This window comes from Zingiber officinale, chromosome 2B (genome assembly GCF_018446385.1).
Source record: "Zingiber officinale cultivar Zhangliang chromosome 2B, Zo_v1.1, whole genome shotgun sequence".
In the NCBI taxonomy this organism is placed as follows: Eukaryota; Viridiplantae; Streptophyta; class Magnoliopsida; order Zingiberales; family Zingiberaceae; genus Zingiber; species Zingiber officinale.
The window spans coordinates 77,294,361-77,366,449 of NC_055989.1; the positions used below are offsets into that span (position 1 = coordinate 77,294,361).

At 42.0% G+C, this 72,089-nt stretch overlaps 2 protein-coding genes across 2 annotated transcripts; one reads left to right on the plus strand and one right to left on the minus strand.

Moving 5' to 3' along the window:
* Positions 1-28,994: 28,994 nt before the first annotated feature.
* LOC122048366 lies at positions 28,995-29,446 on the minus strand. Its single transcript, XM_042609938.1, has 2 exons — positions 29,395-29,446; positions 28,995-29,338 (listed from the first exon to the last, which is right to left on the minus strand). Exons 1-2 carry the CDS (start codon positions 29,444-29,446, stop codon positions 28,995-28,997), a joined length of 396 nt encoding a protein of 131 aa, XP_042465872.1.
* Positions 29,447-49,503: 20,057 nt separating this feature from the next.
* LOC122045955 (disease resistance protein Pik-2-like) lies at positions 49,504-52,696 on the plus strand. The gene has a single exon (XM_042606408.1). It carries the CDS (start codon positions 49,634-49,636, stop codon positions 52,460-52,462), a length of 2,829 nt encoding a protein of 942 aa, XP_042462342.1. The 5' UTR covers positions 49,504-49,633; the 3' UTR covers positions 52,463-52,696.
* The last annotated feature ends 19,393 nt before the right edge of the window (positions 52,697-72,089 follow it).

Below are 72,089 nucleotides of genomic sequence, written 5' to 3' on the forward strand. Positions count from 1 at the left end.
ATAGGGAGATCATCTCTAGGCACCCGACAACGTCTAGAATCTCCAACTAAAGGAGAACAACGTGTCCGGCCCGTCTAGAGGTGCTCAACTAGATCCCTAATCCTCGAGGAGGGTTTAAACACACCCTATGTGCCGAAAAAAAACTGCATATAGCTAAAACTAATGCGTAGGAAACCAAACGGAGCTATTATACCGCAGGTGAGGGGTTTCTTACCTCTTGATCGTAATTTCTTACGATTCTATTCGCTAGAGTTCCGGTGGAGTTGATCCTCTCGACGATCCGATCACGTCTTCGCGTTCCTCTCGCGGAGAAGAACCTCTTTCGTGTTGGAGTCGTCGCCGGAAGATGAACCTATGGACCCTTGCCTTGGTGTGCCGTGCGTGAGGAAGGGGAGAAGGAGGGAGAGGCGGCGGTGAGGTTTTGGAAGAGAAAAGTGGCGTGAGGTGAGGAGGTGCCGAACCAAAACTTAAACCAACCCAACCTAAGTTATTTAATTTATATTAAGTGGATACTAGGCCCAACTCAAATATAAATATAAATGTTTCCCTTCTCTTTCAGCACGGCCCTGCTGGGTTCAACTGGTTACTAACATTATCTCTTAAACCATAGGTCTCGGGTTCGATTCCCGCCTAGGCCGTTTTCGTTTATACTTATTTTTTCCACTTCCGCTACTCGGAATTTTCCGGAAAAATATCTAAAAATTCCAGAAAAATCATAGAATATTTATAATGCAAGTTTGAGAATTTTCGGGCGTTACAGGGAAAGCCTGATTTCATCACTTTAAGCCAATTTTAGTCCCTTTAACCACTCCTAACCCCTTGGAATATATTTATATACATTTACAAGTAGTTTTCATGATGAAAACAAGGAGAAATGGTTAAGGATCACTAGATTGAAGTTAGGTTGAGGTTTGTATTCAAATGTTGATACTTAAACCTTAAAACTTCAAATTTTTGGATCTCCTAAAGGTTTAGGGATTCCAAGTCATTATTAGTACAATGACAGAAGGTTGATGCATGTTTTTAGGGGGAGCTACTCTTTAAAAATATGAAAATATTTTTTTTCTGAGACCATTGAAGGTGGTAAATCCTTCGTTTGGAAAAATGCTCAAGGTTGAGCATTGGGGAACAATGGAAGATTGGATATCTTCATTGTAGAAAAGGAGTTACTCAAGGATGAGCATTGAATATAATGAAGGGTATGAGACCTTCATTGTGAGTGTGAAGTTGGTTAATGCTCAAGGGTGAGCATTAAATACAATGAAGGGTATGAGACCTTCATTGTGGCGTTGTGAATAACATGTAAGGTTGTGAACAACGCTGGGTAACTCTTCAGGGGGAGAGTTTTTGATGTGTGCCAAAAGGGAGAGAATATAGGGTTTAAGTTAGGCCTTCATTGCCCTTCTACGAAAATTTAGGGGAGAATGCTCTCTAGAAAAGGGAGAGAATGAAGGAAACCCTCATTCATGCATTGGCATGAAAAAGAAGTTAAGGCTATGGGACTAGCCTAACTTAAAAGTATTGTTAAACATCAAAAAGGGGGAGATTGTTGGTGCAATATCCCCTGGATCAGGTTGACTAGGTTGACTAAGCTTGACTTGGCTCAAGCTTGAGTCTTGATGTTTGGGTTTCAATGTTTGATAATACATGAAGATTGCAGATATAATCATCCGATTGGGGAGATTGTTGGTGCAATTCAACTTTAGTCAAAGACTGACCAATTTGATGTAGAGAAGAGTCAAGTAGGTCAGTGTTGACTGGATACTTAACTGGGAAAGTCCTAACTGGAGGTTAGGCAGGTGAAAGTCTTAGTGAGTGAAGCCAGGCAGTTGGGAAATTCTGGTGAGTAAAGTCAGGTGAAAAACCTAGTGAGTGAAGCTAGGTAGTTGGTAAATCCTGGTGAGTGAAGCCAAGTGAAAAACCCTAGTGAGTGAAGCTAGGTGAAAATCCTGGTGAGTGATGCCAGGTGAAAATCCTAGTGAGTGAAGCTAGGTGAAACTCCTGGTAAGTGAAGCTATGCAGATGGAAAGTCCTGGTGAGTGAAGCTAGGCAGATGGAAAGTCCTAGTGAGTAAAGCTAGGCAGATGAAAAATCCTAGTGAGTGAAGATAGGCAGATGAAAAGTCATGGTGAGTGAAGCCAGACACGTGAAGATCCATGTGGGTCAAGGTTGACCGGACACCTGGTGTTGAGAAGTCCAAGAGGGTCATGGAGGACCGGACACTTGGCATGAGACGGTAAGTCCAAGTGGGTCATGGTTGACCGGACACTTGGCACGAAGAGAAAAGTCCAAGTGGGTCAAAGGATTGACCGAACACTTGGTGAAGAAGTCCCAGCAGGTCAAGGTTGACCAGATGCTAGGCAGAAGGAGTCCCAACAGGTCACGGTTGACCGGATGTTGGGTTTGGGAACCTTGAACTTGAGTTTAGGCAAGTCAAGGTTGGGGCAATCGATCAGCTGATCGATTGACCTAAGTCCAATAGATCAACCGATCGATTGGGAGAGTGCTACGACAAGCAATGGCCCAATCGATCAGCCAATTGATTGAGAGCAATTGTCGTGAGCACAGAGAGTTGCCCAATCGATCAGCTGATCGATTGGACAACACTAATCAATCAGACGATCAATTGGGCAACACCAATCAATCAGCTGATCGATTGGAGCTGGTTTTCTCGCACAATCGTGAGGAAGCTTGAATTTATCAGCTGATCGATTAAAGTTTTATTCCATAAAGCATAGAGGCACTCTGAATTGATCAGCCGATCGATTCAAGCCTCCCCAATCGATCAGCCGATCGATTGGGATATGACCGTTGCGCAGGATGCAGGTTTTGGATGATTGGGATCGCGTTGATCTGACGTGGCAATTAATTGGGAGAAGCCCCATCGATTGGGAGCCCTAGAAGCGCAACGTATAAAGCTATGGCGAGCCTTCGTCTTTGCAAATCTTCTCCCGATTCATAGGCGTTCTTCTCCACTGAGCTTACACACACATACCAAATCTTGGAGGCTTAGAGAGGAGTGTTGTTGCACTTCCAAGCAAGTTAAGAGGTGTATTCAAGCTAGAAGAAGAGAAAGCTAGGGTTTATTCATTATAAATCTTGTAAGATTTGCTATTGTATTAGCTTGTATTTCGTTCTTCTTGTATATCTTGTTGTGTGAATCTTGTACGAGGTTTCTCCACCTCTAGTAGTTACCGAGAAGGAGTGTTTTCATTAGTGCAGTGTGTGTCGCGTGTGGATCCTTGGATTAGTCACCTCTTCTTGAGGTGGATACCAAGTAAATCTTGGTGTTAGCATTGTAAGTGTTGCTTTGAGTCTTTCCGTTGCACATCAACAACACTGAAGCAAGAAAACGGAGTACGACGAGCTATTCACCCCCCTCTAGCTACAAATTGACCTCAACATATGTGTCAGTTCCCACTAGGCTGATTACGTCACACCTAGCCCAAGTAATACTTCCTCGTCTTGAAGATTTAAATTACTCATACATGTGTCCAGGAGTCTTATGTTCTTGACATATGATGCTTTGGCAAAAGACTTTGAGTAATAATCCTGATAAGTGATCATAGGGTATATATCTCCTCATAAGGAGCAGTGAATCCTTTGTTGGCTATTCAAACATCTCTGGACACTTCTACTTATACCCAATTGTCCCAGGTCCACACCTCCATGGAGATGCTTACTTAAGATATCGAAATATAAGTCTTCATGGCCAAGATAACTTGAATACCTCAAGTCAAAGGAAACTTACACTCGAACTGCAATAAAAGCTTCATTGACATATTCATATATGTAGAGAACGATATGAAGTCTTATACCAGGTCACTCCAATAAACTAGTTACCATAACTAGTATCCACATTTAACTCTCTACATCCCAATATCTTCAGCCAGTGAGGAACAGTTGCTTGGTTAGACCAATGATTATGCTAGTCTCATAGAATCGATAATGTATGAACTCATCAATTTAAAGACTAAGGACTATTTCAATACATTCATAATTACACATGTAGAGTGCTCACTAGTTATGATCCAATCACAAGTTCTTTCATCCTATAAATTGTATTATGGGCATTCAGTAAATGAGTTTAATATCCAATCATACACATAGAAAATATGCACTCAAATATTAAATTTCTATTTATCCAATAAACAGGTATAAACCATAAGGTGATTACCTTAGAACACTTTTCAAATATAATAATAGGTGCAAGAGCCACGCTCGCTTATAACTCAGCAGAAGGCTCGGGAGTTTGGAATATAGGAGTGAGAGCCACGCTCAGTTATAACTCGGTCAGAGGCTCGGGAGTCTGGGACATAGGCGTGAGAGCCACGCTCATTCATAACCCCGTTGGAGGTTCGAGAGTCTGGGATAAGTGCGAGAGCCACGCTCGCTTATGACCCAACCAAATGACTAGGGAGTTTGGAATATAGGCGCGAGAGACATGATCTCTTATAACTCGACCAAATGACTCGGAAGTCAAGTGCCTAGGCATGAGAACTACACTCTCTTATAACAGGGCTCGAGGTTCGGGAGTCTGGGACATAGGCATTAGTGCCACGCTCGCTTATAACTAGGCCGGAAGCTCGGGAGTTTGGGACATAGGTGCGAGAGATACCCTCGCTTATAACTCGGCCTGAGGCTTAGGAGTTTGAGACATAAGGGCGAGAGCCATGCTCTCTTATACCCTGGCCATAAGCTTAGGTGTCTGGAATATAGTCACGAGAGCCACACTCGCTTATGACTCAGCCGGAGGCCCGAGAGTCTGGGATATAAGTGCGAGAGCTATGCTATGTTATAACCCAGTCAAATGGCTCGGGAGTCTGGAATATATATGTACGAGAGCCCACTCGCCTATAAACCAGCTAGAGGCTCGGGAGTCTAAAATATAGTCACAATAGCCACTCTTTCTTATAACTCAGCTAGAGTCTAGGGAGTCTGGAATATAGGCTCGAGAGCCACACTTACTTATAACCCAGCTAGAGGAACGGGTGTTTGGAATATAGGCGTGAGAGCCACACTCATTTATAACCGACCGGAGGCTCGAGAGTATGGGACATAGATGCGAGAGCCACACACGCTTATAACCCGACCGAATGGTTTGGAAGTCTGGGACATAGGCACGAGAGTCACGCTCGCTTATAATTTGACCGGAGTCTAAGGAATCTAGGGCATAGGTGCGAGAACCACGCTCGCTTATAACTCGACCGAAGGTTCGGGAGTCTAGGACATAGGTACAAGAGCCACACTCGCTTATAACTCGACCGGAGGCTTAGAAGTCTGGGACTTAGGCATGATAGTCAGCTCGCTTATTACCAGACTAAACAACTAGAAAGTCTGGAATATAGGCTCGAGAGCCACACTTGTATATAACCCAGTCAAACGGCTTGGGAGTCTAGAATATAGGCGCAAAAGCCACAATCACTAATAACCCGGCCAAGCGGCTTGGGAGTCTAGGACATAGGCACGAGAGCCACACTCGCTTATAACCCGGCGTGAAGCTTGAGAGTCTAGGACATAAGCATGAGAGTCATGATCACTTATAACCTGGTTGAATAGCTTGAGAGTCTGGAATATAGGTGCGAGAGCCACACTACATTATGACCCGGGTAGAGGCTCAGGAGTCTGGGACATAGGAACGAGAGCCACACTCACTTATAACCTGGAAGGAGGCTTTGGAGTCTAGGAATTAGGCACAAGAGCCAAATTCGCTTATAACCCGGCTAGAGGCTTGGGAGTCTAGGAATTAGGCATGAGAGCCACACTCGCTTATAACCTGATCGGGGGCTTTGGAATCTGAAATATAGGCACGAGAGCCACACTCGCTTATAACCTGGTTGAACGACTCTGGAGTCTGAAATATAGGCGTGAGAGCCACCCTCACTTATAACCCGGTCGAAAGGCTCAGGAGTCTGGAACATAGGTGTGAGAGCCACGCTCGCTTCTAATTCGACTGAATGACTCGACAGTTTAGGACATATATTCATGAGAGCAACGCTTGCTTATGACCCTATCAGTGGCTCGGGAGTCTGGAATATGGGTCGTTCAAGATAAAATCGCCTACATTTTCATTAAGTGTAAATATTCAACATGTTATGTTAATGCATTACATGTGTAGTCTTAAATGCCATAGGTAAATGATTTGCGCTCTATGGGTACTCTAAGTTCTTTCCATCTGCATCTTGGAGGTAATAAGAACACGAGACAAGCTTTTGCTCCTCTTCATAAACTAGTGTGAATAATGTTAACTTCCATCTGTTTCTTATACTCGACCAGATATATGCCCGACTGATTATGTGGTAAGCCGACCATCCTTTAAACCCGATCAGCTTACAGTTGATCTGATATCTAATAGTTGTCTTAGTATAGGAGTAAAACACTAGATCCCTCAAGTTCGACCGACTCTTGGTTCAATCACACTCCTATTGAACGCCTTAGCATTGAATGAGAAGTGAAGTCCTATTGAGAGTGACACGCTAGCTGCCACATCTGTTAGAATTTAAGGAATGTCCTAAGGCAATCACCTTACATTTTTTTCTATTTATTTGATAAGTATAGATTCACTATTTGAGTGTATATTATATGTTTGATTGTCTTAAACTCATTTACTCAATATCCGTAATATAATTCATAGCATGAGAGAATTTATGATTGGATCACAACTAGTGATTATCTCTATACGTACAATTAAGAATATATTAAAATTTCCCTAGTCGTCAAATTGTTGTATTTGGACACCATCAATTCTGTAAGACTAGCATGGGTTATACTCCTTGGTTCGGCCAAGCAATTGTTTTCTCACTAGCTGGAGACATTGGGATGTCAAGAGTTAAACGTGGATGTTAGTTATAGTAACTAATTCATTGCAGTAACTCACCATAAGACTTCATTGTTAGAGTGTATACTAAAAGCCTAGCTTTTGGTATAAACATTAATCTAGAAATAAGAATCGCATTGGTCAAATGTCTACATTTATGATAAATGTAGTTGCTCAATTAATTTATATTGTAGATAACATGGTGTGTGGTGTCACATACAGAAGATCATGTTATCGGTTCCTTATAAATTATAAACAGTAGCTCACGACCAAGATGGAAAGGAACAAACCATTGGAAGATCGTAGTGTAATTAGGTATTAGTTTATCTTAACTATATGATTACACTAGTACACTTAGAGTATATTGAGTAGGACCATTTGAGGTCGTTCCTTTTATACTGACTTTATAAAAGAATAAAGACCTCAGTTATTATGGAAGTGTGTGCTCTTAATCCTAATATAATAACAAGCACATATATTTGATATTTATTTCTTTAATTTATCAATGGGTGAGATTTAGTTCGATAAATCAATAAACCCGATAAGTTGGGAAATGGTATCACTTATAGTGTGTGTTGTTGATTATAGAAGGAAACTGTGTCCTAGAGATACTAGGTTGATAATGTCCTCAAGAGGAGCTCATAAGGATTGTCATGTTAAACCCTCGCAGTGGACTTAGTCCGACATGATAATAAGGTTGAGTGGTACTACTCTTGGACTTAGATATTAATTAAATGAGTTGTCAATAACTCACTTAATTAGTGGACATTCGATATCTTAAACACAGGGAGACTAACACGCTCATAATAAGAAGGAGCCCAAAATGTAATTTGGGATTGGTGCGTAGTTCAATAATAGTTCTTTAGTGGAATGAATTATTATTGATGAAATTAAGTTGTGTGTTCGGGCGAACACGGGATGCTTAATTTCATCGGAGACCAAAACCAATTCCTCCTCTCGGTCCCTATCGTAGCCTCTAGTATATAGAGATTTATACCCACCGATACCCACCTTCTTACCCATCCAATGGGGCCGGCCAAGCTAGCTTGGAACCCAAGCTAGGGCCGCCAAGATCAAGTGGATGAGTCATGTTGGTGGTCGGCCAAGCTTGGGTCCCAAGCTTGGGTGGCCGCCACTAGAATATTAAAAGGATTTTATTAAAATTATTTCTTATGTGGATATCATGATTTTAAAGAGAGTTTAAAAATTAAAAATTTCCTTTTATAGTTTTCTACAAAGATTAAGAGAAGAGATTAATCTCTTTCCTTATTTGTAGTTTAAAAGGATGGTTTTAATTTTGGTAAAACTTTCCTTATTTGTAAATCATCTACATGTTTAAAGAGAGTTTAAAATTTGAAATCTTTCCTTATTTGTTGATTAAAGGAGGATTTTAAATTTTAAGAAAACTTTCCTTTTAACCATGTTCATGATTTAAAAGAAAAGTTTAAAAATTAATAATTCTCTTTTATTAGTTTCTACAAAAGATTGAGAAAAGATTTGATATCTTTCCTTATTTGTAGATTAAAAGATATTTTAATTTTAGAGATAACTTTCTTTTATCCACATGTTTAAAAGAAAGATTTTAATTTATTAAATTTCCTTTTATAAATCAATCATGAAGGGATTAAATTATTGGAGAAATTTTATAAATTTCTGAGACAAATTAGGAAGTTTTAATTAATTAAAACTCTCCTTGTTTGTAGCTTTGGTGGCTATGTAAATTGAGAAAAGGAAAATTGTTTTAATTAAATAAATTTTTCCTTTTCATGGCAAAAGAATTAAAGAAGTTTTAATTAAATTTCCTTATTTGCCAAGACCAAGGATTATAAAAGAGGGGTAGAGAAGGCTTCATGGTGAACAACCTCTATTATTTCTCTCCTCTTTTCCTTGGTGTTGTGGTTGCCAACCTCTCTTCCTCTCTTCCTCTTGGTGGTGGCCGAACCTTCTATTTGCTTGGAGCTCTTGTGGTGGCGGATACTACTTGGAGAAGAAGAAGAAAGAGAGAAAGCTTGTATCCTTGGAGCTTGGTTGGTGGAAAAGATCTTCATCTTTTGGAAGCTTTGTGCGAAACTTGAAGAAAGGAGAAGAAGGTGGTTGGTGGTTTCTCATCTCGGAAGATCGTTGCCCACACAACGTCCGAGGTTAGAAGAGGAATACGGTAGAAGATCAAGAGGTCTTTCTAAAAGGTATAACTAGTAATTTTTCTTTCCGCATCATACTAGTTATTTTTGGAAATAATACCAAATACAAGAGGCTTACGTTCTAGTATTTCAAATATGTTTTTCGAAGTTGCGTTCTTTTGTTTTTTTTCCCTTGTGATTTGATTGTTCTTTTTGGTTAACTTAAAGTTATTTTAGGAAATTAAATATTAGATTTCTATAAAAGGTTTTGTCTAGTCGATGGTGGTTGCTCCCATATCCAAGAAAGCCATGTGCCTCGCCACGTCAGTACTGGGAACTAATTATGGAAATTAATATTTAATGGAATTAATAACTTAAGGTGACTTGGGTCGAACGTGTTAAGTTCCGCAGGAGATCCAAGTCGAAACCTAAAAGAACAAATAGATTAAGTTTTGGATCAAACGTGTTAAGTTCCGCAGGCGATCCAAAATTTAATTTAAAAGAACACATGGTAGCTAGGAAAAGGTTCAGACCTTTGTACAAAATTTTTGTACAGTGGAACCTCTAGGCTTTCCGAGTAGCAACCAACATTCATATGATTCTCTACATATATATAGATATGTCTGTGAAGTTCTTACCGCAGCACGAGTGCAAGTTTCCTTCGACTTGAGGTATACAAGTCATCTTGGTCATGAAGACTTATTCTTTGACATCTTAAGCAAGAATCTTATTGAGGTGTGGACCCGGGATAATTGGGTATAAGTTGAAGTGCCTGAAAGTGTTTGTGTCACGCCCCGAGAGTAAGGTTGTCCGATGAAAATCGGACAGCACCTTCCCTGTAACAGTGACAAATGAAACCAGTATACATTGCCCAAGACTACTCATAAGCCAATAACAGCCCACACGGCTGGATATGAAACACAACCACGCAGTTATATACACAACTCACACGGCTGGAACAAAAAGAACATAACCACGCAGTTATATAGTAAGCAGTCACATAGCTGTACTAAAAACACAACGGAAGACATAAGGAAAACATAAGACAATACAACTAACTGTGAGTTGACTCGACTTGACACAGCAAATTCATAACTAAAATAAAGGACACCACAAATCCAGAAAACCATACAGAAGGTATATAATACAAATACAAGTACAAACCAATAATGCGAGTGGAAGCAATAATGATAGAAGTTGCTCGATGTGACATGGGACTGGCACACAGGATCTCCAGGCGACTCTATAAATCCTTTACCTACTACCTGGTGAAATAAACCAGTTTATGGGGTGGTGAGTACTAAGACTCAGCGGATAATGAACAGATAGTGCATGAACATAATAAAGAACTAGAGATACAAAGGTATACAATCTCATAGAGAAAATAGTATATACTACAGTGATATCATAATAAGTGTCTATACCTGAAACCATATCATATGCTAGTAATAGAAGGTCAGGTGTAGCAAAGACCTGCTACAGTATTGCTCATAACTACATGGGTAACATGTGAGGTATATACATATTAACAATAAGTAAGCCAGTGTCTAAACACATACCACAGGTATATATCTCAACCTATTAAGCATATCAGCATAAGTAAGCAACAGCAGCATAAGCTAGCAACAGCAGTATAAGTAAGCAACAGTATCAGCAGGTATAATAATAACAGCATATGCACGGATGGTCACTCCCGCCCACCCCTCTACACCATGACCCCTGTATGATCGAGAGACTGGGTTAGTGACAGACTGTACACCACTCCAGCTACCACTACTCTCGAGTGGCCGAGGGGACAGTTGCATAGTAGTTAACTAGCTACGTCTGCGATGAGGGTCCTTGCTGCCATAACTCCAGCTATCACTACCCATGAGTAAGCGAGTGGGGGCACGATAGGACAAGCGACATTTGCTCCAGTTACCACTACCCATGAGTGGCCGAGTGTGCGGCCCTGGCCAATGACCCTCTCAACCACAAGGGAGACATAGTCGTTAGCATGCATGCAATGACATGATGCGTAAAATACAACAGTCAGCATATATATATAAACATTATACACATGATATCATTAATTGGCTTATAAGATTTTTGGAAAACTTTAACCCAATTTCTCTTCTCCTCTCACTCTCCCCTCTCTCTCTCTTTGCCGCCGCCAACAAGGGGAAGCCTTTCCCCTTGTTGTCGTGACCACCACAAGGGAGAAAACTCTCCCTTGTGTGCTTCTCTTCTTCTTCCTCTTGATCCCTCTTCTTCGCTCATAGCTAGTAACTTACGAAGGAAAGTTTTGTACTCAAGGAGTTGTCTTGAGAAACTCGGCGTGGATATGGATAGAGGCGAGGTTTAACAATGTCAACTACAGTTGATGCCCTTCTCATTACAGGTCATCTGTAAGATACATTTAACATAAATTACTTTCCATAAAAATTTAATTATGCGATCATGTTTGACATATTATATCTTTATATGTGTATGATACGTGTGATGTAATAATTTAAAAATTATTATTATTTTATTTTCTGCGACATATGTTTAAAAAGCATATTTTAACACATAGCGTATTAATTAGATATATTCCAACAATATTCTCTTAACTTTAACAGACACTTTATATCTAAATATACTCGTAACACCCCGTATCTCTGCTTACTCAATTTTAGTCTTTTATCCTCGGATTAATTAAAGGGTGATTACATGCGGGTCAATTTTTCCTTGCAGTGCCAAGCTAAATCTATGATTTGGTCAATGAACTCATTATTCGGTCAAGTCATATTAATTTTTTTCTTTTAATTTGTAGTGTATTAGAAGCTTTATTTGCTTGCAGTATGTAGAGCTACTAGACAAGCCAATTTGTGATGGGCCAGTAATTTGGTGGGTAGGATGGATTGGCTTGTTATCTTAGCTGATTAAAAAATTCTTAATCTAACCTAATTTAAGATGAGTTACGGATTAGATGGGTCAATCCGAAGGCCCATTAAAAATTTAAAAAGATTAAAAAGTTTTCATATCTTTAACATTTTATTTTGAAAAGATTTTATTAATTAAATATATTCAAAAATAAATATTTTAATTATAAATGGATATAAAAGTATATATGTTTAAAAAATATATTATTTTTATTTTAAAATTATAATAAAAAAAGTTAATCATCTAAAACTTAGTTTACATGCGTTTCTCAATCCGAGGAACAACCCAAGCTCATCGTGGACCGACCTGCATGGGTCACGGGCCTAGGCAGGTCAGTCCACCGTGAGCTTGGGTTGATAAAATTTTAATTCAATCTACTTAAATTGTTTGACGGAGCGGAATAATCCAACGGACTCAATCCAAATTGATGATTCTAACAGTATCAAGCTAACTCTATTAAGTCATTTTATACAGATGAGTTTGGGAAGGAAGTGGAAAGAAATCATCGTCTTGAAAGATAACATTGCCTACAGCTTCCACTTATATACCCTCACAACTTGTATCTCTAATATGTTGTCTATTTAGATGGATTTGCAACTAAGGATACTAGATTACTGGACTGTTCGTTGTAAGTGTTTCTTGATTTATTTTGATGGTCGATGGAAAATTTTTATAAGATCGAGTAGGTCATGAGCCCAGTATCAACGTTCTTCAACCTAATTAATCATTTTTTTTTTCTAATATGTTGTCTATTATCTTATGCCATGAACTTACATGCATTTTGAAATAAATCTGGTTAGATTTTTTGAACAATTTAATCAAATCGACTTGTTCCTCTGAACAGATAACAAAATGAAAGGGCGGCATCATCCAATTTTAACATTCAATAATTTGATCTCATTTCTGTTTGGTTCAGGATGACTCCAAAAGGGACAGATCAAGCAGATCAGGCCGTCGTTACAATGTCTAAACACAATGTCTAAATGATGTTGTCAGGTAGCCATGAAGTCTATCACTAGTTCATTATTTGAAAGTTTTCCAGATTTTGTCTTCAAAATTTGCTCATTGACTACTACCGTTGATTTGATACTTTACTATAAGTTTGTCAATGTCGCTTGGGTTTGATAACAATCTTAGGTCATTGATCCCGTCCGGAATCTGAGTCAGATGAAGATGGGCCTTGACGTACTGGAAGTTGACGGAAAGTCGCCGCGGAGTCTGATTTACCTGGCACCCCCTCGGAAAGGCTAGCACGGGTGGATGACGAAGGAAGATGACCAGGATGATGACAATATGGCTCTGCGCACACTCAGACGAGCCCACGAGTCGTTAGAGACCAGAAACCAGGGAAAAAATCCCCGGGTCAGGCCCTCCGACGCTCAAGTCAGGTACTTTTTCTCCAAAAAACACAAAAAAGGACGAAAAGTAAAGACTAGTGAGAAATGACGAGTGAGCGTACCTGCATAAGAGACAAAGCATCCCCTTTTATACTGCAACGGATGTTTCTGGGGCTTGGAGAGTGTCAGGGAATATCGGCTGTCAGACTTTGTCCGGTGGTGAATGCCACGCGGCATCTCCTCATAGGCTGGTGACGGAACCAAAGGGGTAATGAGCCCTGACTGTTAGCATATCCCCTGACACGCTGATTATTCTCTGACAGACAGTTACGATTCTCTGGCTTGCTTGTTTGTCCTGTAGTGCCTGGAACCTAGGTTTGTATTTCGAGATATGTATTCCGACCTGTTTCTATCTGTTGTTATCCATAATTTATGCTTCCCGACCTGTGCGCCAGGTCTGTTTCCCGACCCGCATCTATCTGCTTCTATTCATGGCTTGTACGTCCTGACTTGTACGCCCGGTCTGTATCCCGATCTGCTTTGCTCTGCTGCCATCCATGGCTTGCACGTTCCGACCTGTACGCCCGGTCTGTATCCCAACCTGCTTCGCTTCGCTGCTATCCATGGCTTGTACGTTTCGACCTGTACGCCTGGTCTGTATCCCGACCTGCTTTCGCTCTGCTTCTATCCATGGATTGTACGTTCTGACCTGTACGCCCGGTCTGTATCCCGACCTGCTTCGCTTCGCTGCTATCCATGGCTTGTACGTTCCGATCTGTACGCTCGGTCTGTATCCCGACCTGCTTCGCTCCGCTGCTATCCGTGGCTTGTATGTTCCGACCTGTACGCCCGGTCTGTATCCCGACCTTTTGTGTTTCGCCCGAGGCCTTTCCTTCTGCGCCTTTATCCTGCCTGTGGGCCCACTCCTTAGCTGTACCTGGCCTGTGGATCCAGTTTTCAGCTGTATCCGGCCTGCGGGTCCCTTTCTTGATTGCTATCGAGGCTGGGTCAGGTCCAACTTGTAATCCTATCCTTTGACTGCCCCGTCAACTGAGACTTTGACTATAGCCACGCAAGCTTAACTTCTGACATCCATGTAAGCTTGACTTCTGACTTCTGACCCCCTTTGTAGTCTTGACTCCTAGCCACATCATCCTACCGACCCCACGATAATGCACCGTATCACAAGTCTCCCCCTCAAGTCTAGTCAAAGGAGACTCTAATCCGACTGACTAGACCTCAGTCCCTTTGTTACCTGATATGGGTCTCGCATCCTCTACCGACCTGTCTACCATCTGTCTTCTGTAGAATTTCTCACCATCCTAGGAGATAACCAGGCTCATTCTATGCACATGTTGACTCATCAACTTCCAAGCATGTTATTTTCCTATAAATGCTACCCTATTTTCCAAGCGTCCACCCAAGTTCCGAGGAAATCCCTTCACCTTCTTCTTCCTTATAAAAGGACCAAGCATCTGATGCCTCAAGTTATCCTCTTGTTAATGAAGTATCTCGTCTCCATGGAACCTACAACATAACCTAGCGAACTTGCTTCCTTGCTTCAGCAAATTACCCAACTGATGGAGTTATTGGCTCAAAAAGAGGAAACCTCACTTCAGCAAAATACCCATCTAACAGAGTTGCTGGCTCAAAAAGAAGAAGCCCTGCTAGAGATGACTGCGAGCAGAGATCTTCAAGCGTCCCTTATTCATGAAATGGAAAGCCTCTGGCTGGCCGCCAAATCCAGAACCCGGGCCGAAGTTGCTCTTAAGCTGAAAGCTCAATCAGACTTCCAGAGCCAAGTTCACTATATTATATATTTGAAGATAAAACACGAGGACGAGGTGACTCTCCTGAAGGAGGAAGGACGGATCAAAGACGAGACCATTGGGCAACTAAAGCGCGCCATCGATCTTATTAAGGAAGATCTAACTAGTGCTCAAGCTCATCTGGCTAGAAAGGATCAAGCTTCTGGATCTGGCAGCAATGTGAACCCTTAAGAAATGTACCCCTGATTAACGGAATAATACCTGTTTCTTGAGTTTACTCACGGGGTAGCCCCATACCCTATTGCTCGGGTATAATTATGTTTCTATAAAACACCTGTATTTCTCGAATATTTCTAGCAACTAGCAAAAATAGCAAAAAAAAATAAGGATAACCTGCCTACCCCAACTTTCTCTTTCCTCATAACATATGCTTCCCCGGCCAGGGCAATTGAGACACTTGAGGATATACCTGCGACTTGAGAAGGTGCCTGCGAAATCTCATATTTAGCAAAAACCCTTGAAATATGGCTTACTGACCAGTTAGGCACGAGTACTTGGCTTGTTGCATTTTGCTTCGGCGAATATAAGGAGTACTGATCGAAAAAATCATTGCACCGACCGGGAAGGTCGTTAGGCGTGAGAGCATACTCACTTATAACTCGCAATGGGGCGAGAGTCTGGGACCCGACCTGGACAGTCGTTGGGCGTGAGAGCATGCTCACTTATAACTTGCACTGAGGTGAGAGCCTGGGACCTGACCTGGACGGTCGTTGGGCATGAGAGCATGCTCACTTATAACTCGCACTAGGGCGAGAGTCTGGGACCCGACCTGGACAGTCGTTGGGCGTGAGAGCATGTTCACTTATAACTCGCACTAGGGCGAGAGTCTGGGACCCGACCTGGACGGTCGTTGGGCGTGAGAGCATGCTCACTTATAACTCGCACTGAGTCGAGAGTTTGGGACCCGACCTGGATGGTTGTTGGGCGTGAGAGCATGCTCACTTATAACTCGCACTGGGGCAAGAGTCTGGGACCCGACCTGGACGGTCGTTGGGCATGAGAGCATGCTCACTTATAACTAGCACTGAGGTGAGAGTCTGGGACCCGACCTGGACGGTCGTTGGGCGTGAGAGCATGCTCACTTATAACTCGCACTGAGGCAAGAGTCTGGGACCCGACCTGGACAGTCGTTGGGCGTGAAAGCATGCTCACTTATAACTCGCACTGGGGCGAGAGTCTGGGACCCAACCTGGACGGTCGTTGGGCATGAGAGCATGCTCACTTATAACTTGCACTGAGGCGAGAATCTAGGACCCGACCTGGACGGTTGTTGGGCGTGAGAGCATGCTCACTTATAACTCGCACTAGGGCGAGAGTCTGGGACCCGACCTAGATGGTTGTTGGGCGTGAGAGCATGCTCACTTATAACTCGCACTGAGGCGAGAGTCTGGGACCGGACCTGGACGGTCGTTGGGCGTGAGTGCATGCTCACTTATAACTCGCACTGGGGCGAGAGTCTGGGACCGACCTGGACGATCGTTGGGCGTGAGAGCATGCTCACTTATAACTCGTACTGGGGCGAGAGTCTGGGACCGCCGACCGCGAATTCTTATGAAAGCCCGTTCGGGAACATACGCTGCAGACCTGGGGGTGATTTCCCGACCAGGGATTACTTGAAAGTTTCCAACCTGGGTGCGATTTCCCGACCAGGAATTGCTTGAAGGAACTACTTCGACCTTGTCTGCATTCAAGAGATACATAGTATCAGACGTACTTTGAAGATAAAATATATTAAAATCTTACTCTGCCTTCGGGAAAAGAATATCTTCTGGCCTTGCCACATTCAAATTTATTTCCTGCCCATATTCTTCACCGCTTCCCAAGAAGATCGCGTGGCAGACGTTTCCGTACACCCGCTTTTTCTCATGATTTCCTTATCACGTCCATCATTAATACGCTTCCTAGGGGGGTGACACCTGTCCCACGGTTTTATTGCTTACGCCGTATGACACCGCCGAATCCACTCATTTTTGTACATGAATTCCCATAAGAGTGTGTTGTTCCATGATCAGATGGTCTTGGGCGCTTTACTCAAAAATATACTCGACTCATCTTACGATATTCCTAGGAAAACATCCTTTATAAGCCCTAAAGGCAATCCGTCGTCATTGCCTTGAGCGCTATGACTACCTTCGCCCCTTTGCTGCTTTGTTGTCTCTGGTGTCTCAGCCCTTCCCCTTCTTGATTTCTTACGCCTGGTGCTCTTCCCCCTTTCGACTGACCTCATCTTCAACTTTCTTCACCTTGACAATGGCGGACGGTAAGGCCTCCTTCTGGTATTCGCATTACATTTCTGACATAGACAACCATGACCTGTCCGTGATCCGGTCCGACCTTAGACTTAGCAGGGATTATGAACTTCGTATCCCCACACCCAGCGAGCCTCCTTCGTCCCCTCCTGAAGGTTTCATGACTGTTTTCAGGGATCAGCTTCTAGGAGGCCTTCGCTTTCCCATACATCCCTTTATTTCCTCCCTGAGCCAATACTTTGGCATCTGCCTTTCTCAATTTGCTCCCAACTTCTTCAAAGCCGTATGTGGCACCATCATCTTGTGTCACATATATCAGATTCCCTTGACCCCTCAGCTATTTCATCATTTTTACTCCTTCAAACGATCTAATCCAGGGGTATTTATGGTGCAAGTTAGACCTGGCTATAAGTTCTTTTCTGACATGCCTTCTTCCAACAAAGGTTGAAAATCTCGCTTTTTCTTCATTAGACTACTTGAACCCTTGGTCGGGTCAACCCAGTGGCGTCTCGACATTCCTACTAACCTCCCTGTGCACCAACATCAGCCTTCCTGCAACGACGCTTCAGAAAAACTACAAGGTGTGAGCGTTCGATTGTCAATAATACTATTGGAAGGTTTTTTGTATTCTTTCGGGCTCAGCCCGATCCCTGCAGAGATAGGGGCTCCCTTAGGTACGACCTTGTTTTCCTTCTTACTATTCTTCGCTAACTGAGGTATCTCTCTTTCACATTGTAGAGGTTGCTATGCTCCGGGCCTATTCCTCGGATATGAAACATCAATCTATCTCCGTTTTGAAAGTCCTGAGCTTGGAGCTCAAACAGGGCTTAACAGCTGCCTCACAGTCTGCCCCTTCTGGCTCATAGTTTGCCCCACCTGAGCCGCCCCGGGCAGAAGCTTCTCCCACTCTTCCCCTGGATGCTACTTTTGCTGAAGGCCTTGCCACCTTGGAACAGGTCGAGGAAGAGCGAGCCGCTTCTCCTCCGACCGCCAAACGTTTACGCCTCCAGCGTAAAAGGAAGAAGGTCACTCCTGCGATTCAGGAGTCTCCTCCGCCTCTTCCTTCAGGCCAGCGCTCATCCGCGGCCTCTCAATCTTCAACGGCCAAGACTGTTACTCCCGACCGGGAGATGGCTCTGGGACCAGAGGTTCCCATACTATCACCCAGAATATCAGCCCCGACACCCGGTCGGGATCTATCTACCGAGCAGGCCTCTCTTCCTGCTCAAGTCTCCTATCCCGGACAGATGCCTTTTCCTGTAATTGACCCACCCGGGAGTTCGGCAGCCTTCTCTGCCTCGCTTCCGGTAGCTGCTCCGACCTCCACTTCTCGATCTCAGGGGAGAATCCCCAAGAAGTATTCCTTCACCACCTCTTGGCGCCTGCCCTCCTCTGTCAAGCCCGATGCCGCCAACGAAGAAACTGCAGAAGAGGCTCCTCCCACTATTGGCATGGTTCAGCTGCAGGGCGAGTTAGCCACGTCCTGGCGGTCTGGCAATCGGAGGTTTTGGAATAGTCTGCTGATGGAGGGGCTGGATCACGCCTCTCGCCAGATAATCTCTGTGAATTTTCCTTTTTTCGAGGCTCTTCCTCTAGAATTCCATATAATCCTTCATTCTGCGTCATATGCAGGCCTGCTCCGCCAGTCTGAGCGCGGTTCAATACGCTGCCGATTTATAGAGGTAGCATGAGGAGCTGAAGGCTCGCCTTCAGGAACTGGAACTACCACTGACCCCCCCCCCCCCCCCCCCGAGATCCCCTCAACCCGATGCCTGGGGACCTGGCGGGGTATCTTCGATTGATTGGGGAGTCTGCAGAGTCCGCCTGAAACATCTCCCACGCAGCTTTTGATCAGATAAGGACCTTGGAGGCATCTCTGAGGACCAGCGAGTCCAAACTAGCTTCTGAGGCGGAGCGGCGCCGTTCGCTAGTGGTTGAATTGGATGAGAAGGACGCCCGGTTGACCACCCTATCCTCTAATATGAAGAGTCTGCAAGAAACCCATGAGACTCTTCAGAAAAGTTTAACAGATGCTCAGGACCAGCTAGCTTCCAGTGCTGACTGGGAGAAGGTCATTCAAAGTCGCTGGGAGGCCAGCCAAGCTACTCTCAAATCAATGCAGGCCGATCTTTTGAAGGCTCAAGAGGATGCTTCCCAAAGTAAAAAAGATTTGACTTTGGCCCGAGCCGATGCTGAGAAGGCCCGGGCAGAGCTGACAGATTATCAGGCAGGCGAGGCCGATCATCTAAGAGCATATAGACAATCGTACGTCACATCTCCCTTCTTCTTGAGGAAGATTGGGGGTCTAATGAACCTTATGTTATGCTGTGGCGCGACCGGCGGGGCTCGTCAAATGTTTGAGCAGGATCTACTTCGCTCCACCCCTTCAGAGAACTTTTTGGATACTGTTTGCCTGATGAACGAGCTTCCGGCTGAGTCACTTCCTTCCTTCAAGGATGACGACCACTAATTCCTCCTTCCCGAGCCTCCTGCTAATAGTGAGCCTTGATGTGGCCCTGTATGCTGAACTGTGACATGTGTCTATGTAACTAAAACCTTGTCGATGATTCTTGTATGTCAGGATTTGTTAGCATAGAGGACCCTTTAACTCTGGTGTGATATGCTCTGACGTGACTGCTTGTTTTTGATCTCTCCTTAGCTCATTAGTTTCTTACCAATTGCCTTGTATGTTTCCTGACCAATATGAATCATGGCAATATGGATGCGTACTTAGACCCTCTGGTTCAAGTGTTATCTAGCCTCGGTCAGGATTTCCCTTTTTACCCCGCCCTGTTTACCTTGCCTTTTTCTGCCGACCGCATTGGCTCAACTTGATTTAGCAAATCGCCCAGGTCTGCGTTTTCTACCCCGTCCTATTTAACTTGCCTTTCTCTGCTGACCGCCCTGGCTCAGCCACACACCCCGGTCTGCTCCTTCCATCGTAATCCAGGTCAGGAGAATTCCAGAGCGGGAAATCGGGGATTAAGACTAGACAGGGAATCCTAGAACACTTAAAACAGTTACGTCTTTTCCTAAAATCTATCTCCTCGTACCTTGCGCCAACACTTTTCCAAATATACCCTCAGGCGTTATTTTCAAAGAAGATCCCTCGGTCCTCCTTGCTCCCGCCAATTATTGTGGACCAGTGGATGATACTTGACCAAAATGTCCCTCCGCCCAACGGCTATAAATAATCTCCTCTCGCTTTTGCCTCTAGATTTTTCACGTCTCCTTCTTCTCGTCGGCATCCCTTGCTACTCCTGAATCTCTGTTTTTGCATTGATAACTTTCCTCCTAATCTTTTCTCCCTCAGTTTCTTTTCACATGGCATCCTCCTCCTATCTGTCTTCTCTGGTGGCGATGTGCTTTCCTGGCTCATCCACTTTCGACGAGCTGGATCGGGATGACCTGCGATATATGTATGGAGTGGCAGATAACGCACATGTGATCATCCCCACAGGAGTACACCAATTTTTTGCTCCCCCTGATGGATACTGCACTTTCTTTAAAGAACAATTTGTGGTCGGCCTCTGTCTCCCTCTCCATCCCTTCTTTTTTGATGTGTGCGTCCACTTCAAAATTCCCCCGGGACAACTGCCGCCGAATTCTATAAGAATCCTCTGTTGATTTGTAGTATTTTGTGATGTATGCGAGCTGTCCTGGTTTGCCCCTTTGTTCCACTGCTTCTTCACCCTTCGGCAACAGGAAGAAGGCCCCTTTTGCTTCCAACCGTGTCTTCGGACTACTTTTTTCTCACCCCTACCACCTTCTGAAGCGAGCTGGAAGAGCAAATTCTTCTTCATTCGATTTCCATATGAGGTAGAGTGGCCCCTGCAATGACAATCGTCACTTCCCCTGACCCCACTGGGGGACTTTCATCTCGATACATCCTATATAGAGGCTTCCTCTCGCTTAGCGGGATGACAACTGAACTTATTTCGCTTATTGTCTGAGGAATTACTATCATATTTTCGCCTGAGCTATCTTACTCCTGGGATACCTCACTCCTTGGGTAAGCTTCTTTTTTGGTTCTTTTATAATGCACTTTGTTTTACCTACTGTAGTTGATCCCCTGTGCTAACTTATGCAGCTGATGCTTTAACTCATGTCTCTGAGGTTCAACCCCTTCCCTTAAGTGATGGGGAGATAATGCGACGGAGTCAAGTTATCTTAGGGAGGAGGTCACTCCCCTACTCGACTTCAAATCGGGTCGGGACTACTGCTTTCGCACCCTCCCGATCCAATTGCTCTGCAAGGGCCTCATCCGCCCCTCGACCGGCTTCCCGTGTTCATCCTCGGGCCTAAACTACTCCCCGGTCGGCCCCCGGTACTCCTCCTCCAGCCTCGCCTACCTCCTGGCCTGCTTCCTCTACTCGCCCCTGGACCTCGCCTACTGCCTGGCCTGCATCCTTGGTCCTAGTCTGATCTGATGTTCCTTCCCCCCTATTGCGGGGCCCGGTCGAGGCCATAGTCGCAGGTCAGCCAACATAGCTTACGCCAATCCTACCTTCAGAACAGCTTCTCAAGCGGCTCGTCAGGCCCGCTTTGCGGCTGAGCGCGCAAGACAGGGCGCATTCCCCTCTTCCCAACGTCGAGCACGTTCGCCCTCTAAAGACTCTGATTCTGACGACCAGCCTCTGGCCCACAGGTCTCGCCGCCGAACGACTAATCTGGGCCAGGCTTCCGGCTCTTCATCTGCTCCTCCGCCTGCGCCCCCTGTTGCAGCCACCACTCCAATCCCGAACTCATCTCATGCTCCTCCTGATCCACCCATGGTTTCAGCTGAGCCTCCACTAGCTCAACCTTCGACCCTGCCACAACCTCAGAGCATGGAGGCTGGTCCATCACCTCGCCCTTCTCCGGCTACCTCACCTCCAGAGCCTTCTCATGCACCCCCTTCAGCTCCCTCTGGCTCAGCTGCTGGGCCCTCACAGCCACCACCACCTACTTATCATCATTACCGTGCCACTATCCCATTTGAGGCTGCGTTAAGGTCATGACACGATGTTCTCACCAGCTCCTTTACAATGAAAGGTTGATTGGCCATTTTATGGGAAGAAAGTATGCAGCAGATAGAACTCTTGTCTCCACCTGCCCAAATGGATAAATTTTCGGAGCTATATATCAAGGTGAGCCTTAACCATCATCACTTTTTCCACCTTTTCCCTCTCTTATTGATTGCTTCCGTTATGTCTCAGGCTTGTGCAGGGTCCTTGATGATAAATCAATCCTACCATGCCACTCACTATCAGAATGAGGTGCTGCAGGACAAGATAGCCGAACTAGAGCTTCAGTTGAATAACCCCGTGTAGGCTAGTCATGCCTTAAGAGTCGAAGTCAAAGACCTGATCGAAAAGAATGCCCATTTAGAAGTATCCCTCGCGCAGGTCCACCACCAGCTTAAAGACCTTCAAGAAGAGAAGAGCCAGGTTGATGTCATGCACCAGCAACACATGGATCAACAAGCTTCAGTGCACCAACGAACCATTGACCAGCTGACTCAGAAGCTACATGCCGCCGAAACCCTATCACAGGAGCAGGACAAGAAACTAAAATCTTAGGCAGCCCAATTAACGTCTCAAGCAGCAGAACTTTTGGCAACCCGGACTGAACTGGCCCAGGCCTGGGCTACTGCTGAAGGAGTATCTACAGCCCTGGCCATCTATAAGGAAGGAGAGAATGATCACTGCAAATAGAGCCGCGACCTGTACCTGCGTTCTTCAGAATTTTGTACACAAGTAGGACAGCGTTTCTCCACATCTGTTATATATGGTGCGACTGGGGCTCTGCGACAACTTTATGAACAGAGCTACTTAAAATCAGTTCCTCCTACTGAGTTTTTAGATCATGATCGGATCCTAAAAGAGATCTCGGATGATATCTTTGCTCCTTTCAAATGATCCTTATTCACCGCATGTACCTAGTGTAACTTAAAGACTTCCTGTGCAACTTTATTTCTTTTTTTAATGCACCTCCATTTGCACTTTGAGGTTTACTTTGCTAAAAAAAAAAAAATTTAGTCTGTCTAAAGAAATATTGGGATATACAATTGCTACTCTAACATATCCTCTTACTGCACTGTCTGGTCTACTTTTTGCCCCGACCTGTTATCCAGGTCTGTCAAACATGTGCCAGCCCGACCTATTCTCCTTTATATGCTTCTTTAAACTCTATAAGGCCGCAGGTAGTTAGCACTCCATGGTCGATCTAACTTCTTGCCTTGGTCATCTTGTAAATAATAAGCTCCGGACGATAATTTTTTGATGACTTTGTAAGGCTCATCCCACTGGGGTGCTAACTTGGTCACGTCCCCCATGGGTTTAACTCGCTTCCAGACCAGATCTCCTTCCCCCAAAAAATGAGGAACCACCTTCTTATCATAATTCTGCCGCATCCTTTGTCGATATGCAAATAGCCGAGCTGCTGCTTGTTCACGGGTTTCGGTGATGAGGTCCAGCTCTGTTAACCGTCGCTCGACATTCTCTTCATCATACAGAACTCTTCTAGTTGAAGGTACCCCGATCTCCACAGGTACCACTGCTTCACTACCGTATACCAGGTGGAATGGAGTGAGGCTTGTGCTTTCTCGTAGCGTTGTACGGTAGGTCCAAAGAACACTTTGTAGCTCGTCTATCCAATCTCCTTCAGCATGATCCAGCTTTACTTTAAGTCCTCGTACAATTTCTCGATTAATCACCTCGGTTTGCCCATAACTTTCGGATAGGCTACAGAGGTGAAGGCCTGTATGATGTCAAATCCCATACACTAGGCCTGGATCTTTCGACCTTGAAACTGTCTTCTGTTATCTGATACCAACTTGTGGGGTATACCGAATCTGCATAAAATATTTTTCTATAAAAATTAGATAGCTGCTCTCTCGGTAATCCTGGTCAGAGCTTCCGCTTCCACCCACTTCGAGAAGTAGTCTACAGCTACCAGCAGGAATCTCCTTTGGCCGGATGTCATAGGGAAAGGTCCTACAATATCCATACCCCACTGATCAAAGGGGCAAGAAACCATAGACGTCTTTAGCACCGAGGTAGGCGTATGTGTCAGGTTTTGATGTTTTTGACAAGACAGACAGGTGTTCACCAACTGGTGAGCATCTTTTTGCAGAGTGGGCCAGAAATACCCGGCTAGCAGCACTTTTCGAGCAAGGGTTCGACCTCCTGCATGACTGCCACAACATCCTAAATGCATCTCTCGCAAGACCTGATCGGCTTCTTCCATACTTATACATTTGAGTAAAGGTCGAGAGAACGCCCGCTTGTATAGTTGATCACCTACCATGGTGTAGGCCTGGAACTTTTTCTTGATTAGCCGCGCTTGTTCCAGATCTGTGGGCAAGGTGCCCTGTTGAAGATAACTAATCATAGGTGTCCGCCAGTCAATAATCCCGTCCATGTTGTTTTGCAGATCTATCTGTGCTATTAAGAAGGTCTGGGCTATCGGCCTATCCAGCACCCACGTGGTCAGGGAGCTGGCCATCTTGGCTAATTCATCAGCCTTACCATTTTCAGATCTGGGGATTTTGCTTATAATGACCTCCTTGAATTCTTGCTTAATTTTCTCATAGGCCTCCTGATATATTTGTAACCTGTCGCTATTTATCCCAAAGTTGCCAGCTTCTTGTTGAGTTACTAGTTGGGAATCCGAATAAATGATAACCCGGGCAGCTCCTACAAGCCGAGCTGCTTGCAGGCCTGCCAATAAAGTTTCATATTCTGCTTCATTATTAGTGGCTTTGAAATTTAGTCGCACGGCCAGTTGCAAAACATCTTCCTGAGGAGATATCAGAAGAACTCCCACCCCACTCCCCTGACGGGTAATTGATCCATCTACATATATTTTCCAAGTCTCCTCTGAGTCAGGTTGATGAATTTCAGTCAGGAAATCAGCCAAGGCCTGTGCCTTAATAGCGGTTCGAGGTTGATACACGATATTATATTCTCCTAATTCGGTCACCCATTTAATGAGCCGCCCTGCAACTTCAACGTTGGTTAGAGCTTTGCCCATTGTACTATTGATCAGGGCCGTAATAGGATGCGCCAAAAAGTAAGGCCGTAGATGTCGAGCCATAAGTACCAATCCATAAACCAATTTTTCTAGGGCTGTGTATCGAGACTCAGCCCCTTTTAGTAAATGACTGAAAAAATACACTGGTCTCTGTACACTATCTTGCTCTTTCACTAGTACTTCCCCCACAGCCTCGGGGGTAGATGATAGATAGATCCAGAGTTGTTCCCCTGCTACGAGTTTAAACAGGGAAGACAGCGTCTCCAGATAGGTTTTTAATTCTTCAAAGGCCCGTGTGCATTCCTCATCCCACTGGAACTTAGAAGCTTTTTAGAGGACTTTGAAGAAGGGCGCCGCTTTATCTGCCGCTCTGGAAATAAACGGAGACAGGGCTATTATCATGCTGACCAGTTTCTGAGCCTCCTTCAAGTTCTGGGGAGCCTTCATATCCCGGAGTACTCGGACTTTCTCTGGATTGGCTTCAATTCCCCGCTCAGTGACAAGATAGCCCAAGAACTTCCCTCCCTTAGCTCCAAAGAAGCACTTCAAAGGATTTAATTTCAACCCATACTGTCGCAAGGTGCCACAGGTCTCTTCCACATCAGATATTAGATTCATGGCCAGGGGGATTTGATAAGTATGTCGTCTACATATACCTCCACGTTGCGCCCGGCTAGCTTCCGGAAGATCTTGTCCATCATTCTCTGATATGTAGCTCCAGCATTCCTGAGCCCAAAAGGCATGACCGTGTAACAAAAAGTACCATCGGCCGTGATGAAACTAACATTTTCTTGATCTTCCGCGGCTAAGGGGATTTGATGATACCCCTGATAAGCATCCAACATACAAATTCTTTCACAACCTGCCGTTGAATCCACCAGCTGATCAATCCTGGGCAGAGTGTAGCAATCTTTAGGGCTGACTTTATTGAGATCTCTGAAGTCTATGCAGACCCTCCATTTGTTGTTGAGTTTTGCTACCAAGACTACATTGGAAAGCCAAGATGGAAATTGCACTTCGCGAACATGTCCTGCTTTCCTGAGCTGATCCACTTTAGCTCTGATAATTTTATTTTGATCGGTCGAGAAATTCCTCTTCTTCTGCTTCACAGGTCGGGCGTCTGGTAGAAGATGCAACTTGTGCTCAGCTACCTCCGGTCTGACTCCGGGTAATTCTTCAGTGGACCAGGCGAAGACATCCCTATTACGAGTCAGACAGTGAACCAATTCCTCTTTGAGCTCCGGAGGTAAGTTGCTCGCCACACGGTGAGGCTTTCTGGGCATTCAAGGTAGAGTTGAACTTCTTCCCAGGGGATAGGTTCTTCGGCCAAAGGCAAGGGTTCTTCTTGGATAGCATGTACAGCCCCATCCTGAGTTCTCTGGGCTTTGCGAGCTTCTACCTTGACCATGTCAATGTAACACCTCCGAGAGACTCGCTGTTCGCCCCTAACTTCTCCAACTTGATCACCAACCGAGAACTTGATCTTCTGATGAAATGTAGAAACGACTGCCCTGAATTCATGCAAGGTCAGTCGGCCCAAAATGACATTGTAAGAGGAGGACGAGTCCACTACAAGGAAAGTGCTCCTCTTGGTTCTGACCAATGGTTTGCTTCCCAAGGATATAGCTAATTTGATCTGGCCCATGAGTCTTACTTCATTGCTAGTGAAACCATATAGGGAGGTAGCCACTGGCGTCGATCTGCATTTCTTCGAAAGCTGACCGAAATAACACATTTACCAAGCTGCCCGTATCCACAAAGACTCTAGCCACACGACTGTTGATTATGATGGCCTTGATGATGAGAGCGTCATCATGGGACAGCTCCAGTTCTTCCAGGTCTGGTGGTCCAAAACTAATGACTGGGTCAGCAGCTTACTCCCGGCTACACCCCACAGCATGAATCTCTAACTGGCGCTCATGGGATTTACGCGCCCGGCCTGAATCCCCATCAGTGGGACCTCCGGAGATCATGCCTATATCTCTTATTGCTGCGCTGCCCCAATTTTTTACCTCACGAGCTCCTTCTGGTTCTCCGACGCACCCTAGTGGTTGCATGCTCGGTCCCTCTTGCTCAATTCGGGGTCGGCCAACCTGCCCTATAGCATTGCGCCGCTCCTCCATCATTCGCTGAACTTGAGGGGCCAACTCCGGTGGTGGTAAACCCATCTCAGCAGCTCACCGGGCATCCCGGGCGAATTGGTAGCAGTCATTGGTGGCGTGCGTGTGGGATCGGTGGTACGTGCAATAGCGTGGTCCCCAGGGTCCAGGTTGGGGGACCTACACTGCAGCTACCCCGTGGCACCGGTCGGTTATCCTGACCGGGGTGGAAAGTGTTGGATCGAGAAACGCTAGAGGGGGGTGAATAGCGCTCGTGACTATTTCGTTCGTTTTTTAAAAATCGAGTTTAAAGCAGCGAAAAATAACAGCACACAAAGACCCAAGTAGTTTTACTTGGTTCGAAGCCTTAGACGACTCCTACTTCAAGGTCCTCGCTCGTTGAGCGATTACTGTGGGCAATTCACTATTTCGCGCAAAGAGATTACAAGTATATGTTACAATAAGTGCAATAACAATAAAAATATACCGACGACAATAATGGGAATCTCAGAGCTTCGGGTCGTCGATGACTTGCAACAACACTTCAGGGCGTCTTTTGAGCAATACGTTGATGAAAGATTGCATTAGAACTTATAGCTCAAGTTGCTGCCCGAAGACCCCTTTTATACAGTGCTGGAGGCACCTCCAGTGTTATCCAAGGCACCTCCAACGAGCCGATTCAGCCGCGTAGATTAGCGCAGACTTCTTCTGTGCTTATCCTGCTCAAGGCACCTTAAAGACAGTCCAAGGCGCCTCCAGATCCAACCAAGGCGCCTTCAGCTCCTCTTCGCGGACTCCTATCTGGCTTGCACCCAAGGCGCCTCCAAGCCCCATGGAGGTGCCTCAGACACTGTTGCATCCGAGGTCAAATGTGCTTCTTTGTTCCTGCAAAATGTGTTAGTCCTAAACACAAAACCCTGCAAAACAAAGTTAGCACAGACATATTATAAGTGATATAATTGACAGTCATCGGACTGTCCGGGTCTGACTTCTAATTTTCAACCAGAAACCCTAGGTCGACCCGATGCCTACTGTTCCTTTTACGGGAAAAGCGTCATCACCTACTCCACTCAAGAGATTTACTTGTTGCCAGTGCGATCCTCCAGATCGACTGGACTTTTGCTTAGCGTTCGAAGCTTCTAGACTTTCTGCTGGACTACCGCTTCCCGGCTCGTCCAGTTTTCCACCTGGTTCACGACACCAGGACTTTCCACCTAGGGTTACCCCCCCTAGGACTTTTGCCTGAAGCTCTCGACCCGCCAAGACTTTCCGCATAGGGTTACCACCCCCTATGACCTAGGGTTACCACCCCCTATGACCTAGGGTTACCACCCCCTAGGGTTTTCCACCTGCCCAACCGCAGCTAGAACTTTTGCCTAAGTACACTTAGGACTTTTCCTACAAGCTCATTCATACACATTAGATAACAATTAAACTTAACTTTGAATCCTTTTGCCATTATCAAAACTTGAGTTCGATCGTCAGATGCTTCCCGCACCAACAGAAAGTGGGTCGAGCATCCCGAGCACGTGGGAGAGGCTGAGTAGGCGGTAGACGTACTCTTCTCTCTAGCCGATTTATAGCGGAAGGTGGCTTGTCTGCCTTCTTTCGCGCCGCCTGCGCTTACTCCACATTGATATAGCTGGCCGTCTTCTCCAGCATCTCATCGAAATTCTTTACGGGATTCCTAATGAGATCCCTGAAGAATTCTCCTTCAGTCAACTCATGGGAGAAGACGCTCATGAGTATTTCGGATGTAGCTAAAGGAACATCTTGAGCCACCTGATTGAAGCGCTTAATATAGTTTTTCAATGGCTCCGCAGATCCCTGCTTAAGGGAAAACAAGCAATGATCTGTCTTTTGATATTTCCTGCTACTGGCAAAGTGGCGCAGGAAGACATTCTTAAAATCAGCAAAACAGGTGATGGACTCATGGGGTAGTCCATTGAACCATTTTTGGGCAGAACCTGATAAAGTATTCAGAAACATGTGACATTTAACAGCATCGCTATATTGATGTAACAGGGCTGCGTTCCTGAATTTGCGAAGATGATCTTCAGGATCCTTACTACCATCGTATTCCCCTATAGCAGGGGGGTGATACCCTTTAGGCAACTTTTCTTCTAAGATTTTGGAAGAAAAGGGTATTTTCTCTTCCTGCTCAGATCGGTGTTCCTCGCGGGGAATGATAGATTTCCCTTTTTGGAGTCCCTAGGTAAAGAACTCTCGGCCACCGAAACTTGTGGCTGCTCTTTGCGGCTATAACACCCAGGGTCTGGCTGATAGTACCCCTCGCCTGGCTCTCTGTAAAAGGCAGGTGGAAATTCCAACAGTTGTTTTCGCTTAGGGCCCCGGTCCGAGGCGTGAGCAGGTTCTTTAGAGACATCCGGTAGCTTTTTTGGTCAGGAATCAGTTGTTTGTTGTTGCTTTTCTGAGGCTGTAAAATACCGAAAATAGGAGAATATTAATAAGGGAATTTTTCAGAATTTTTGAAAATTTTTCGAGAATTTTTTGGAACTCGTATGGACAAGTTAACGGGGATAAAATTTGGGTTCCCAAAAAGGCCTATTTAGGCTACCCATTTAAGTGAGGAATTGTTTATTTTATAAATTCTTTTTTCTTATTTCTTTTCCTTTATTTTCTCTCTTCCTCGCCGTTTCCTTCTCTTCGCCCGCGCCTGCTCACCCGAACCCTAACCGCCGGCCACGGCGATTTTTCTTCCTCCCCTTCCACTTCTTCTTTTTCCCGAGATACCGCCGGCCATAGGAGCCCTAGCGCCGACCTTCTGCCCGCGACGCCGGTCTCTCCTCTGTGCCCTAGCCTTGATTCACTGCCGACCTCTCCTCTACCCGCCGCCACTTTGCCCTAGCCGGAAGCCGAAGGCCACGGTTCCATCTCTCTCCAGCGGCCATTTTGTTGTTGTCCTTGCTATGCCCTAGCGCCGGCAGCCGACCACAGTGCCCTAGCCTTCCTTCTGCCGCAGCCGCCACAGGGAGCAGTGACGCCGCCTTTCCTCTTCTTCCTGTCCAAGCGCCGGTGACGTGCAAGCACAACCGAGCAAAGCCTTCACATTTCTCTAGCGCCATCCTCCTTCCCTCTGTGCTGCCGAGCCGACTCTCACAGCCTACTTTCGTGCCCTAGTTGGGTGTACTGCCGCCGCTGCTCCTTCGCCCTATTGTCGGCCAGCCGAACCCTAGATCGTTGCTTGCTCACCTGGGCCCTAGTTCCCTACTGCTGAAGCCTCTAACCCGTGCCCTAGCAGTGAAGTCACTTGTTCTAATTCCAGTAGCAACCATCTCTTGTAGTTGGATCATGTGCTAATTGTTTTTGGTTTCTGGCAGCAAGGTTTTCAATTGTATCAATTGGAAATTCTTCGACCTTGGATTTAAAAGTGATACATCCAGATTTAGGTGAGTTTAGAGGTGATTCCATTCTACATTGAATTTCATTAATAGTAATGGATAGTACCAGTTGATTAGTTGATATTAGATTGATAAATGTATTTGTTGTATTCCATTTGGATAAGTTAATTGATGATCCAATTGAGGTTTATAAATTGAGTTTGTATTTAAGTTAGATTTCAGGGATTCGATTTAGCTAATTAATTTGTATATAATTAGCTAAACCTGTATGTCGTATTGATACAGGACTTTAACGTGAGACGAGTATCTCGGAGTCGGAATTGGACCTTTCTTTTATCGGAGGCGGGTACTTTTGACTTATTGTCTTTGATATGCTTAGTAATGAAATTAACATGTTGCATTAATTGTGTTTCTTATTTGTTCGGTTAATCACTGCCCAATACATGTTATCTGTTGGATTGGTTGTTTGTTTGCATCTCGTATTGATCTCGTACCTGATTTTTCATGCTCATGGGTAGTGATATAACCATGTTTCACATGTTCAGGACCTAGGTTTGATACCTTATTGATCAGTATATCTTGATATGATTTATTCATTATGGTGCCCATTGTTATATGTCCAGAGGTTGGTTTAGTATTTTACCATGCTTAGTGACATGCACCATTTGCATGATCGCATGTTGTGCGATAGATTGCTCCATTATTGTTGAGCACATTGCCAGTTTCATCACTGTTCGGTGCTCCGTTGTGACGCTCATGGGTAGCGTAACACAGCATGGTAGCAAGTCAGTTTGGCTCTTCCGGTGCTCCGTTGGTCCGCTCATGGGTAGTGTGACGCAGCGTGTAGCACGTTAGAGATCCCTCCCCGTCATAGCGTACCGGGAGATGAGAGCATTGCGCTCCCCCATTTATGATTTGGGGTAGGAGTACGTGTGTACTCCGACAGCATCCCGTCCACTCGGTCACTCATCAGGGGTAGTGATGCAGAGTGCACGGTTGTCACAGCTCTACCCACTCGGTCCCACTTTTATTATGAGTTGGCTGACTGGCGTCAGGGGTGACCATGACATTGGCATCATATGCATGATGCATTTATTGTTTGTGATTGTGTTTGCTGCATTTATATGCTGCATATTGTTTGGATACCTATGTTTGACATGCATACAGGTCTTCTATACCTTTCGGACTGTTTGTCCTTATACCGGGTCCTGGTTAGTACAGATTCTCTCCTGTCTACTTCGGTTTGCATTTGTCTTTATTTTTATCAGGAGACTGTACGCATGATTAGTGCTAGGTGTTATTTCTTTACTTTGCATATCAATTGTACCTGCTGAGTGTTGGACTCACCCCGCCTCCATTGTTGATATTTTTAGGTTGATGCTGTCAGGAGAGAGTTCCAGTTGCTGGTCCCTGCAGACCTCGAGGATATGATTGGTTTTCTTTTGGTTTCTTTTCTGTTCTAGACTATTTTGAACTTGTTATGTTTTGGATTATTTTACTTATGGACATTGTATGGATTTTATTATGTCGATGGATTTGGATTTGGATTTATTCTACTACATGCCTGCTGGGACGGCAGAAGAGGTGAGTTCATCGGATTTGAGCTTTACGAGTGTAGTGGAGTAGGGTTGATTTCGAGTCAGGGTATTATCTTTCTGTTTACTTGTTATATAAACTGCGTGGAATGTGTGGTTGTATTTTTATTGTTTTTATTATTCCATCCACCTGTGGCTGAGGTATGTGAGGATGTAGAAAAGTTTCAGATTGTCCACCGTACAGGGGAGATGCTGCCGAAATTTTCTCGGACAGGGACTCCTCTGGGGCGTGACAGAGGCAGCCCTCTTCTTTGCCTCCTTGAAGAGCTCGTATTCTCCGGCAGTCATGGTCATGTTGATTCGTCCCAAGTCCTCCATTGTCACGTTCCGGAACAGGCTGTAGTGTTCCCATAGACGGCGCCAAATTTGATCTCGTCCGAAATCTGAGTCGAATGAAGGCGGGCCTTGACGTACTGTAAGTTGACGGAAAGTCACCGAGGAGTCTGATCTACCTGGCACCCCCTCGGAAAGGTTAGCACGGGCGGATGACGAAGGAAGATGACCAAGATGATGACAATACGGCTCTGCGCACACTCAGACGAGCCCACGAGTCGTTAGAGACCAGAAACCAGGGAAAAAGTCCCCGGGTCAGACCCTCCGACGCTCAAGTCAGGTACTTTTTTCCCAGAAATCACAGAGAAAGGACGAAAAGTAAAGACTAGTGAGAAATGACGAGTGAGCGTACCTGCATAAGGGACAAAACATCCTCTTTTATACTGCAACGGATGTTTCTGGGGCCTGGCGAGTGTCAGGGAATGTCGGCTGTCAGACTTTGTCCGACGGTAAATGCCACGCGACATCTTCTCATAGGCTGGCGACGGAACCAAAGGGGTAATCAGCCCTGACTGTTAGTATATTCCCTGACACGCTGATTATTCTCTGATAGACAGTTACGATTTCCTGGCTTGCTTGTTTGTCATGTAGTGCCTAGAACCTAGGTCTGTATTCCGAGATCTGTATTCCGACCTGTTTCTGTCCGCTGTTATCCATAATTTATGCTTCCCGACTTGTGCGCCAGGTCTGTTTCCCGACTCGCATCTATCTGCTGCTATTCATGGCTTGTACATCCCGACTTGTATGCCCGGTCTGTATCCCGACCTGCTTTGCACTGCTACTATCCATGGCTTGCACGTTCCGACCTGTACGCCCGGTCTGTATCCCGACCTGCTTCGCTCTGCTGCTATCCATGGCTTGTACGTTCCGACCTGTACGCCCGGTCTATATCCCGACCTGCTTCGCTCCGCTGCTATCCATGGCTTGTACGTTCCGACCTGTACGCCCGGTCTGTATCCCGACTTGCTTTGCTCCGCTACAATCCATGGCTTGTACGTTCCGACCTGTACGCCCGATCTGTATCCCGACCTGATTCGCTCCGCTGCTATCCGTGGCTTGTACGTTCCGATCTGTACGCTCGGTCTGTATCCCGACCTTCTGTGTTTCGCCCGAGGCCTTTCCTTCTACGCCTTTATCCTGCCTGTGGACCCACTCCTTAGCTGTACCTAGCCTGTGGGTCCAGTTTTTAGCTGTATACGGCCTGCGGGTCCCTTTCTTGATTGCTATCGAGGCTGGGTCAGGTCCAACTTGTAATCCTATCCTTTGACTGCCCCGTCAACTGAGACTTTGACTATAGTCACGCAAGCTTGACTTCTGACCTCCACGTAAGCTTGACTTCTGACCAGCCACGGAGGCTGGACTTCTGACCTCCATGTAAACTTGACTTCTGACCTCTTTATAGTCTTGATTCCTAACTACATCATCCTATCAACCCCATGATAATGCACCGTATCAATCATAAATAATACAATTCTGTAGGAGAGAATAACTTCTTCCTTATTATCCTCCGCATGCAATAGAAAAGAACTCTGCAATTGTACTTCGACCAAGTAATCCAATCCTAAATAGACTATGTTCTCAATGATTTAAATCTGAAGCTTTTAGGAATCAAGATCCTTAATTAAATTGCCCTTGCGCACACCGATTCTCCACAGCGCCGACCGCGCCGGCGCCACCTCCGCCTTTGTCTGGCGCGTCGGCATCTGCCACCCCTCCTGACTATCATGTATTGTACTGTATATAATATTGTGTTGCTTCCACGGTCTCTACGTGTGTATCTACGTGTGTGTATATATATTGGAGGAGAAGAACGTAGCGTAAGGGTTTCAGGGCAGGCTAAAAGCATATGCCATTAAAATCTATGTCAGTCCCTATTATATTGGGGCTATATATATATATATATATATCAAATATAAATATTAATTTATATCTATATAAATCAAATATAAATATTAATTTAAAAGCATACGAATTTGGATATTAAATATTTAAAATTATAGCTTAAATAAATTTTAGTAGAGATTTATTTTCATCAGTAATTTTAATTTTTTTACTAGTTAGTTAAAAATTTTAATTTTTTTATAGATTAAATCTGGATCATTTTTTATTTTTTACTCGTGTTGGATTTAATTGATAATTTGAATTTTTTACTATTAAAATTAAATTTGGTTGGTAATTTTTTTTATTTTTTAATTAAAATTTAATTAGTAATTTTAAATTTTTTACTGTTAAAAATTTAATTTATTAATCAAAATTAAATTTTGTTAATAAATTATAAATATTTATTGATTATACTTAATTAATATTTTTTTTATAAAAATACTTTTCAAAGTTAAAAGCATATTTAATATTGTAGTATTATTTCTTTCTTAAATTTTATTTTTCTTTAATTTTTTTAATAATTCACATTCTAGCTAAATATTTTTGACTAAATAAATTTTATTAATAATTTATCAAAGTTAAAATTGATAAAAAGGCGGTTTAGTTCATGAAGCTCCCATCAATACGGAATTTCCAGGAAGAGTATATTATAAGTAGTGACTATATCTAGTACTCAAGCTTATTTCCTCTAGATCACACAATAATTTTATCGCTTTGTGAGACTTTCCTTCCTCTAAGTTAAAAATGATTGATATTTTTTAAAAAAATTATAATTAAAATATATATTAATAATATTACAATAATTTATTACTTGTTTATAAATTAGTTAATATAAAATATTTTTTATTTTTTAGGTTTGACATAAGATAAAGTTATTGATACGTGGCCTAGTAGGTCACTGCTTCCAATTATATAAATAATCATTGGCAATATATGAAATTGTCCTTTTAAATTTTACTAATAAAATTAAATGTCGATGCCCCAGGGACATAGTTGAGTTGACTAATATGGGATAGATATTGTTATTATAATGGAAAAAGTGTCGAATCTCGGCAAAGCCAAGAAAAATGCTCTCCCCACAGTGACCAATTGTAGCTTCCCGATTTATCTCCTTACAGCTAGTCGTAGGATCGGTTGTGTTGGGTTGTTAGGGTGGCAAATTCTACCTTTTACTATAACTAATAAAATTAAATATTTTTAATAATATTTATTTTAAAAAATATTAAAAAAATTTCCACCTAAGGCCTAAAGAATAGTTGAGACGACTATGAGGGGTTGTGTAAATGTGTTAGATTTTCTTAGAGGACACATGTAAAAGTTGGATTTTTTTTGTAAGGAGTAATGTCATGCTATCCGACTCCTTATGTACTGATCTCGTCCGGAAGTTGAGTCGGATGAGATGGACTAATGAGGAGAGTAGAAGAGTTAACTGTGAGAGAATTGGGATTTAGGGCCTGAAAATATGCCATAGGCTTTTGGCCTTGGAGTGGAAAGTGGATGTAACGCCCCGCCTTCTACTGACTAGGCTGTAAGGCCGGGGGTTACATTATGCTAAACTATTCTAGAGATATCACTGAATATTAAGGTGCGGAAAAGCTGAACTAATTAAAACTCTCTGCTATTTGCTGTAAAATCTGGAATTTATATTCAGGATACACCTCTGAAGTTGTACATATGCTAAAGAAGGAAACTTAACTTTCTATTCGATCAAAAAACTGAAATTAGACACTTCTGGCTGAAATCAGACATTCCAATCGATCGGCTGATCGATTGGAGTTGTCTGATCGATTCACTGATCAATTCAACGTGCTACTGTGCACGGAGGTCAATTCTGGATCGATCGACTGATTGATCCAGCTTGGCCAATCGATCCAATGATCGATTCAGAGGCTCTCTGTTCGCGGGATTAAATTCCCCGATCGATCGGCTGATCGATCCATGTCCAATCGATCAGCTGATCGATTCAACAACTTACTGTTCGCGGCAGATCACTTCCCAATCGATCGACTGATCGATTGGGGACCCTCCAATCGATCGGCTGATCGATTGGATCTCTGATTTCTACTGCATTTCAGTAATTTCATGTACAACACGAATGTATCAACCACTAACTATTTGAAATATTACTAAGCATGACATAATTCATAATTTACTTACTAACCTCAAGGTAACTAGAAGTCTAGGCATAACCTAGTGCATACTCTCACAATTCATAACATTTAGACATTCAAAAGGTGCAGAAAATAACTATAAGGAGTTCTAATCCTTTAACTTGCTGGTATCCAAGGTCTTTATTCCAAGTTCCTTCTCACACACATCTTGTAGCATTGCCCTCCAACCTCCGCTAATCCATCTTCCCTTTACCTTTATCTGCAGTATAAGGAAAGTGAAACTATAAGCTTGGGAGCTTAGTAAGAACCATCTAACTCACAAAACATGCATTCGAAGAAATCATGATTTCAAAAAGATACTATTTGAAATTCATGCTGATGATCATGCTGAAAATGCTAAAACATGGCAATTAAAGACTGAACATAAAGCTATTCATTGTATCAACAAGCAAACTAAACCAATACATAAGCTAAGCTATTTGTTATATCAATAATAAAACTAAACTGAAGCTAAGCTGTATTCACATCTCTGGTTTGTGAAGTTTGAAAACTATTTTCATAAATAGGTAAACATAATAATCATGCTGTTGTTAGGCCCGACAACTGTACTTGCTATGCGCGCATCCCTAACTAGGCCCGAGGTAGCAAGTCCAGAATCTAGTAGGGGTACTAGGTTATCTAAACCTAGGGATGACTATGAGAGCCCAATCCAAGGACAACTGAGAGTCCAGTACAGTGCCACTGATAAAAGTAAAATACTGTTCATAAACTGATTTATTATTTTGCTCTTACTAGGTTATCTGAATCTAGAAATAGGTTATCTGAACCTAGAGGCGACTATGGGAGCCCACCCATTGGACCGTAGTCCCATATAAACTGCAGCAAGACTAAGTATATTATTTAAAGTGCATCTAAGGTACTTAACTGAACTATTAAAACGCCTACGGTAGCATATAACTGTTTTAGGCATTTTATCGAGCACCTGGTGTGCTCTAACTCTGCATATGGCTGCACTAAGAACATAAAAGCGAACCAAGAACCTAAAAGCATACAACTAGCTACTTATACTGTAGGTGAGGGGTTACTGACATCCTGCGCTAGTTTTTCTTACAATCCAATCGCTAGGTTTCCGGAGAAGAAGATCTCCTCGGCGATCCTCTTTCGTCTAAGCATTCTTCTCGCGGAGAGGAACGTCCTCGTATCGGAGACATCGCCGGAAGGTGCTCCTACGACCCTAGGGATGGAACCCTAGGTTTTTCCTTGGGCTTGTGCGCCGAGAGGATGAGGAAGAGGGAGGGGCATCGGTGAGGGTTTGAGGGATAGAGAAATTCTCGATCAAAAATAATAATTCGCCACTTAAATTCCCTATTTATATTAAGTAATTAATTCGACCCAACTCAATCATAAATATAATTCCTCTCCTCTTCTTTCAGCACACCCCTGCTGGGGCCCCATGGTTACTAAGTCATCTTATATGTCATAGAGTCCATAGGTCACGAGTTCAATTCCCGCTTAGGCTGTTTTACGTTTTTATTTAATTTTGCTACTTCTGCTACTCCAAAAATTCCATAAAAATATTCTAAAATTCCAGAAAAATAATAGAATATTTCTAAAATTTATTTGAGAATTTTCAGGCATTACAATCCCCCATACCTTATAAAAAGTTCGTCCTCAAACTTAGAATAACTCTGGGTACTTCTGTCTCATACTAGCTTCTATCTGCCAAGTTGCCTCTTCTGTTGTGTGATTTTGACAAATGACTTTTACTAATGGTACTTCCTTGTTCCGCAATTTCTTAACTGCTCGGTCTATTATCTGAATAGGCCGACTGTCATAGCTGAGATCTTCGCGGACTTATACCGATTGGGCTCAATCACCTGGGTGGCATCTGGGATATGCTTCTTCAGCATTAAGACGTGAAATACGTTATGGACAGCTGACATCTCCTGGGGTAGCTCTAGCTCATATGCTACCTTGCCAACTCTTCTAGTGATAATGTATGGTCCCACATATTTGGGACTCAATTTGCCCTTCTTCCCAAATCACATTACTCCCTTCATGGGAGCCACTCGGAGAAATACTGTATCCCCAACTGAAAACTCTAAGGGTCAGCGCTGTGTATCAGCATAGCTTTTCTGGCGGCTCTGAGCTATCTCTATCCTCTGGCGAATCTGCTGTATAGCTGCTGTGGTATCTGCTACTATATCTGTCTGAAGTTCTAGTTCTTTCTGTTCACCACTTTCATACCAGCAGATTGGAGATCTACACCTCCGCCCGTAGAGAGCCTCGTAGGGTGCCATGCCGATGGTGGCCTGATAGCTATTGTTGTATGCAAATTCTGCTAAACACAGATATTTGCACCAACTCCCCTTGAAGTCTAGGGCACATGCTCGGAGCATATCTTTGAGTACCTGATTTACTCGCTCCGTCTCGACATCTGTCTGAGGATGGAAAGTTGTGCTAAACTTTAACTTGGTGCCCAATGCTGACTGTACACACTCCCAGAAGTGTGACGTGAATCTACTGTCTCTGTCTGAAATAATGGTCCGTGGGACTCCATGCAGTCTGACAATCTCCTTGAGATACAACTGAGCTAGCTGCTCCATGGAGTAGGATATCCTGATAGCTAAGAAGTGGGCTGATTTAGTCAATCTGTCGACTATTACCCAGATGGTATCAAAACCATTCGTGGTTTTGGGTAGTGCCACTATGAAATCCATAGAAATATCCTCCCACTTCCATTCTGGAATCTGAATAGGCTGCAGAACTCCTCCTGGTCTCTGGTATTCTGCCTTGACCCTCTGACAAGTCAGGCAGGTACTGACATATCTAGCAATGTCTCTTTTCATCCCAGGCCACCAAAAACGTCTCTTTAAGTCTTGGTACATCTTGGTGGAACTAGGATGCATCGCATAAGGAGTCCTGTGAGCCTCGTCTAAAATCTTCCTCCGTAGTTCCTCCTGATCCGGAACGCATAGTCTGTCACCAAAATACAGTACCCCACTATCAGATACTCTGAACTCTCCACTTTCTGATTCTGCCAACCCTTGCTTGATTTTCTGAATTTCAGGGTCCTGATCCTGAGCTGTCTGGATGTCACCAAGCAAGGTAGATGCTAAGGTCATAGTAGAGAGCTGCCCAACTATCAGTTCGAGACCGAAATCTGTAATCTCCTTCTGTAGGGGCGGTAACATGGCTGCTAGGGATAGTAAGGTAGCACTGGACTTCCTGCTAAGTGCATCTGCCACCTTATTGGCCTTTCCTGGGTGGTAGAGGATGTCTATGTCATAGTCTTTGACCAGCTCGAGCCATCTGCGCTGTCGCATATTCAGATCCTTCTGAGTGAAGAAGTACTTCAGACTCTGATGATCTGTATACACTCTGCACTGAGCTCCATATAAGTAATGTCTCCAAATTTTGAGAGCAAAGACAACTGCTGCAAGCTCAAGGTCATGAGTAGGGTAGTTCCTCTCATAGTCCTTGAGTTGTCTGGAGGCATAGGCGACCACCTTGCCATTTTGCATCAGTACTGCTCCTAGTCCCAATTTAGAGGCATCACTGTAAATGTCAAAGTTGTCTGTGTTCTCTGGCAGATTTAGAATGGGAGCACTGGTCAATCTTCTTTTTAGCTCGTTGAAACTGTTCTCACAGTCCTCTGTCCACTGAAATTTTCTGTTCTTCCTGGTGAGAGCTGTCAGTGGGGAGGCTAACCTGGAGAAATCCTCTACAAATTTTCTGTCATAACCTGCTAGTCCCAGAAAGCTTCTGATTTCACTGGCGTTCTTAGGTCTTTTCCAGTTACTCACAGCCTCTATCTTACTGGGGTCTACCATGACACCATCCTTGGAGATGATGTGACCCAAAAAGGATACCTGATCGAGCCAGAATTCACATTTCGTGAACTTGGCGTACAGCTGGTTTTGCTGAAGGGTCTGTAGTACTATCTTCAGGTGCTCTGCGTGTTCTTCCTGAGTTCTAGAATAGATAAGAATGTCATCGATGAATATGATAATAAAGTTATCTAAGTATTCTTTGAATACCCTGTTCATAAGGTCCATGAAAGTAGCTGGAGCATTCGTCACGCCAAAGGGCATGACTACGAACTCATAATGTCCGTATCTGGTCCTGAAAGCTGTCTTGGGTATGTCACCTTCTTTAACTTTCACCTGGTGATATCCCGATCTAAGGTCTATTTTAGAGAACACTGCTGCTCCCTTTAGCTGATCAAACAGGTCATCTATCCGGGGAAGAGGATACATGTTCTTAATCGTGACTTGGTTTAGTGCCCGATAGTCTATACACAGGCGCATGCTCCCGTCCTTCTTCTTCATGAACAATATAGGCGCTCCCCATGGTGAGTGACTAGGGTGTATGAATCCCTTGTCGAGCAGCTCCTGTAGTTGCTCCTAAAGTTCCTTTAGTTCTGCTGGAGCCATGCGGTATGGTGCTTTGGAGATGGGATTTGTACCGGGAACGAGTTCTATCTCAAATTCAATCTCCCTGTCTGGTGCTAGACCTGGTAACTCCTCTGGGAAGACTGTTGGGTAGTCACATACAACTCGGACCTCTTCTAGCTTTTGGTCCTTGTCCTGACTGGTATTGACTACATGTGCTAGGAACCCTGTACATCCTGAATCAAGTAGTTTCTGTGCTTTCAAAGCCGAGAGAAACTTCTTGGTCTTTCTCTTTGGTTCTCCGATGTATCCAAAATGCACTCCTACTTCGGGTTGGAATACAACTTTTTGTTTACGACACTCTATGGAGGCACCGTACTTGATCAGAAAATCCATTCCCAAGATGACATCATAGTTCGTCATATCTAGCACTATCAGATCACCAAAAAGCTCTTTGTCTGCTATAATGACTGACACTGCTCGGAGCCAGTGCGTGGACGCCATAATTTCTCCTGAAGGTAGTGTTGTCAAAAACTGACCACTGAGTACATTTGGAGGTATTGCTAACTTTTCGGCGAATGTCCTGGATATATAAGAATGGGTTGCCCCAGTATCGAATAAGACAGTTGCACTTTACTGTAAAATACTGATTTGACCTGTAACAACTGTCGAGGCATTCGCTACGTCCTCTCTAGTGAGTGAGTAGATCCTCGCGTTCGTTGTGGCTGAGGGGGCTTCTAGTTTGCCTTGGCTGATGCGTGGACCATATAAAGCATCTTGCATCTAGTGCGACTGTGCTGGTTTGCCTCCGTACTGAATCGGCTGTGGTGAGGAAAAGCTGGTCTTGTTCGGGCATTGCTTAGCCATATGCCCTTCCTGGCCACATTCGAAGCATCCTCGTGTGCCCTTGCGACAAACTCCGGGGTGGAATTTCCCACAAGTAGAACACTTGGGATAGCTAGGCTGTTTACTAGCTGACCCTCCTTTTGGGTAACTCCCTGGTTTACGTTTGTTACCAGAGTTCCCTTTCCAGTTAGAGCTGTGGCCTTGGTGTTTCTGAGTGCCTGAGCCTCCTTGGCTTTTGGACTCTGAGAAGGCTTGCTTCTGCTGCTTGATGCTGTTCTGGTAGTGCTCGGTGATCAGAGCACTACTTACTAGTTTTTCAATGGTTTGCGGCCTATGAACGCCGCTGGCCACGTTCATTGTTATTTTCGGCCTTAGCATCTTGAGCATCAACCGGATTCGTTCTCTTTTAGTGTTGACTAGTTCGGGGCATAGACGAGCCAGTCTGTTGAATTTCTTTACGGCCTCATCAATTGAAAGGTTGCCCTGACGAAATTCAGTGAACTTGTCGTAGTGGCGGTTTGTGACCCGCATGTGAAAGAACTCCTCAAAGAATTCTCGCTCGAAGTCAGCCCATGTCATCTGGTTCACTCGGCACTTCGCTCTAATCCTCTCCCACCACATACGTGCGTCTTCTGTCAGGCAGAAGGAGGCGCATTTCACCTTTTCATACTCTGGCCAGTCCAGAAGCTCCATCGTACTCTCTAGTGTTTTGAACCAGGCTTGGGCGTCCCATGGTTCACTGGTGCCTGAGAAGTTCTCTAGCTTGATTTTCTGCCACTGGATTAGATAGGCTGTTGGTGCAGTGAGCACCAGATGATCGAACCTGAGTTTTGATTATGGCAAAGGGTTCAAAGTTAAGCTGTGGTGTTATCTAACAAGGTTCATGGAGCTTGCAGGAAAGTCCTAAGTGATATTTAGGCAAAAGTCCTAGCTGCGGCTAGGCAGGTGAAAACCCTAGGGGGTGGTAACCCTAGGTCTTAGGGGGTGGTAACCCTAAGTGGAGGAAAATCCTAAGGGGAGGATAACCTTAGGTCCTAGGGGGTGGTAACCCTAGGTGGAGGAAAACCCTAAGGGGCGGCAACCTTAGGTCCTAGGGGGTGGTAATCCTAGGTGGAGGAAAATCCTAAGGGGGGGGGGGGGGGGGGAACCTTATGTCCTAGGGGGGGGTAACCCTAGGTGGAGAAAAACCCTAGGGGGCGGTAACCCTAGGTCCTAGGGGGTGGTAACCCTAGGCGAAAAGTCCAGTCGGTCTGGAGGACCGGACTGGCATCAGGTAAATCTCTTGAGTGGAGTAGCTGAGGACGTGTTCCCCGTAGATGGAACAGTAGGCGTCGGGTCGACCTAGGGTTTCCGGTCGGAAACCCGAAGTCAGACTCGGACAGTCTGATGACTGTCAAACTTCATATTTATCATATTCATATTGTTGTTTTGTGCTAACTTTGTGTTGCAGGGTATTTTTGGTAATTAACATATCTTGCAGGGACCAAAGTGTAAATTTGGCCTCAGATGAACAGTACCAAGGCGCCTCCATGGAGCTAGGAGGCGCCTCAAGTGCAAAACCTGAGCTGGCTGTGAAGCAAGCTTCAAGGCGCCTTAGTGAACAGTGGAAGGCGCCTTGAACAAGCTGATGAAGGCGCCTTGGATAGGCTGAAGGCGCCTTGAACAGGATAGAATTCGACCATGTCGGTTCTGATCCACGAGGGTGATGCGGCCAGCCTGGAGGCGCCTTGGAGGGGTTTAAGGCGCCTTGAACACCCTTTATAAGAGGGATCGACCAACAGCTTATGACTAACTTATTACAAGTAATCATGCTTCAATTGGCTGCTAAACGCGACATCTCGAGAAAGCTTCAACTCGACTCGATGACCCGACACTTCGATTTCCTTAGATTCTGTCGTCGGTATTGTATTTCTTTATTTAGCAAATTGTTCTAAATTTGTAATATTCTTTGAGCTTATAGTTGTTGCCCACAGAAAGCGATCAAGGATCGCGGGCCTTCGAGTAGGAGTCTTCACAGACTCTGAACGAAGTAATTCCTTGTGTCTCTGTGTTTGATTGTTTTTCTTATTCCGCTGTGTGTTTTAACTCCGATAGTTTTACGAATCGAACGAAATAGTCGCGAGCGCTATTCACCTCCCCCCCCCCTCTAGCGCTTCTCGATCCAACATAGGCTTCTCTCCTTGCCCCTGCTGCTGGGGCTACTAGTGCTGTAGGTTGGACTGGTGGAACCTCTATCACTACTGGGGTTGCTAAGTTATGTTCCTGAGTGACGGTAGGAGTGCTCTGCTAATTAGCCCTTAGGGTGGCTATCATCTGTTGCTGCTCAGCTAGTTGTTTCTATAACTGAGCCACTACTGCTGTAAGGTCTGGGGGAGGCACTGAACTACCTGCATCATGTTGGGGCTCAGTAGCTGGTGCCCTTTTAGCTGGGCGTCCTCGTACCATTTTCTAGGGAAACAGAGGATATACATAACTAATACAATCATGTTTACATAACTACTACTATCATGTTAGATGTTATCATATATGAACATGCTTGAGTTATCTATAAACATGAAAGCAAGAAACATAAATAAAGTGAGAGATATTCTAACTTGGAAGCTACAGGTTCAATACTGATGTGTGTGTGGAGGAAGTATGGAACTTTTCTCTGATACCACTCTGTAACGTCCCGCCTTCTACTGACTAGGCTGTAAGGCCGGGGGTTACATTATGCTAAACTATTCTAGAGATATCACTGAATATTAAGGTGCGGAAAAGCTGAACTAATTAAAACTCTCTGCTATTTACTGTAAAATCTGGAATTTATATTCAGGATACACCTCTGAAGTTGTACATATGCTAAAGAAGAAAAACTTAACTTTCTATTCGATCAAAAAACTGAAATTAGACACTTCTAGCTGAAATCAGACATTCCAATCGATCGGCTGATCGATTGGAGTTGTCTGATCAATTCACTGATCGATTCAACGTGCTACTGTGCACGGAGGTCAATTTTGGATCGATCGGCTGATCGATCCAGCCTGGACAATCGATCCAATGATCGATTCAGAGGCTCTCCGTTCGCGGGATTAAATTCCCCGATCGATCGGCTGATCGATCCATGTCCAATCGATCAGCTGATCGATTCAACAGCTTACTATTCGCGGCAGATCACTTCCCAATCGATCGGCTGATCGATTGGGGACCCTCCAATCGATCGACTGATCGATTGGAGCTCTGATTTCTACTGCATTTCAGTAATTTCGTGTACAACACGAATGTATCAACCAGTAACTATTTGAAATATTACTAAGCATGACATGATTCATAATTTACTGACTAACCTCAAGGTAACTAGAAGTCTAGGCATAACCTAGTGCATACTCTCACAATTCATAACATTTAGACATTCAAAAGGTGCAGAAAATAACTATAAGGAGTTCTAATCCTTTAACTTGCTGGTCTCCAAGGTCTTTATTCCAAATTCCTTCTCACACACATCTTGTAGCATTGCCCTCTAGCCTCCGCTAATCCATCTTCCCTTTACCTTTATCTGCAGTATAAGGAAAGTGAAACTATAATCTTGGGAGCTTAGTAAGAACCATCTAACTCACAAAACATGCATTCGAAGAAATCATGCTTTCAAAAGATGCTATTTGAAATTCATGCTGATGATCATGCTGAAAATGCTAAAACATGGAAATTAAAGACTGAACATAAAGCTATTCATTGTATCAACAAGCAAACTAAACCAATACATAAGCTAAGCTATTTGTTATATCAATAATAAAACTAAACTGAAGCTAAGCTGTATTCACATCTCTGGTTTGTGAAGTTTGAAAACTATTTTCATAAATAGGTAAACATAATAATCATGTTGTTGTTGGGCCCGGCAACTGTACTTGCTATGCGCGCATCCCTAACTAGGCCCGAGGTAGCAAGTCCCGAATCTAGTAGGGGTACTAGGTTATCTAAACCTAGAGACGATTATGGGAGCCCAATCCAAGGACAACTGAGAGTCCAGTACAGTGCCACTGATAAAAGTAAAATACTTTTCATAAACTGATTTATTATCTTGCTCTTACTAGGTTATCTAAACCTAGAGGCGACTATGGGAGCCCACCCATTGGACCGTAGTCCCATATAAACTACAGCAAGACTAAGTATACTATTTAAAGTGCTACTAAGACACTTAACTGAACTATTAAAACGCCTACTGTAGCATATAACTGTTTTAGGCATTTTATCGAGCACCTGGTGTGCTCTAACTCTGCATATGGCTGCACTAAGAACATAAAAGCGAACCAAGAACCTAAAAGCATACGACTAGCTACTTATACTGCAGGTGAGGGGTAACTCACATCCTGCGCTAGTTTTTATTACAATCCAATCGCTAGGTTTCCGGAGAAGAAGATCTCCTCGGCGATCCTCTTTCGTCTAAGCGTTCTTCTCGCGGAGAGGAGCGTCCTCGTATCGGAGACGTCGCCGGAATGTGCTCCTACGACCCTCGGGATGGAACCCTAGGTTTTTCCTTGGGCTTGTGCGCCGAGAGGATGAGGAAGAGGGAGGGGCGTCGGTGAGGGTTTGAGGGATAGAGAAATTGTCGATTAAAAATAATAATTCCCCACTTAAATTTCCTATTTATATTAAGTAATTAATTCGACCCAACTCAATCATAAATATAATTCCTCTCCTCTTCTTTCAGCACACCCCTGCTGGGGCCCCATGGTTACTAAGTCATCCTATATGTCATAGAGTCCATAGGTTGCGGGTTAAATTCCTTGCTTAGGTTGTTTTACGTTTTTATTTAATTTTACTACTTCTGCTACTCCAAAAATTTCATAAAAATATTCTAAAATTCTAGAAAAATAATAGAATATTTATAAAATTTATTTGAGAATTTTCGGGCATTACAGTTGATGATGGTGGGAAATGATACCCACGGACCTACAGACACCACATATAGCTCACACGGAGGCATTAGAGCTAGAACTAGGGAAGAGGCCCCTAACCAGGTACTTTGACGCTCAAGTTAGAAAGAGGCCGAGCAAAAAGCGTATGAGAAAATAGAATGATAGTAAATGTGTGTGTGCGTGCATACATGGCCAATAGAGAGTACCTTCCCTTTTATACTACCTCTCATAACCTCCTCAATCATGAAACATCAGAGAATATCATGTGTTAGGGTATGCTGGGTGATAGAGGATGTACAACGGACTCCGATTGGGTAGAGGAAGGTTCAACTTTATTTATTTGGTAGAGCATTAGAATATTCCCTGACGAATAGTCATTATTCTGTCACAAGTAGTTGTAATTATTTGACAATGTTGTCCCCTAGTGAAAATATAACTGACACTAGGACCGACCATGAGTAAACTGGGAGATATGCTAATGAGAAGTGATCTGAGCCCTAGGAGGCCGACTAGGGCTGACCGGAAATAAATTGGGAGTTGTGCCCATGAAAATCTGAGCCCTTAGAAACCGGCCGACGTTGGGGCCAACCAGGAATAGACGGGGAGTTGTGTCATGAGAAGTGATCTGATCCCTAAGAGGTCGGTTGGCACGGGGACTGACTGAGAACAGATTAGTTTGGACACGCATCCCTTGACTTTGACTGTCACCGTATCTTGACTTTAAACTGTCATATTATCTTGACCACTAACCTTATGCTATGATTGCACCCCCCCCCCCACTATATGTCATATCACAAGCCTCCCTTCAAAGTCTAGTTGAACGAGGCTTACGGCCGACCAACTAGACTCTAGTCTCACCACTATCCCATAGGTCCGATTCTATGACCAACCGACCATATGCTGGGATATCTGCTTCTAAAGAATGGGAAATTAAGTCTCGAGAGACCCAATCAGTGATTTTATCCTATTGTCCTTATACTTGGAACCTCATCCCTAAAATGATAACCTGTGTTCTAGAAGTTTGACCGAATTAACACTAAGAGTTGCCTTGCATATTTACTCTGCGTAGGAGGTAAGGACGCTGAGCCCTATAAATTTGACAAGCATTATAACCGAGCGACTATATGAAGGAGAGCGCGCACATGAGCAGTGAAGATCCATAGGTTTGACTGACTATATACTGAGAGTCATACTATAGTAGTGGAAGACTGTTTGGTATACCCGTTTGGGTCTAAGGTCGTTTAGGTTTAATTTGCATATCTTAGCATTGAACCCTCTAAGTTTGACCGGCTTTAAGACCGTCCGACCATATGCTAAGGTTGTGCTCTAAAAATGGGGAATTAGATCCCCGAGTCCAGTTGAATATAAGTTCGACCGACATTATGATAGACCAGATATATACTAGGTGCCTGCCTAGGAGTGGAGCACTAGGTCTATCGACTCTGATCGGCTCTTGACCGAGTTTGATTATCCTCTTATTAAAGGTCTTAGCGCTAGACAGGGAGCGAAGTCCTATTAATAGTGACACGTTGATTTCTATCTCTTCTTGACTTTGACTACTATCTCATCAATTACTATCGTATTTTTCCCAAGCCTATTCATAACATCTCGTATCAATCGAATTGGAAGTGTACCTGTTTTTTCACCAGTTTGGCTGAAAAAGAATAACTTAAACTCTGATTGCGACTTTAATAATATTTAACTTTAACTCGCTTCAAGTTGAATATTTTACAACTTTATATTTGTATGCTATTTTTCACAATGTAAATTACCGTTTTGTATGCATTTCATTAACAATATAATTTTTGGTAAGTAAATCTCCTAGTATATGTAGTTGCTGCTGCATGGTTCATTGGATTCTTGAACGCCATTGTTCTGTGCAGAGTTTTTTTTTCAAAAGAGACTATAATTTAACGGGTCTATATTCATGGGTCGATACTAGAAGAACTATTAATATAACGAATCTATATTTTTTTTTTTAAGTGTAATGGGTGAATTGACAACTAGGTGTTCGATTCTTCAGTTTAGTGACAAAAATTAAAATGAAATTGAAATATTTCCATCCTAAAAACTCAAATCAAATTGAAGAATTTTGACGATATGGAGCGACACCATCTCATGATCAAAACCGATTTGTTTATCGGATTAAATTAGGTCTCGGATAGCCTCAATTCACTTGTAATCATTTCGATTTAACCCAAACTCCAAACATTGCATAGGCTGGAGAACCATTGCATAGCTAGCAGGGCTTTATAATACTTTGCTTTTGGTTTTTCCTTGGCTCACGTTTTATTCTTTGCTTCGCTGCCTTTCTTTTATTTTTTGTTTGTAAATTTTGCTTTAATTATGCATTGGCTAAATAATTTTGTTCTCCTTTCCATTTTCTTTATTTTAATAAAAATAAAATTTACTCTGTTGTTCTTTTCTTTTCGCGTGAGTAAAGTGAACTTAGAATTAAAATACTGCGTAGGGCTCAAAGTGCATGCAATTCATATTTTGTATAGTGAGGAATAAATAAAGTAATATATTGTGGCATATAAATAAAGTAATAAATAAAGTAATATATGAATATATATATATCGACACTCACTCATGTGTCATTCATAAAAAGAAAAGATTTGGAAGAATAAAGCTCCCAAGTCACTTTGTTTAATTTAATATAAATCATTGTAATTTCTATTTTTTTTTTAGTGTTGTCAATCGTACAAATTATGCTCAATCAACGTTTCTAAGTAAATCCAACAAGCGTATGCAAGCTCAAAAATAGGACGTGAATTTTCAACCTAAATCATTCTCCATTATCATCATCTTTCTTCCTAACCGCCGACTGCCGGAGATTGGCAGTATGGCGACGATGATGGCTATGAAGGTTGTGGACTTCGCCTCTCAGTCCATCATGGAAAAGCTAGAGAGGATGCTAGTGGAAGAAGCCGCGTTGCTGGCCGGAGTCGAAGATGATGTCCGGGACATAGTCGCTGAGCTCAGAAGCATTACCTCTTTCTTGACGGTCATGTCAACAAGGCGCAGTCTGGATGATCAAGTCCAGAACTGGGTGCAGGAAGTGAGGGAGGTGGCCTACGATGCCGAAGACTCGATCGATGAGTTCGACTGCCGTCTCCGATCCACGCCCTACGACGAGCGCGGAGTCAAAGGTTTTTTCATGCGCTTCTGTCGCTGCTTTAAGTCATTGAAAGCTCGCCATGACATCGCTTCCGCGCTCAAGAAATTGAAGGTTGAAGTAGAAGAGATCAGAAAGCGGCACGATCGATATTCCCACCCAAACGAAGCTGCAAGCTCAGGCACCGCCACCAGCTTGGACATGGCCGACAGCTACTCCGATCCACGGATCATTGGTCATTTTGTAGAGGAAGCCCAACTCGTGGGCATCAACCAGAGTAGAGATACGCTCATCGAGTGGGTGATGGACGAGAATTGTCTCGAGTTCACAGCGATTTCTCTAGTCGGATTCGGTGGTTTAGGAAAGACAACTTTGGCCAAGACAATCTATGACGATCCTATTATTGTCGGAGGCCACTTCCAATTTCGAGCTTGGATCGCGGTGTCACAAAATTACAACATCAGAGAACTTCTCAAAAAGATAATTCGGCAAATTTCAGTCAAGGAACAACAAGTCCGAGATGTTCTAGGGTGCCAAGATGCCAGTTTGAACACAGAACAACTTCTGAACATGATGGACGAGTCACAATTGGTGCAGACAGTCAGAGGATGTCTCCATGGAAAGAGGTATTTGGTGGCTTTCGATGACGTCTGGAGCACTGAAGCATGGGAAAGCTTGAGCATTGCACTACCACAAGGTAAAGAAGGAAGCAGGGTGATAGTGACCAGCCGCAGTGAGGCAGTGGCAAATGCATGTTGTTCGCGTAATCGTCAATTTATATTTAAAATCTCTCCTTTATCACCTGAGCTATCCTGGGAGTTATTCTGTAGAAAAGTATTTGATGCACCTGACTATAATTGTCCTCCAGAGCTAGAAAATATTGGCAGAGAAATCGTGCAGAAGTGTGATGGACTGCCACTTGCGATTGTGACAGTAGGAGGTCTTCTGGCTTCCAAGCCGGATAAAATACTTGAGGAATGGAAAGACTTGCGCGACCACCTTGGCTTCGAGATAGAGAAGTCGAAGATCCATCAGATACTAGTTTTGAGTTACAATGACTTGCCTTACCATCTCAAGCCTTGCTTCCTGTTCTTAGGCATCTTCCCTGAGGATTATGAGATTCACCGGAAGCGCCTGACGAGACGGTGGATTGCCGAAGGGATTGTGAGTGGCGTAGGCGGCTTCCCCGCTGAGAAAGTCGCCGAGCGCTGCTTCAACCAATTGGTGAGTCGTAGTTTGATGCAGCCATCAAAATTCGACGATAATGGGACAGTGAAATCCTGCCGCGTCCATGACATGATGCTTGAGGTCATAATCTCGATATCCAGGAAGGAGAACTTTGTGGTGCTACCGAGCGAGCACCCACCGCGACATCAAAAGATAAGACGCTTATCGAGCCATGGAGGAAGCAGTGGGCTCGTGCCTGACACTGACCTGTCCCACCTCCGATCTTTCACTGCGTTCGGCAAGGATGTACCACTGAAGGATTACAGAAAGCAGAGGCTGTTGAGAGCAATTGACCTGGAAGTAAGTTCGAACTTGTTTGATCTCCACCCCAGGAGCTTTTCCAAGTTGTTTCTCCTGAAGTACCTGTCTCTAAGAGACTCTCCTATATCGGCGTTGCCAGATTCAGTAGGCGATTTGCAAAATCTAGAGTTTTTAGATATAAGAGGAACTTATATTGAAGAACTACCCAATACCATCGTCAAACTCCAAAAACTGGTCTATCTGCTCGGTGGTTTGAATCAGCAGCATCCTCCGGGCATGTTCACAATTCTACGCTTTGTTACTTTGTTTAAGTTAAAGTTCCCGAAAGGAATAAGAGAATTGAAAAGACTTCGCAAGTTGGGAATGACATATGCTGATGATGAGCAGTTGCTGCAGGAGATCGGTGAGCTTGCCGAGCTCGAGAAGCTCGCCATCTGTTTCGGCGATGATGATCTAGTAATCGGAGTGCTGGAGGGGATCAGCGCCCTGCTTTCGATGCTTAGTGGCAGCCTTCGATCCCTAACAATTTTTCACGCTTCGTACGGCGATCTGAAAAGGGCACTCGACGAGGTAGCTTCGCCGCCATTGCTGCTCTGCAAGCTCCAGATAGACGTCGTGCTCGGCGGATTGCCTGCCTGGTTTGCATCCCTGAAGCAGGTCGTCAAGATAACTCTGTTCAACACACGGCTGCAGCTCCAGGATCTGCAAGTCTTGAGAAATCTCCACGCTCTGGTCAAGCTGGTCCTTGGATGTGAGTCTTTCGACAATGATGATGAGGATATGATCTTCGATCGGGGAGGGTTCACGCAACTCAAGTTGCTGGAAATTCAATCGCACTGTGTGAGTTTCGAAGAAGGCGCACTCCAAAACCTCAAAATCCTCAAACTGGCTGGTTATTTCCCTAATGAATACGGCGTGTATGGCATAGAACATCTGCATGGGCTCAGGGAGGTCCACGTTCATACTGGGAATGAAGATCTGGGAGAGATGGTCAAGAATATTGCAGTGTACCATGCAGCGCGTCCCAAATGTTTTGTAAAAATAGAGGAATCTCCTTCAGATATATGATCTCACGTTTTTACTCGGAGGAAACAGAGCTTTCTTAAGGGATCAGGCAGGTGTGTACTGGTTCTTTGTTAATCTCTTCCATCGTGCATAATTCTCAAACTTGTTGTTCTGCTATTCAAATTGTGCTTTGTTATTCTCTTCCATGTTGCGTTGATTGCTGGCGTTTGCATTTCTGAAGCAGTGTGTAATTTCCAAACATTTGTCTCGATCTTAATAAATTCCTAGTCGAAATAAGCGTGGTTGTATTTGTATTCCATTGGTTTTATATACCATGCCTACTAATTAAGCTACTATCTTGAAACTAATACGAATGAATCTCATTCCTCTTTCTTTCTCTTCCAAAAAGAACCGTGTGAAGCTAAGGTCGTAGAACAAAAAGAATTCAAATGAGAATGTGTTTGTGATCTCATATTAAAAATGCGATTGATTCTGTCTGAAAACGAAGAAGATAGAGGCTGTGAACGTGGTTCTAAGGTTGATTGGATGAAGACTCCGCGCTATCATGCAAAACCAGGATCGTTAGTGTCGAACCTGGAAGGGGTCCCTAGTATTAGCTCTCCGATGCTCAAGTCAATCCTTGATTCAATGGACAATAGTAGAAAAATTATAGCAATGAGCATGTTGAATAGTAAAGTATCGCATACCTTAGCCTATGGATGGAGACCCCCTTGCCACTGTATCATTTGTCCACGCATCCCAATTCACTAAAAAAAAATAATAATTTAGGGATAAAATTTTGGGACGAATAATTTTCATCCCAAAATCGCAACAAGTTTGGCGACAAAAAAAAATCGACCCAAATTAGAAACAAAATTTGCAACAAAAGATTTTTGTCGCAAATTCCCAACGAAAAAATTTTCTTCTCAAAATTCGTCCCAGATTCTAGGACGAATTCTGGATTTGTCCCAGATTCTGGGACGAATTCTGGATTCGTCCCAGATTTTGGAACGAATAAAGGATTCATCCCAAAATCTGGGACGAATTCTGGAATTCGTCCCAAATTCTGGGACAAATTCAGGATTCGTCCCAGAATCAAATTTTTTTTAAAAAAAAAAGAAAAATTAATCGGAAGCCATAAATATACCTAGAGACATCAGAATATCATGATACAAGTTTTTATATGTTCGTATCATTCTCCTAATCGTAAAAAAATCCGCATCCATAATTTTGACCGAATATATTGAATGTAGTGATTTTTTTTTACTTCCAATTAGGTGTAATTCGGGTTAAAAAATCATGACACTAAATATATTAGGTTAAAATTATGGATAAAGATATTTTTAAGATCACTCGAAAATTAGGAATCCATAGAAACTTGTTTCATGAAATTCCGACATCCCTAGGTCAATTTTTAGGCCCTCCGAATGTATTTTATTTTTTTTAATTTTATTAAATCTGGGATGAATTTCTGGATTCGTCCCAAAATCTGGGACGAATCCAAGAATTCGTCCCCAAATCTGGGACAAATCCAAGATTCGTCCAAGATTTAAAAGAAATTAAAAAAAAAAAAAGAAAAATCATTCGGAGGACCTAAAGATTGACCTAGAGATGTCGGAAATTCATAAAATAAGTTTCTATGGATTCTTAATTTTATCCTCATCATAAAAATATCATAATTCTAATTTTTAACCTAATATATTTAGTTTAGTGATTTTTTAACCCCAAATTAGGTCATATTTGTGTTAAAAAAATCACGAAACTAAATATGTTTGGTTAAAAATCAGGATTAGTTTCGTGAAATGATCACTAGAAAATTAGAAATCTATAGAAACTTGTTTCACCAAATTTTGACATCCCTACGTCAATTTTTAGGTCCTCCGAATGTTTTTTATTTTTTTATTTTTTTTAAATCTGGGATGAATTTTTGGATTTGTCCCAAAATCTGGGATGAATCCAAAAATTCGTCCCCAAATCTGGAGTGAATCCAAGATTCGTCCCAGATTTAAAAAAAAAATTAAAAAAAAGGAAAAATCATTTAGAGGGCCTAAAAATTGACCTAGAGATGTCGGAAATTCATGAAATAAGTTTTTATGGATTCCTAATTTTATCCACATCATAAAAATATCCTAATTCTGATTTTTAACCTAATATATTTAGTTTAGTGATTTTTTAACCCAAAATTAAGTTATATTCATGTTAAAAAAATCACGAAACTAAATATGTTTGGTTAAAAATCAGGATTAGTTTAGTGAAATGATCACTAGAAATTCAGGAATCCATAAAAACTTGTTTCATGAAATTCTGACATCCCTAGGTCAATTTTTAGGTCCTCCGAATGTTTTTTATTTTTTTTAATTTTTTTAAATCTGGGACGAATTTCTGGATTAGTCCTAAAATCTAGGACGAATCCAGGAATTCATCCCCAAATCTAGGACGAATCTAAGATTCGTCCCAAATTTAAAAAAAAAAAGAAAAAAAAAAAGAAAAATCATTCGGAGGGCCTAAAAATTGACCTAGAGATGTTGAAAATTCATGAAATAAGTTTCTATGGATTCCTAATTTTATCCTCATCATAAAAATATCCTAATTCCGATTTTTAACCTAACATATTTAGTTTAGTGATTTTTTAACCCCAAATTAGGTCATATTCGTGTTAAAAAAATCACGAAACTATATATGTTTGGTTAAAAATTAGGATTAGTTTAGTGAAATGATCACTAGAAAATTAGGAATCTATAGAAACGTGTTTCATCAAATTCCGACTTCCCTAGGTCAATTTTTTGGTCCTCCGAATGTTTTTTATTTTTTTTAAATCTTGGACGAATTTCTGGATTTGTCCCAAAATATGGGACGAATCCATGAATTCATCCCCAAATCTGGGACGAATCCAAGATTCGCCCCAGATTTAAAAAAAAATTAAAAAGAAAAATCATTCGGAGGGCCTAAAAATTTACGTAGAGATGTCAGAAATTAATGAAATAAGTTTTTATGAATTCCTAATTTTATCCTCATCATAAAAATATCATAATTCCAATTTTTAACCTAAGATGTTTAGTTTAGTGAGTTTTTAACCCCAAATTAGGTCATATTCGTGTTAAAAAAATCATGAAACTAAATATGTTTGGTTAAAAATCAGAATCAGTTTAGTGAGATGATAATTAGAAAATTAGAAATTCATAGAAACTTGTTTCATGAATTTCCGACATCCCTACGTCAATTTTTAGGTCCTCCGAATGTTTTTTATTTATTTATTTATTTAAATATGGGACGAATTTCTGGATTCGTCCCAAAATCTAGGACAAATCTAGGAATTTGTCCCCAAATCTGGGACGAATCCAAGATTCATCCCAGATTTTTAAAAAAATTTAAAAAAAGAAAAATAAATCGGAGGGCCTAAAAATTGACCTAGAGATGTTGAAAATTCATGAAATAAGTTTCTATGGATTACTAATTCTATCCTCATCATAAAAATATCCTAATTCCAATTTTTAACCTAATATATTCAGTTTAGTGATTTTTTAACCCCAAATTAGGTTATATTCATGTTTAAAAAAATCACGAAACTAGAGATGTTTGGTTAAAAATTGGGATTAGAATATTTTTATGATCACTAGAAAATTAGAAATCCATAAAAAAAAATTTCATGAAATTCCGACATCCCTAGATCAATTTTTTGTTCCTCCGAATGTGACCTAATTCATGTTTAAAAATCACTACACTCTATATATTAGGTTAAAATTCTGGATTATGATATTTTTATGATGACAAGAAAAATACGTATGCATAGAAACTTTTTTCATGAAATTTTGATATCTCTATTTCCATATTTAGTGAAACATAGATAGTTTACTATTAATTAATTGTGCTAACATTCAACGCAAGTTTGAATATGTGCCTAAAACTTAAAATATATATACCTACTGATGTCAGAAATTAATAAAACAAGAGTTTATGAGTGTTATATCATTCTCCTGATCGTAAAAAAATCCGCATCCATAATTTTGACCAAATATATTGAGTGTAGTGATTTTTTTAACCTTCAATTAGGTGTAATTCAGGTTAAAAAATCATGACACTAAATATATTAGGTTAAAAATATGGATAAAGATATTTTAAAGATCACTCAAAAATTAGAAATCCATAGATACTTGTTTCATGAAATTCTGAGATCCCTAGGTCAATTTTTAGGTCCTCCGAATGTTTTTTATTTTTTAAATTTTTTTAAATCTGGGATAAATTTATGGATTCGTCCCAAAATCTGGGACGAATCTAGGAATTCATCCACAAATCTGGGACGAATCCAAGATTCATCCCAGATTTTAAAAAAAAATTAAAAAAAATCATTCGGAGGGGTTAAAAATTAACCTAGAGATGTCGGAAATTCATGAAATAAGTTTCTATGGATTCTTAATTTTATTCTCATCATAAAAATATCCTAATTCTGATTTTTAACCTAATATATTTAGTTTAGTGATTTTTAACCCCAAATTAAGTCATATTCATGTTAAAAAAATCACGAAACTAAATATGTTTGGTTAAAAATCAGGATTAGGATATTTTTATGATCACTAGAAAATTAGGAATCCAACAAAACTTATTTCATAAAATTCCGAGATCCTTAAGTCAATTTTTAGGTCCTCCGAATATTTTTTAGTTTTTTAATTTTTTTAAATCTGGGACGAATTTCTGGATTCGTCCCAAAATCTGGGACAAATCCAAAAATTCGTCCCCAAATCCGGGATGAATCCAAGATTCGTCCACGATTTAAAAAAAAAATTTAAAAAAATAGAAAAATCATTCGGAGGGGCTAAAAATTGACCTAGAGATGTCGAAAATTCATGAAATAAGTTTTTATGGATTCCTAATTTTATCCTTATCATAAAAATATCCTAATTCCAATTTTTAACCTAATATATTTAGTTTAGTGATTTTTAACCCCAAATTAAGTCATATTCGTGTTAAAAAAAATCACGAAACTAAATATGTTTGGTTAAAAATCAGGATTAGGATATTTTTATGATCACTAGAAAATTAGAAATCTAAAGAAACTTATTTAATGAAATTCCGAGATCCCTAGGTTAATTTTTAGGCCCTCCGAATGTTTTTTATTTTTTTTAATTTTTTTAAATCTGGGACGAATTTCTGGATTCATCCCAAAATCTGGGATGAATAAAAGAATTCATCCCCAAATCTGGGACAAATTCAAGATTCATCCCAGATTTAAAAAAAAAATAAAAAAAAAGAAAAATCATTCGGAGGGGCTAAAAATTGACCTAGAGATGTTGGAAATTCATGAAATAAGTTTCTATGGATTTCTAATTTTATCCTCATCATAAAAATATCCTAATTATGATTTTTAACCTAATATATTTAGTTTAGTGATTTTTTAACCCAAATTAGGTCATATTCATGTTAAAAAAATCACGAAACTAAATATGTTTGGTTAAAATCAGGATTAGTTTAGTGAAATGATCACTAGAATATTAGGAATCCATAGAAACTTGTTTCATAAATTTCTGACATCCCTAGGTCAATTTTTAGGTCCTCCGAATGTTTTTTTTTATTTTTTTAAATCTGGGACGAATCCGAAATTCGTCCCAGATTTTGGGACAAATATTTATTTTGTTCCAAATTCTGGGATGAATCCTTGATTCGTCCCAAAAATTAGGAACAAAATTGGGGACGAATTTGTTTTGTTTCTAAAAAACCCTAAATTCTCCCACCTAGGTCATTTTTCTTGCCCGATCTTGGTCTCGGCAACTGCGGTATCATCTTCACTGGAGGCGTTGCGGTGCAGGTATCCCCTCTCCCCTCACCCCTCTGCTCTCTCCCCTCTACTAGCAGTGCACGGTGGCCACGTCTGGCCGCGTTTGGCCGCGCGCAGCTACGTCTTGTTGGTGCATTATTCCCTAGGTCAAGGTTGACTTGGTTGAGTAAGTTTGAGTTGACTCAAGCTTGAGTATTGATGTTTGAGTTTTGATATTTGACAATACATGGAGATTGCAGACTCTGGTCAAGGTTGACCAGATTGATGTGATAAAGAGTCAAGTAGGTCAAGGAGGACCGGATACTTGACTGGGAAAGTCCTAACTGGAGGTTAGGCAAGGAAAAATCCTAGTGAGTGAAGCCAGGTGAAAGACCTAGTGAGTGAAGCTAGGCAGTTAGAAGTCCTGGTGAGTGAAGCCATGCAGGTGAAAGTCTGTTGGAACCCCAAGGTGTTTTGATGTGATCAAACAAGCTAAGTTAGGTCCTGCGTTTGTTTAACCCTTGTGTCTAAGTGTGCAGGAGCTTAGGAACACAGGAAGTCGAGCGGAAGACGCAGCTAGCGAGAAGGACGGCACGGGAGAGAGCCGACGGGCTCAGTGCGTCCGAGGGACGAGGTGTCCGCGGAAGAGTACACCGGTGGACGAGAAGAGCGTGCGCGGCGCTCAAGGGACGAGAAACCGGGAAGGAAGGCTGCTCGAGGAGAAGGCCGGAACATGGGTTCGGGTGAGCCCTATTCCGGAAGGCCGAGATCACCCAAGCTAGCGGAGCCGGAGCGAACAGACCCGGACCGAGACTGGGACTTAACGGAGAAGTGATCCCGGACAAAAAGTCAATCGTAGTTGACTTTTTGCTCCAGGGTGCCCGGAACCATTCCGGGCGCCCGGAGCTGTCCGGGGCGCCCGGAACATGATTTTGACCAGGATCGCGATTTTCGCAATCTGATCGTTGGGGGATAAAATTTATCCCCCCTGGGGCGCCCGGAACCACTTCCAGGCGCTCGGACCAGTACTATAAATAAAGTACTGATCCGTACATTGAAGATAACAACTTGTAATCCAGTGCTTTCATTTGTGTTATTTCTTTCTGTGCTTTCAACGCTGTAAGAGGCTACTCCGCCCAGAGGAGAATCAATTAGTGCGCCTTCTTTGCCTTGGATTAGCAATCCTCTGATTGCAAACCAAGTAATTCCTCTGTGTCTATTTTCTGTTTTATTTAGTTTCTGCTTTTTAATTACAAGTATCTGTTAATTAGTTGAATATCCGAGAAAGGTTTTGGTTTTATCTTGTAGGGCAATTCACCCCTCCCCTCTTGCCGGCCTCCAAAGGGACCAACAAGTGGTATCAGAGCGAGGACGCTTCAGGAGGACTAACCGCCGATCGAAGCAACAAGATGGCCGGACCAAGCATCGTCCCACCAAAATTCGAGGGGAACTTCGCAGACTGGAAGCGTCGTATGGAGGTATTCCTAAAAACATATTTTGAAATTCGGTTTATTATGAAATATGGTTTTGTAGCTCTAATAGATAAAGATGGAAAAGAAAAAGAAGAGAGCGATTGGACAAAAAAGGAGCAGAATGAGTCGGTAGCAAACAGCCGTGCGGAACATCACCTGCTCAGCGTGTTACCGCCTCAAGAGGTCAACCGCATCGGAAATTATTCATCTGCTAAAGAACTTTGGGAGAAGTTCTTGGAACTCCACGAAGGCACGTCCGAAGCAAAGCTCGCTAGAAGGGACATCCTCCGCAACAAACTGATGAACATCCGTCTGGAGAAAGGTGAGAAAGTAGCTGGTCTACATTCGAAGGTAAAAGAACTAGTTACTGGTCTCGAAAACCTTGGTGAAACGGTAACAAACCGGGACACTATACGCTACGCGCTCAACGCGTTTCCAAGAACTCCGGAGTGGACATCAATCGTCGACGCCTACTACATCTCAAAAGACCTGGAGGTAAGTACTTTAGAAGAGTTGTTTTCTACTCTTGAATTGCATGAAACCAGGTGTGCAGGAACGACAAAGGATACAACCCAGACTATGGCGCTGAACGCAACCCAGAAGGATGAACTCGAGTCAGACTCCGAAGACAATCAAGAAGCATACATGGTAAGAAATTTTAAAAAGTTTTTTAGATCTAATAAATTTAAAATGTAGAATAAAAAGAATCAAAAAGGTGGAAGAAAGGTACGGTGCTACCAGTGTCAGAAGGAGGGACACCTAAGAGAAGACTGCCCAGAACTCAAAAAGGTCAAAAGGAAGTCTCCCAAGAAACACAACCTAAAAGCAACTTGGGACGACACTTCTTCATCCGAATCAGAAGCTCAAGAATATGCCGGGATAGCACTAATGGCAAGCTACGATAGACAAAGTATATCAGAACCTAGCATCGATGAAGGGGGAGCGACCTCGGATGAAAGCAGTAAAGTAGGGGGAGATTCAGGCTTCAAGTCCGACATGGTAAGTGAGGTATGCCTCTTACCCCCTGATCAGCTTTACTCTGGTATCAAAGCTATGACTAAATCCATGTATAAATTAGAAAATAAAAATGCCAAATTAGAAAATGAAATTTTAGAAACAAAGAGAATTTTGGCAAAATCATGTCTTATAGAGGATTTTGAAAAATTGAAAATGGAAAATGAAAAACTAAAAGGAGAAATAGAAAGATTGAAAATATCTAATGGTTCAAATATTTCTACTTTTAGAAATTATAGAGGTTTAAATTGGTATTATAGATTTCATCAAAGTCAAATTAGAACTATATCAAAAATCTATATACCTAGAAAATACTTAGTTAATCCTGTAGGTAGGAACCTCTATTGGGTTCCAAAAACCTATTTAATTTAAAATTAAAATTAGACTTAGCATTTTCAGCAAGGAAATTAAACAACTAATTTCTTTATGAGGCTTTGTCTAAGGAAGTGATTGTTGTTCCAATAACCAAGAAGGCCTAGTGCCTCGCCACGACCTGGAAGCCAAGTATCGAAATGAAAAGTTTAATTGACTAACTGAAAAAGTATTAATTTAAATAACTTAATGCTTTAAAAGAGTTATTCAATTTGTGTTAGAAAATATTTAAATTTTTTTTTTCAACTTGACTTAGAAATTTTTTATTATCTTAGAAATATTTTTTATGAAAATTGACTTAGAAATTTTTTTAAAATTATCTTAGAATTTTTTTTAATATTGCCTTATAATTTTGCTTAAAATTGACTTAGAATTGTTTCTTATGTATATTAACTTAGAATTTTTTTTTGGGGAATGTTAAAACTTAATTATTTTTTTTTACCTCATGACTGTTTTTTTTAACACTTCTGAAGAGTGTGTTTACTTAAATTTTTTTTACACTCAAAGTTTTTGTGTGAATTTACCTTAGACTTGTTTATAAACCCAATTTTTATGTGATCAAAGGGGGAGAAGTATGTTAAGTCTAGGGGGAGGTTATATAATTTTTCATTAGAAAAATACTTGGACTTATTTGAAAATAAATTGTTTTTTTTTGCATATGTTTACCCTAACTTAACTTGGGTTGCTCACATCAAAAAGGGGGAGATTGTTGGAACCCCAAGGTGTTTTGATGTGATCAAACAAGCTAAGTTAGGTCCTGTGTTTGTTTAACCCTTGTGTCTAAGTGTGCAGGAGCTTAGGAACACAGGAAGTCGAGTGGAAGACGCGGCTAGCGAGAAGGACGGCACGGGAGAGAGCCGACGGGCTCGGTGCGTCCGAGGGACGAGGTGTCCGCGGAAGAGTACACCGGTGGACGAGAAGAGCGTGCGCGGCGCTCGAGGGACGAGAAACCGGGAAGGAAGGCTGCTCGAGGAGAAGGCCGGAACATGGGTTCGGGTGAGCCCTATTCCGGAAGGCCGAGATCACCCAAGCTAGCGGAGCCGGAGCGAACAGACCCGGACCGAGACTGGGACATAACGGAGAAGTGATCCCGGACAAAAAGTCAACCTTAGTTGACTTTTTGCTCCGGGGCGCCCGGAACATGATTTTGACCAGGATCGCGATTTTCGCAATCTGATCGTTGGGGGATAAAATTTATCCCCCCTGGGGCGCCCGGAACCACTTCCAGGCGCCCGGACCAGTACTATAAATAAAGTACTGATCCGTACATTGAAGATAACAACTTGTAATCCAGTGCTTTCATTTGTGTTATTTCTTTCTGTGCTTTCAACGCTGTAAGAGGCTACTCCGCCCAGAGGAGAATCAATTAGTGCGCCTTCTTTGCCTTGGATTAGCAATCCTCTGATTGCAAACCAAGTAATTCCTCTGTGTCTATTTTTTATTTTATTTAGTCTCTGCTTTTTAATTACAAGTATCTGTTAATTAGTTGAATATCCGAGAAAGGTTTTGGTTTTATCTTGTAGGGCAATTCACCCGTCCCCTCTTGCCGGCCTCCAAAGGGACCAACAAAGTCCTGGTGAGTGAAACCGGGCAATGGGAAGTCCTAGTGAGTGAAGCTAGGCAGAGTGAAAGTCCTGGTGAGTGAAGCCAGGCAGGGGAAAGTCTCAGTGAGTGAAGCCGGACAATGGAAAGACCTGGTGAGTGAAGCCAGGCACGAGGAAATCCAGATGGGTCAAGGATGACCGGACATCTGGTGGAAGGAAGTCTAAGTAGGTCATGGTTGACTGAACACTTGGCACGAGGAGAAAGTCCAGATGGGTCAAAAGTTGACCGAACTCTTAGCGGTCGTAAGTACAATAGGGAGTTGGCATGGAACTAGGAAGTTCGGACGTAATAAACTTCCGAAGGCCATAACTTTTTATTCGGATATCGGAATGAGGTGATCTCAGATGCAAAACGAAGCTAATTTCAATCTCTACACAGTTTTCTACTTGCCAATTGATTGGCCACTCGATTGGGGGGTTCAATCGATTGGTCAATCTATTGGTTGACGTGAGTTTGTGCAGAAATTGGTTGGATCGATTGGGTAATCGATCAAAACTTCCCAAATCGATTAGTCAATTGATTGGGAGAGTTTTTGAGTGAACAGTGAGCTTCTGAATCGATCAGTTGATTGATTAAACGCTCCAATCGATCGGCCAATCGATTGGAGTGCCGAAAATCGCACGATAAGCCTTGAATCGATCGGGCAATCGATTCAAGCGATTTACAGAGAGCACAGAGGCGCTCTGGATCAATCGGCTGATCGATCCAAAGCCTCCCCAATTGATTGGGAGCAATCCAATCGATTGAGATTCGACCGTTGGCGCAGATAAAGACGTTGGCGAGCGATTTTCTCGATAGTTCTTCCTCTCTTCTCCACAAGCGATCGCAGCAAACCTCCACAGCGATTCTGTCATCCTCACCGCCAGTTCTTGAAGGTTCTTAGAGGCACGTCTAAGTCAAGAGGTGAGTTACGACAAGAAGAAGAAGAAGCTAGGGTTTCATTGTATAAAATCTTGTAAGATTTATTTGTATTTGGCTTCCTTCTTTCTTATTGTTGTATTGTGAGCTTGTAAGGCTTCTCCGCCTTCAGTAGTTATCGTAAAGGAGTGTTTTCATAGTGGAGGGTGCATGAGTGTGTGGATCCTTGGACTGGTCACCTCTTCTTGAGGTGGATACCAAGTAAATCTACGTGTTAGCGTTGTAGTGTGTTGTTTCTTGTATTTTCTGTTGCACATCATCACAAGAAGCAAGTAATGACAAGCATGAGATCGCAAAGAGCTATTCACCCCCCCTCTAGCTACATTTCAACCCTAACATGTCTGGCCGCGCACGACCGTGTCTGGCCACGCGCGGCCCGTCTTGCCGCGCACGGCCACGTCTGGCCATGGCTTGCCCCGCGTGGCCACGTGTGAGTGGATGACGAAACTAATCATGGTTGAACTTTTCTTAAGGTAATATTGATGCTGAAATTTGACAACCTTACAAGAGTGGATGACTTCAAAAATCATGGTTGAGCTTTTTTTTCATTCATATTGCAACTTAATTTGATTCTTACTTGAATTATCACATCAAATTTGCATATGCATTGGGTGATTATCGCATAGATTATAACTGAATACAAATTGATGCAACTATTATGCAACTATTAATTTGTGTTTCTATAGAGAATCAAATTCTTTCTTTCTACGGGGGTATATAATTATTAATTAAACCCTAAATAATCTTATTTTTGATTTATTATGTTAAGGTATCGACTAAATTTGTAATGTTGTTTGTGCAGGTCTCAATTTGCTGTGAAGTTGAAGATACTGGTATCATAAAATACTCTTGTAGATCTTTCTCATGGCATTCTAGCTAGTATTGACATATTCCTTTAAAAATTTCATCTAGTAATATTTTATATATATGTGTGTTCCTTTATTTTGATAAGGTACTCTTTGTTAATTTGTCTTTCATTGCTAATATTTATATGTAGTAATTTTTAATAGTATTTGAATATATAAATACAGGCAAAATGTAGAATGGAAGAAGTTGGATGTATAACAAGAATTTGCTTGATCGTCGGGGTTTAACTGATGAGTTTATCACTGGCTTGAGGCAATTTTTGAATTTTGCATCTAGTTATGTTAAGTATATGGATGACAATAAGATAAGGTGTCCGTGTAGAAAGTGTCACAATGGTAAATTTTTAGCCACTAATAAAGTTGAAGAACATCTGTGTAGATTTGGCTTTACCCTGAATTACTATAATTGGACATCACATGGTGAACCATTCATATCTGATGAGGATTATGGACAGAATATCTAAGTCTCGGTTAGTAGGAATCAGAGTTATTATGAACAATTAAATCCATATCATAGGATGGTAATTGATGCAACAGGTTATAATTTCATTTCCGAAACAGTTGGTGTAAGTTCTAGTTTCCCTCCAACAGATGATCAATTGTTTACTACTTATACATCACCGTTGGAGGAGTTAGAAGTACCAGTTGTTGATGAAACTTATCACAAATTTCAAGAAGTGTTAAGTGTTGTAGATGAACCATTATGGGCTGGTTGTGACAGTCAAACTAAATGATCTCTCACCACAAGACTATTAAATATAAAGGTAGATTATAATGTGTCGTAAGATTGCTTTGATGCTTTTGTTCAAGCTTTTGATGACTCATTGCCACGTGATCACATTTTACCTTCTGATTTTTATAGTATGAAAAAACTGATGAAAGAATTAAGTCTTCCGGTGGAAAGAATTGGTGTTTGCAGAGATGGTTGTATGTTATATTGGGGAGATGATGCAGATATAGATGTTTGTAAATTTTGTAATCAAGATAGGTACAAGCCTACCAGAAGAAGTCAACAGCGATGTAAATCATTCAGCCAAATGTTTTATTTGCCTTTAACTCCTAGGTTACAAAGACTTTATGCATCAAAGGCAACTGCTGAACACATGACTTGGCATGCAACTCATCAAACAAAAGAAGGGCTAATGTGTCATCCATCAGATGCAGATGCATGGAAAAATTTTGATAGAACTTATCCAGATTTTGCGAATGAGATTCGAAATATTAGATTATGCCTGTGTGCTGATGGATTTGCGCCATTTGAGGAGGAGGAGGAAGAGGAAGATGAAGAGGAGGAGGAAGACGAAGAGGAAGAGGAAGAGGAAGAGGAGGAGGAGGATAGTGACAATGATGACTTTGATTTTTGATGATGGGTAAGTTTTGTTAGCTTATTTAAAGGAATTTGTCATATTTTTTAAAATTTGTGTTGCTAGTTTTTTTACAAGCACATTTATCTTTAATATACAAATTTACCTTCCTTATAGCTCAATGAGTTTTTTATATACTGTCTCATTTATAATTTTATTTATTTTATCTGTTAATACACTGTATTTTTTCCTACAGGTTCATATTTAGAGGTGACATCTCATATTTTTTCCCTCTTGTTTCTATAAGTTTTACGTAAAAATGGTAAGTTTTTAAATGTTCTTTTTTATGCATCAAATTTTCAATTTACTTTATCCTATATTGGAATTTTCAGCATATATGTCGCCGTGGTGGACGTAGATGGAGATCCCAGGATCCAACAGATTCATCCCCTGCCAGTGTACCTGTGCCACCCCCTGATTAGGCAGGACCATCACATGTACCTTCTCCACTGGCTTCAAATTCACCGCCGCCAGTACAATCACCTATGCAATTCCCGGTCCCCACAGATCTTCCTGACTCTGCAAGAAACTCATTTGCTGAGTTTAGGAATGATAGAGATTTTTTAGTCCCCATCGGAGATTCGTAAGTACTATAAAATATTTTATTTTTTTATCTATCTTAATTATATAATATCGTTTGTTTGTAATTTAATGCAATTTTGAAAATCCTGTACAAGTTGTTCACAAAATTAATAGAATCGTGAATAACCATTAGGGAGGAGAATCAATGACCTATTCAAGCACTCCACCAGCCACAAAACAACTATGGTGGAGCGAGTTCAGGGTATATTTTCTTGAGTTTAATTCAAATTTAAAGAGCATAAATCATAAATTATTTTTTTTCAACACATCGATTAAATTACTGGGACCTGAATGATGAAATGGAGAGCCGCCAAATATTTAAAAAGAAATGTGGTGATCACATCAGACATGTGTTAAGTCATGCCAAAAGTTAGGGAAAAAAGTCAAACTTCATCACCGAAGAAAATTGGGAGAGGATCACCAATTTTTGGGCAACGGAGGAGAGTAAGCAAAGGAGTAACCTGAATAGAATGAATCAATCTCACAATTCTAGTGACTCATTTGCTATATATCCGGGACACTCCATTAACATAGATGAGCATAGACGGAGATTGATAATTTTTTAACTCTTGGAATAATTTTTTATCTATATCAAATTATTTCATTATTTATAATCATGTTTTTTCAGATCAAATAGATGGGGAAGGAGCCCTCTTTCATTGATACTTTCTCCCACACTTTTAGAAAAAAAGATAAGACTTGGAGTGGGGCGAGAGCAAAAGCAGTAAAGGTTGGAATTTTTATTTATTTGATCTTAATATATGATTTAGATTTATTAGTTAAGTACCTTTGCTATCTTAATATTATACGCGATTCTATTATATCTAATCAATATCTTATGTGTTTTAAAAAATAGGAAAAATATGATGAACTCGAGCTAGCCCAAACATGCTCACAAGCTGGTGCCGATACACAGGGGTCTGAGGACTCTGTGGGCAATAATTTGAGTTTATGGTTGGAGACTAGTGGAGAACCAAAAGGGGGAAGGATATTGGGGATGAGTTCCTAGAGCATGGCCCAAAGAATAGTTGGACCATCTTCCTCCTCATTAGCACTTACGACCCAAGTAAATAACTTGACTGAAGAGGTTAACAATTTGAAGGAAATAATATCGCAAAGAGATCAAGAAAGGGTGCAACGAGACCTAGAAAGGGTGCAAATGGAGCAAGATATGAGAGAGTTGCACCGACAACAAGATTTTATCATGCGTCACCTTCAGTTGAGCCCCGCTCTAAGTCAGATTCCTCCGCATAATGATGATGCTAATGGCGACGATGATAACGATGATGGCGGTGATGGTTGTTCATGATTTTAATTATGTATGATGTTTATTTGTCTCATAGTTAGTGTTTTAAACATTAATCCATGTCTTTTTAACTTTTCTAATTTTTATTTTAATTAATATTGTTACTTTATTTTTAACAGGGTTGGTGAAGCGAAATACATGTCGGATAAAAAAGTAAGTATTAAGTAATATTTTATACTTTTAATTTTAGTTATTTATTTATTTTTTTATCAGTTGCATTTGCAAAGTTAAAATTTGATACTACTGCATTATTAGTTCAAATTCTGAATTATGATTAGAGTTTGCCTAGCAACCAAGTAACCATAAGTATTAAAAGACTAGTATCATCTAATTGATCTTGACTAGTTTGTGTTTTCTTCATTTGAGACATTTTTCATATCATAGGAATTTTAAGAATACATCTCATGCTCTCCATGTCGGATGGAAATAGTATATTTGTAGCTAGTGTTTGATATGGTGTTTTTTTTTATATCATAACAATTTGATATGGTAAAATAGATTGTATCATATTTAGGATACTTGTAGTTAGCTTCAAGGTACTGCAAAGCATCTGCAAGCAAACTAATTATGAGCATATTAGAATTTAAGTAATTATCTTTCTGGTTACAAATGATCTAGTATATTTGTTTGTTTTTTATGCAGGAAAAGAATATTTGATGGAGAAGAAAGCTTTTGTGGCACAAGAAGATGAGTTGATGTAATTTAGTTGTTTTTTTTTTTAATTTAAATCCTTATTTAACTTCTTGAATTGTTGGACTTGTATAACTTTTGGAGTATTGAACTTGTATAATATTTTGGAGTAGCTTGAAGAAAAAAAAACTTCTATATCTTGTTAAGACCTTTGAATTTGTTGTATCAAATCAATTTGATTTGATTTCAATTATTAATATATGTATGTGAAATAGGATGTGATATTGTTAATTAGGATGTGATATTGTTAATTAGGATGTGTTGAATGTATATGATTATTTGAATTTGTTGTATATATGTATGTATGGATTGAATTACAGAAATAAACTGGTGCTGAAAAATTTTTGGGATTTAGGAACAAATTTGGCAACGAAAAATATTTGTCACCAAATTATCGTAACACTGTACATTGATAATTTAGCAACAAAATAATTTTTGTTCCAAATTTCGTCCTAGAATTTGGGACGAATCAAATTTTTGTTCCAAATTTCGTCCCAAATTCTGGGACGAATCAGTGGATTCGTCCCAGAATTTGGGACCAATCCACAGTTTCATCCAAGAATTTGGGATGAATCCACAGATTCATCCCAGAATTTGGGATGAATCCACATATTTGTCCCAGAATTTTGGACGAATCCACAGATGAAAAATGGGACAAAAATTATTTATTTAGGAATGAATTTGGCAACAAAAATAATTTGTCGCCAAATTATCGCAATTATAATTTCGCAACAAACTAATTTTGATCCAAATTTCGTCCCAAATTCTGGGGGATGAAATTTGGAACAAAAATTATTTTGTTACAAATTAAATTCGCTTTTCGTTGCCAAATTTGTCATAAATTTTGTAGCAAAAAAATATTCGTTGCAAAGGTTTCAGAATTTGGCAACGAAAATATAATTCGTTGCAAAATTTTGTAGCCAAATTAGGCACAAACTTGGCAACAAAAAAATAATTGGTCACCTAATTCGTCCCGAAATTCATTGCTAATTTTGCAACAAAACATATATTCGTTACAAAATGGTTTACAATTTGGCGACGAATTTGGGGACGAAAATATTTTTCGTCACCAATTTCATCCCCAAATTCGTTGCCAAATTTGCAATGAAAATATTTTCCTTCCAAAAGTTGGCAATAAGATTTTTGGGACGAAAATTTTTTCGTCCCAAAATATTTTGCAACGAAATTTTTTTATAAATTCGTCCCATAATTCACTATTTTTTGTAGTGCAAAGTGCATGTACATTTTCTAGTGTCCTAGGAAAAGACAAGTCAAAAAGTATCTCTGACACATTTCCTTAAGCAGACACACAAATCTCTAATATGACAGTCTAGAAGCTTCTAGAGTACGATTTGCATGTTGGACATGCTCTGTTGTTGGTGGCACAAACTTCCAAAGGAGTACGATGAGATATGTAGGTGGGTTCCACTGTAGGCCGACCGGAGGTAGCTCAACAGAGACGTCTCAGCTCAGTCATACTGAACAGAGCTATCAACCTGTCCTACACTCGGCTTTCCCGTTGTCGGAGGGCTACCTTTTGTCCAACCGGACATACTATTCGATAGGTAGGGATAGTGGGCCAGAAAATTTAATGTTAGTCTCTTGACCTTAGTCACAAATTTTTTTGAGGATGGTCGTTTGGGCAGTCACGTCCTGTAAAATATCGTAACAAAATAATAATAAAATAATAAGGCTTAATGGACGAATAACCTTACCGGAATTGTTAGGATTTTTTTAGGAATTTTCTTAGAATTTTTCGGAGCTTGTATAACGTATTTGAGAGGATGAATTTATAGGCTTAGGGAAAAGCTTGTTTGGAATACCCAAAAAGAGGAGTTGATTGAGGAATAAACTTAGGTTTTGATTTTTCATAAACCTATGTTCATATTATAAATATTTGATTTTTCCTCTCCCGAGCCCGATTCTCTTCTCTTCCTCTCAATCTCCCGATTCTTCCCCCGATATCCCTTCCTCTTCCCCCATCTCCGCCGCACTCCTTCCCTTCCCCTCCCGATCCACCGCCTACCTCTCCTTATCATCGCCGTCCCCTTCCTCTCACCTCTACCCGATCTTTTTCCCCCTTCCTCACATTCTCACCTCACCCGACGCCGTATCCACCTCTCCCTCCTTTCTCGAAATTTTACCGCACCACCGACCATCGGTCGTCATTGCCCGACGCTGCCACTGACGCTGCAAGTCAGTGCCAGCCGACTACCGGTTGTCAATTGGCCAAGCCCTTCTGCCCTTTCTCGCGATCGTGCCACCGCCAACACCCGAGCTGGAGGCCTCCACCTCAGTCTCTCCCTAACCACGTCATACGGTGTATAGCTGCCAGATCTTGATAGCGCCGACGTCATCCAACCCATTGTCGGCTAAGCTGTCACCTCTTTCGGTGATTGCTTGAGAACGAGTGTCAACAGTTCTACACCCTAGGGTATTATCGCCGTCTCTACTTATGTCGTCCCAGTAGATCAACCGACGATGTCGCCTTATCCTCTGACCCATCTCACCACCTCAGCGGCATTCAAATTCCTTTTGTGCAAGATCTCAGCTCTGGTTCAGGGGTAAGTCATGTTTAGTGTTAGAGTAGGATTAATTTGATTACATGTTCTGTTTGGATGTAGAGATTAGTTGTGTGACTGATCATTGTAGCTCCAGCATAGATTAAACAATTGGTGGCTAGCTGCGACCACTAGATCTTCTACGACCATCATTTTTAGCAGTGAGACCCTCTGGTCGGAGTTCCCGGTAGCAAGCTCCTCCAGCTGAGTCAACATCGAAGTCTTTGGATTTGGGTGAGTTTGGTTGTGTTGGCTGCTACACCTGGATACCGTTCTGTTCTCCTATACAAAAATTTTGTACAAGCATAGAACTTTTCCTATCTACCCATGTGCTCTACTGAAGTCAAACTTAGATTGCAAACGATGCTTAACATTATTAATCCAAGTTGTCCTTCAGAAGTTAAACTTGGATTGGAAACGAAACTTAACATTCTTACTCCAAGTTTAACCGATGTATTTTTCATAAGTTAAACCATATTACAGAAGTTGATTAAATATCTATTTCTAAGATCGGCTTTCAGGTTAAACATGGTGAGGCACTAGGCCTTCTTGGGTATGGGATCATCCACCACTTCCTAGACAAAACCTTTCAAAGAAATCGGATATTTAAACTACTTGCAGTAAACTAGGTTTAACTATAGAGACCTCAATAGAAGCACAATATCAAAACATGAAATCGAAACACAAAATCGATAACAAAAACAATAACCTAAAATTGATAGCCTCTTGTGTTGGTATTTCAAGTTCCACATAAAGAAAATAAACTAGAAAATGGCGAGATAATTATCTAGTTGTACATTTCTTTGTAGATAAAGACCTCTTGATCTTATGTTGTATTCCTCTCCTCCCCTTGGACGTCGTGTGGGTGACGATCTACCAAGACGAAATCTACCCGAACTACTTCTTTTCCAAGACTCTTGAGCCACCAAGGGATGCCAAAATAGGAAACTCCTTCTCTTCTTCTTCCCCTCCAAGTAGCTAGCCATCTAGGTTCTTCTTGTCTTATCCTTCTTCTTCTTCAAGCTCCAGCCATATAAAGAAGAAAAGGAGGAAGAAGGGAGTATAGATGCCGCCGACCTTGTGGGAAAAGAGAAGGAGAGGGGGCCGGCCACACCAAGGAAAAGAGAAAGGAATAGAATTATATGTATCCCATGAGGCACCCTCTACCTCTCTTTTATAATCCTTGGTCAT

Excerpts from the sequence above, each read along its gene's own strand:
- LOC122048366 (XM_042609938.1), bottom strand. The coding sequence starts at position 29,446 with ATGGTAGTAAGGATCCTGAAGATCATCTTCGCAAATTCAGGAACGCAG. Across the intron at positions 29,339-29,394 it reads AAATTCAGGAACGCAGCCCT|GTTCTGCCCAAAAATGGTTC; the intron begins GTTACATCAATA and ends ATACTTTATCAG.
- LOC122045955 (XM_042606408.1), top strand. The coding sequence starts at position 49,634 with ATGGCGACGATGATGGCTATGAAGGTTGTGGACTTCGCCTCTCAGTCC.